The 60948-nt window shown below is 39.1% G+C and overlaps 4 protein-coding genes across 5 annotated transcripts; 2 read left to right on the top strand and 2 right to left on the bottom strand.

The window, feature by feature from the left end:
* Positions 1-3305: 3305 nt before the first annotated feature.
* LOC310940313 (somatomedin-B and thrombospondin type-1 domain-containing protein) lies at positions 3306-16453 on the top strand (the record flags this gene model as incomplete). The annotated part of the gene is made up of 5 exons (XM_083905251.1): positions 3306-3543; positions 11564-11749; positions 13108-13198; positions 15255-15413; positions 16348-16453. 5 exons carry the CDS (start codon positions 3306-3308, stop codon positions 16451-16453), a joined length of 780 nt encoding a protein of 259 aa, XP_083761377.1.
* A 4673-nt stretch (positions 16454-21126) lies between these two features.
* Positions 21127-24857, bottom strand: snap29 (synaptosome associated protein 29). The gene is made up of 6 exons (XM_083905243.1): positions 24808-24857; positions 23212-23445; positions 22907-23100; positions 22624-22709; positions 22408-22515; positions 21127-22237 (listed from the first exon to the last, which is right to left on the bottom strand). Exons 2-6 carry the CDS (start codon positions 23443-23445, stop codon positions 22077-22079), a joined length of 783 nt encoding a protein of 260 aa, XP_083761369.1. The 5' UTR covers positions 24808-24857; the 3' UTR covers positions 21127-22076.
* Positions 24858-26586: 1729 nt separating this feature from the next.
* Positions 26587-49946, top strand: pi4kab (phosphatidylinositol 4-kinase, catalytic, alpha b). Of its 2 annotated transcripts, XM_083905259.1 has the most exons (54): positions 26587-26703; positions 27186-27279; positions 27647-27735; positions 27822-27894; positions 27972-28234; positions 28353-28419; positions 28857-29005; positions 29107-29172; positions 29308-29404; positions 29516-29707; positions 29823-29923; positions 30111-30240; positions 30743-30872; positions 30970-31065; positions 31182-31365; positions 31881-31984; positions 32869-33037; positions 33129-33179; positions 37016-37124; positions 37527-37663; positions 37768-37901; positions 38392-38474; positions 38557-38627; positions 38723-38847; positions 38937-39018; positions 39262-39345; positions 39548-39637; positions 39976-40095; positions 40850-40864; positions 41023-41115; positions 41207-41363; positions 41449-41576; positions 41666-41824; positions 42061-42212; positions 42330-42437; positions 42518-42645; positions 42752-42910; positions 43088-43167; positions 43285-43484; positions 43758-43848; positions 44887-45054; positions 45166-45219; positions 45326-45446; positions 45530-45659; positions 46564-46707; positions 46796-46866; positions 46959-47065; positions 47158-47262; positions 47366-47491; positions 47580-47700; positions 48265-48424; positions 48964-49053; positions 49152-49241; positions 49330-49946. In XM_083905259.1, exons 1-54 carry the CDS (start codon positions 26605-26607, stop codon positions 49373-49375), a joined length of 6192 nt encoding a protein of 2063 aa, XP_083761385.1. In that variant the 5' UTR covers positions 26587-26604; the 3' UTR covers positions 49376-49946. The 2 variants fall into 2 exon arrangements, with proteins under 2 accessions (XP_083761385.1, XP_083761384.1); XM_083905258.1 differs by lacking the exon at positions 40850-40864.
* Positions 33857-36437, bottom strand: serpind1 (serpin peptidase inhibitor, clade D (heparin cofactor), member 1; the record flags this gene model as incomplete). Its single annotated transcript, XM_083904991.1, has 6 exons — positions 33857-34048; positions 34210-34354; positions 34510-34634; positions 34752-34900; positions 35023-35666; positions 36175-36437. 6 exons carry the CDS (start codon positions 36435-36437, stop codon positions 33857-33859), a joined length of 1518 nt encoding a protein of 505 aa, XP_083761117.1.
* Positions 49947-60948: the final 11002 nt, after the last annotated feature.

Here is a 60948-nt window from a genome sequence, read left to right as displayed (position 1 = left end):
ATATATACATATATGTTCCTACAACAGGATTATTGAATTGTGTTTACATTAGAAGCAGTTTTTTTTTCCTTCTTGGTCAAAAGATAAAACTGTGGGCTCATAAGAAAAGAAAGAAAACAGACCTTTTGGTTACAGGAGAGTCACACGTGTAAATGATGGTATTAATGAGGTGATTGTCAAAATGTCTGCTGTGAAGAAAGACCTTACTCCAAAAGAAAGAAGAAAACAAATATCCCTCTGCTCTGTTTCATTTATGTTCTCTCTTATTCAGGAATCCACTCTTTCCATCAGCTTCTGACAGAACACGATTTATGGCGACTTCGTTCATTTTAAGTGTTAAGAATGTTGGGTTTATAATCAATTTCTAATGTATTCAGGGTTTTTAACTTGTCACTTTGGTGCCTTTATTGCAATTGTGTTTGTCGATCAACCTGCTCCTTCATCGTATCATCACTAGCGATGTGAATCTAAATGTCTTACCATAACGATTGTATTAAAATACTGATGGATTATGCAGTATATCCCAACCTTTATAGTTTGGCCAAATGTTTTTGTTCCTAACAGTAAATATTATTGTTATTGGCCATAAATGTATTTCAAAGTTATGTGCATGTACTTGTACATGTATGTGTGTGTGTGTGGTTCTAAATAATTAACCATTTTTTTTGGACTGTGCCCAGTGTTATGTGGGGATTTCACAACTCATTAAAATGGTTTATGGGAACTTGAAAGCATCTGTGTGTGTGTTTTTGTTGTTGCTCCCTCTCTTGTTCGTGTGTTATTCTGTCCTTTGGGTAAAATGGATCATGCTGGGACAAACCATAGGGGGCAGGTGTCGAGTGGAGGGATCGGACAGGGAAGTCATTGTTCCAGTTTTGGCTGATGATTCGTGTAGGTATTCAACTATCCATCCCTCACTCTTTCTCTTTATTTCAGTCAGTCGCACATAATATGAGGATTTATCAAGTTTAAGAGAGGTGTTGATTCAAATATCTATCATTTAACGTACCTCCATTAAGATGTGAATAAAGTTTTAAACTTTTTTTTTATTTTAAACTTTATTGTGAAACTATAATGTATATGCTGTGTGGTAGCATTCATGTATTAGACTGCATTCAGTTTTGCTAGGTGTACCCACATTGTCAGGTGTATTTTATGTCTAAATATGCATCCTTACATGAAACTAAAACTTTAAAATGAACATACATTGGTAAAATCATGTAAGTTATTTAAGTATAAATGGCATATAATGACAATATGCAAGCAAAACTAAATGATGATAAATAATCTTTGACCATTTCACTCCACTTCGCATGTATAAAATGTTAGTATTTAGCCTCTAACATGTGCAACAAGATTGCCACTATAGCATAGTTTCTTTGCTCTCACATTAGCTTATATATACTTTTTAATTTTATTATATATTTCTTGATTTTCCTTGTTTTTGTATAATATTTAAAGCACCTTTCTTCTGTGTTCTTTTCTGCTAGACTCCAAGAGAACCCTGCATGAGATCCCCCCATGTGTCTGGACTGTTAGGTTTGTGCACAAATGGCAAAAACGAGAAAATGAAACTTGAGTCAAAGTGCTTTAAAATGAACATTTCATCCAAGTTCACACAAGATGCACAACAACAAAAGCTCATATTAAACACTAGGGGGAGCTGGAGCTGCCATAGCAGAACTCTACCCCCTGTGGCTCACACACACACACACAATCATCACTCTCTCTCTCCTCTCATTTATACTCTCTGGTTCTGGAGAGAGAATTAGTAAAAAAACAACAACAAGAAACACCATTTTTTTTAAAGTCTTACTGACTTTCGTAGATGGTAAATAAAAAGTCATTTTTTTACATGAATGTTAAAGGTACAATGTGTAACTTTCACACCTGTTTTTTTTTTTTTTTTTTAAACATAGTGGGCCCTTAGAGGAGATCTGCTTCAGATGTAAATGTAAAACGCTCATTTTATGTTAATTAAAACGTTTCATACATTCAAACAACAACAACAAAAATATTAGTCAAATAGAAAGTATTTCACCTAAATCTTACATAGTGGACCTTTAGCCTCAAATGATTTAACACAGGCCACATATACCTAAATACAGTAGAGGTTAAAGTACTTTAATTTCCAGCACAAGTTAAGGATGTCATCATCAAGTTAATGATGTCATCCCACTGCATTTAATTTATGGGAAAAAAAGTTAGTTAACTGTTTTACCTGAAGGAGATTTTTGGAGACCAGCAAAAAGCTCCATTATGTACAAGCCTTGTGGTCCTGCTCTACCCACGCACTTACCTTTAAAGTAAACTAAATTATCTGACTATTTTCTTTTTTCCCCCTTAGTCCTGGTGATGCTATACAGTAGCCACCCACCGCTCAGCGTTTTCCTCCAGCCTCCATTCACTCAGACCCAGTGAAGGGTAAGTAATATTATTGTTCTCCGGCCTTTCTCTCAATGGGGGTGACTTCTACCAGACCAGTGGAGCTCGTTGTTTTGAAGCTGCTGATGAAGGAGGAGCACTCGTTCACTTGTCTGCAGATGCCGCACACTCTGGATCCTCTTTTTATTTAAAATTCACGGTTTATCTATGAAGTGGCCGCGCGCCGCTGTCCGTGGTGCTGAACGCGATTTCCCGATCGCAAACCTAAAACGTGATCTGATTCGGAACGATTTTGGATACGGTGCACATGGTGTTTGCGGATATTGTAGTAAACACATTTGAAGTGCTTTCTCTTACACTTGTTCTTAAAGCGATTTTTGGATTTCCCATTTGAGCATCGGTCCAAGTCGATGTTAATGTGTTAATTCGTATTTTGTCTGTAGTTTTGTCTGCCTCTACCCAAAACGAGTTATTGGTTTTGTTGGTACTTTTATCCCAGCAGGAAAATAGTTTTCATAGAAGATTTAGCTATATGCCATAATACACGTTTGTTTTTCATTTTGCATATTGCGCAAGCCAGCCCGGGAAAGAGAGGGAGATAGAGAGAAAGAGAGGGAGGGAGAGAGGTAGGCTACTGTAAGTCGTTCCTAATAACCCGCTCAAAAGGGGCGGTATCCGTATGAGGGATAGAAGAAAGCCGCAGAGCCGGTGCGCGCATTTACGCATCAGTTAGTTGTCCGTGCATGTGTCAACACAGCAGCTGCCTCCTTTTTCGTAAATAGAACCATGTTGCAGTTGCATTTTATATAGAAAAATAATCTGCTTGTGTATAATCCATTGCGTAATCCAGTTCCAAGCACCCTCTAAGTGAAGCATACACCAGTGGAGTGTGTTGGAGCAAGTGCAGAGAAGTTTCCGTCATGGGAGCGCATGGATGGAGCGCGACGCGTCTCGGGTTCATCGTTTGTGGATATATGTTTTTCTGCGCGGAAATTGCCGAAGCGGGCTGCGGGCAGAGGGAGAGCCCGAACTGCTGCACCGGGCGGAATAACGAGTGTTTTGAGTACAGCGAGAGAAAGACAGTGTGCTACTGTGACACCTACTGTCACAAAACCAGAGACTGCTGCGAGGACTATCAGCCCGTGTGCCAAATATCTGGTGAGTTTCTTCTTCTGTTACTGAGATGCAACATAAACTTCACACACTTTGCTGACGCTTTTAAATCTTCATGGTTTGTCCAGCAGCGTTTGTGTCTCCTCGGTTGTCCAGTTGGAGACAGAGATGGCTGGCATTGAGGTGACACGGAGACAGTGAGACATACTACACATAGCTGTCTCCAGTGCACCCATAATGACTGTTTGTTTGAAGTGGTCAACAAGAGATGGCCACTGGAGGAACCTCCAGGGTTATCCCATCTCTCCTGTCCACAGCAGCAGGTGGTGTGAATGTGTTTTTGAGTTTGTTGGGTTGACCTTTGGCCTTCACATCAAAGCTTCACATTGCACATCCTGAAGTTGTAGGAAAGTGGGGGGTGATATAAGTTTTTCACTAAAATGTTAAATAGAGTAACCTCACGCCCATATATCCCCCCCGGCTGCTGCTGCTGCTTTATATGGATAAATGAGGGGATGGACACCATGAAAACCACACTGCCAAAGATGGTCAAGATTTCAGTAGAGCTAAGATGTGACACACAGGAATCACTCGGAGCTGTAACTAAAGCTCTTACTGTATGTTGAAACATCTCAAGTTCACAAGGGGGAGGAGGATGCCTTTGTAAAGTTGCACTCAGGGAGTTTTTCCCTCCTCTTAAGTGCACACTAACAAGCGCCAGCAGGGACAATTCAACAGGTCAAAGAGCGCTGAAAATGCTGCGACAGACCTAACATTTAAACCCATGTAATACATACATAGTAAAAGCTTTGTTTTAGAGGAGAATTGTTTCTGTGGGACAGCGTGGACGTGGGGGATGCCTTGTCCAGACTTGAATCAAACACTTTCAAGTGTGTACAAACGTAGTCTAATACGGAGGCTGTATTACAAATTTAAAGACCTCACTGTAAGCTGAACCACCTGTTCATCACTGTTTAACTGAGCCATGCACTATTCTGCACATTTTAATATGAATTTACTCCAATAATTATGTACAACCAATATAAAACATTACAACTGACCTCATGTAGCATGTAACTGCTTTTAATTATTATTGTACACAACGTGAAGATGCTTTAATTTTTAGTTTAAACCACATAAACCGATACAACAATATGCATTGTGCGTTTTATTTTGGCTGCAATGTAGATTAAATGTGACTTATCGGTAAATAAAGGGAGCAAAAAAAAAGAGGAAATTCTAATGTTTGCACGTCCAAATTTTTTTGCAAAAATGTTTTAGTACAAATAAAATGATCTTTTTTTTAAATCCACCAATCATTCAAAGATGCACGTTCAGACAGCATTAATCGTGCAGCAGCCTGCTGGAGTGGATTCCAGGAGTCACACTATCCATCCCATTTGTCTACCAAGCTGAAACTGAACAGAATATGCACAGGACAGACCTCAGTGTCAGTGTTGAGTCATCACAGTGCTGCTCAACAGCAGCTGGTCACTCACAGGTCAGTGAGAGACCAGCTGCCATCGGTGCATCGGTTCACTCATGTGCCAGACGAGGATTTTTAACACAGTGTGACAGATTTTTTTTTTCTTTATTTATCCTGGATATATAAATAAATAAATGTCTTGACCAAAATGAGCAACAGCACATTTTGCATTAATAAAAAAACAGGCAATTGAAACATGGAGCATGGAACAAGGATGATGCTGGTAAAATATTATTTCTGATAAATGTTAAAATCATTTTAGCATGAAGATGAATTTTAAAATGATAAAACATCAGAATATTAAAATAGTAAGTGGTTGAAAAGCCCTTTAAATATATATATATATATATATATATATTATTATTATTTATATAGCATTCTTTGATGAAGATGATACTTAAAATAAACATCATGACATTGAACCCCGTATGGACGAGTGAGCCCTGAGTGACACTGTGCAAAGCACCTTGACTTCCTGAGCATATTTACAGTATAAACACAACATTGTATCGCGAGGCTTGGCTCAAAGCACCTCTGTATTTATTCAAGACTTTACCTGATCCTGATCCCGATCCTGATCCTGCGGGTCTGTAAAGTTGTGAGGGGACTGTCTGTGTACCGTCTGCCACAGTCTGTAATTAACTTGCTGCAGCTGCAGACACAGCGCAGTGTTTGGAGTGGGTTTGACATCAGAGGTGAGACGGAAAGCACATCGGGCTGTTTGTACCACTTGGTCCCAAACACTTTAAACTCTTCAGGATGTGATAGCGTTCTGTTGCAGGGATGTTTTTAAGTGAAGGCTTTGGCCAGGAATGTTTGCTGTCTCTGTGTAAAGATTGTGGAGGATGTTCCAGCACGGACACGACACGAGACACATGTCAGATGTTGCTGCTCTTCACAGCTGGGAGGTGTCAACTTAAAACAAGTGGAGATTACAGTGGACTATTTCATAAGGTATTCCACATGTTTTTGCATCCATCCTGCACATCGATGAACAAACCGTTTCTGCACTCGTCTTGACCAATCACTGGGTTCATTTTGTGTCTAAACTATTCCAGGTGAACACACTTAGAGAGCACAAACCTCTGTTGAGGCTGCCCAGTTTCCCACGGTGTCCACATACAAAAATCATTTCAAAATTAAATTAAATCAGTACATATCCTTGTACTTACAGTAATGGAAAATGTGTTTATGTTTGGCTTGACAAAGGTCCACATTCAAACTTCCCTAAGGAAATTGACTGATGTTTTCCTATTCCTTATTTCTATGCGGCTCCCTGAAGGTTGTTAAAAGGCATTCTGGCAAATACAGGAAACGTAGAAGTGACGAAGGAGATAGAATCAGACAAATAATACTGGATGGTGTTAGTAATCCATGTTGGGAAGTTAAAAATACTTCACATCATGTTCATCTCTGCTTCACATTAAGTCATTAATTGCCTCTCCTCTCCTCTCCTCTCCTCTCCTCTCGTGCTGTGGAGTCTGGTAATTCTCATATGAGCACGATGACATATTGCAGCCTTTGCCTCAGTTACACCTGGGGTTTACTCATCATTCACTTCTGTCTCCTGCAGGCTCTTCTGCTTCTCCCCCCCGTTCCTCTGCTGCGCTGTATGTTGTCATGCCACGATGTTTACTTCTGTCCATCTTCCTTCACTCCCTGTTTTTCTTCCTCGCTTCCCACATGTCCTCTAACCTGAACCTCTATGAGGAGTGAATGTTTTTGCCAAGCTTGACTGAAAGGAGCCAGCTGCTGGAGAAGTCTAACATCAAGTTACTCCATGTACGGCTTTTGTTGAGTCCGTTTACTGGGTTTGTTTGTCATGTCTGTAGTTATGTGAAATCCTTAAGCTGTAGTAAAATGCAACAAAAAAAGTTCTTTAAAATCTGCCTCAGCTGTGTTTGTAATGACTCATTTTAATTAGTTGGTCTGTTTGGCTCCTCTTTTCAAGGTGTCTGCAGGAAACATTTATGTGCAAACCTGTTATTAGGGCTTCATCCTATGTCCTTCAACCCTGCTAACAGGCTCATGGTTGTCCCTTGTGTTGCCAAACATTATGAGGCTTGTCTGATGGGACCAGAGCCCGCGTCCCCTTGCGTCAGGGAGGGAGGATGTGGGGGTTTGTGAGGTGCACTGGTCCTGTAGAAACAGCTAGACATCTGGGTCCCATCAGAGAGGAGGGTGGAGGGTTAGACGGAGGGGGAGGGAAAGTGAAAAGCAGGTCCAAAAAAAGGAGACAGATGGAGGAGAAAGAACAAGGAAGAGTGTGGGACAAAGTGATAAAGGGAGAAGAAAGATAAAGCAAATTGGGTGGGCTGGACTGATACCTCTTTTGTTATGAAACCCTTAAATGGAAGCAGAATTCAAGGAGAGCGAGAAAAAAAAAGCATAGGAAAGTCATTCTGAAAAGCTAGATTGTGGTCTATTATCTGACTGCAACAAGTGTGACTGGAGACTGGCTGACACGTCGGCAGATAATAGCACTGATGTTGGATACACGTTATACAGTGCTGTGTTTCGGTTGGTGGTGTTTGTCTGTCTGACACACGCTGCCAGCTGCCACGGATAGTTGCCTTGTTTCCACAAACTTAGTTCAAGCTAAGTCTTGTTATTCTCAACTGTGTTTGTCGGATCCTTTCATTGATGGAAAAAAAAACTCCCAACTTATTAATAAAATGTTTTTTCAAGGACTTTAAAGCTGCAGTGCATAACTTTTGTTGATTTCTGTTGTTAACCGTTAATATTCTGACTTTGTTTAGTCTTCTTAAATAATTTTTTTTTAACATAAAACAGACTCTGTCAAGATATACTATCAGACCTTTGTGTGTGTACAGTGGCAGCCGATCAGGGGCAGGAAGAGACAAGAGGCATTTATCCCTTGAAAATGCGTTTTCACTTTTTGTGGGCGCTTCTCTGTGTTTTCGGTCATACGGCAACCTTTGCTAGAATGATGTTGCTGTGGCAATACAAGATGTAATACTGGTTTATCGGCATTGTGTGAACTCATTTGACAACGGTTTGAATGCAACATTTGTTTATATTCAAAAGTTACACACACTAAGTTTTTCAAAGATAACCGTCTTTTGAGTTAAAATACTCGAAAACGAGAAAAAGTTTGTCAGCTCATTGAGAAAACAAAAGATCAACTTGCTGACGATGAGTACCATTTGTTTCCTGTGTGAGGGTCAGGGGTCAGAGGCGGTGGTGCACTTTTCCGGCTGCTTGGGGACCTTCTCGTCACCGTGGCTGTAAGCTGTGTGGGTCAGGCTGTGTCAGACTGTCAGCAGGGTTATCATGTGGTTGGTGGGACTGTGGCACTGCTGGTACAAGAAACAGAGCCGTGGACCACCACAGTGTGGTAATTACCTTGTGACCTGGGGTGGTTTGTGGGGGGGGGAGAGGGGGCAACAGACTTCCAGACAGAGCCTGGGACCTGTTGGTGTGTTCGTCTGTGTCCATCATAGACTGGTTTCGTCAAATGGGCGGGACCTGTTGACTTTATTGGTTCCACTGTTGCACCCTCAACAAACACAATCATGTCTTCGATTCAAGTGTTTGTGATTTATGTGCTAATAGGTCTCCAACAGAAGACGATTAAGCAAATAAATACATAAATGGGTCCATCCATCCTCCACCGGAGGGTCCTGTGCCTATCTCAGCTGACATTGGCCGATTGGCAGGGTATGTACACCCTGGATAGTTCGCCAGTCCATCACAGGGACACATATAGAGACAAACAACCATTTAGAGCGACCAATTCACCTAATCCCCATATCGCATGTTTTTGGACTGTGGGAGGAAGTCGGAGGAAACCCACGCACACACGGGGAGCACATGCAAACTCTTTGCAGAAAGGCCCTTGTTTTGAAGTTGTTCCAAACGGGGCTTGAACCCAGGATTTCAGGTCTTCTTGCTGCAAAGGCAAGAGTGCTAACCACTACACCAACCGTGGGCCATAAATGGGTAAAATAAATAAAATGTTGGCAAAGCATTCAGGGTACTTGAGGGTGAAATGGGTAAAATAGGTAAAACAGCCCACCGTAGTTGTCAGAGTGGTTGCTTGTCTCAACACGTGTCCCTGCGATAGACTGGTGACCTGTCCAGGGTGTACACCACCTTTCACCCTATGTCAGCTGGGATTGGCACCAGCAGCCCCTGTGACCCTCATGTCGAGGACAAAGCAGTAAAAAAAACGAGTGAGTGAGTGAGTGAGGTACAGCAGCAAACTTGAATGTTTAAAACAAGTTCATGTACAAACTTCAGCAAATTCATTCATAAGCATTGACGCTATTTGGATAATTTTAGCATCAGCAACAGGTTGTGATTGAGAGTCGAAATGTGTTCGCTTGAAAGCAGCAGCTGAGAATTATCACACGATGAGAGGAATCGGCAAAGGCGTCAATGGCGGCCTACGAAAACATTGTATATGTTAAACAGCCACCAAAATTTTTTTTTTATGCAAGACTGAGGTAGAGAAAGGGCTCGATCACTTTGGCTGAAACTCCCTGTTTTGCTACTTGGTCCAGGAGAAACTTATTCACACTGTCATCAACTTCCTGTTCGCTTTCAGCTGTGTATATGTTAATGTGTCTCCATTGCATACCTTCTTTTTTTTTGTCTCCTCTGGTATCTGGCATCAAACCAATATACCTTTGAATTTAGCATGTTTCCTTAATCTCTGGTTTCCTACATACTGCACCTTTAACATTGTGTTTTCATCTTCCACACTCGGTTTTTCCCCCACTGCGAGCACTGAAAACAGCCACATGGAAGCTGCTCCCATGGACGTCAGAGGATGTGGGAGAGGGAAAGGAAAGGCGAGGTAGACGGGCAACAAGGATAAGCAGAGGAGAGAGGAGGAGAGAGGAGGAAGCACTGTAGATACGGTTGTGGTGTCTAATTCGATCACGCCCCTCGGTGTTCTTCCAAGAAACTTCATGTCACTCTACACAGAGGAATGTGTACGTCTGTGTATTTTAGGGTGATGACTGAAGATGGAACGAGCCCAAGTGGGTGGGTTTATCTGACAGAAGTTGTTTTTGATGTGTGTGAGAGTGTGTGTGTGTGTGAGAGTGTGTACTTGTGTTTTTCTGGCATAAACCCTGACCTAGTCAGGACCAGTCGTCCATGAGGGCTGAAATTTTAATGAATGGAAGTCGGTGCAGTGTCCTCAGAAGAATATCTGCATCAAACCTGTGTGTGTGCATGCATGCGTGAGTGTGTGTGTGTGTGCGCGTGTGTGGTGATCTGGGAAAGGCAAGTGTCAGGTGGGCAGCACTAATGTGCAGGAATGCAAAGATTCCACAGTGGCTTTGTGGATCGACTGTGTCACTGAGACGCTCAGATATCCCACCAGGACCATGGGAATAAACCCGAACAGGCGATACCTTGAATGCTCTCTCTTTTTCCCCTGTTCTCACACACACTGTACTTATTGACTTAGATTAGTTATGACCTACAGTATATATCGTCCACCTCATTTCAAACTACGTGCACCTGCTCCCATTGTCTCCAGTGAAGAAATATGAAGTTGCCCACCACTAATTTCATTTCCTGTAGTCTGATGTTTGACGTTGTGTGTGAGCCTCAGTGCATTTCCCCCTCCTTTCTTTTCTTTAATCTGGGTGCACTTCCTTCCTAAAAACCATGCTGTTAAATGTTCGCCACTATTAAATCTCTGTGTCGGACAAGACTTGATTACTGCTGGGGACTCCTGGCTTTGATCAGAGCAGCAATCTAACTAATACTGCTTCCTTTTAGCCTGATGTAATTGCCATGCAGTGCCCACTTAACGGGAAACTTGATTGCTGCCTCTGCCTCTGCCGCCGCCGCCGCTGTGTTTATGTGTTTGTGTTGTATTTAGAGGCAGAACAGGATACAGAATTAGACCTTTATTTAAACTGAGCCCCCGACTCATATGACCTGGGTCACAGACATCCTGAGTCTGGGGCTTGGTTGATCTGCCATTCATGGATGGTAATGAGCCAGTCCTTTGACACCCACTTACCTGAGTATAATGCACAGTGCAGTGTATTTGGGTGTGTGCTTTAAGTCACACTTTCAGTCATGCAGTAAGACGTAGCAGGACTGATTAGGGGGAAAAATGACCAAGATAACACGGCTGGGAAAAGCTTGTCAGGCTCATAAAAATGATCTTTTCGCACACACTCATGTCTTTAAAGCATTAACAAGCCACATATTTTTACCTGCCTGTAGACAGAGTGCATTCAAAACAGACATCTGCTGTCAGGCTCTTAACCAGAATTGGTTTTGGCCTCTGTATACTGTTTTCAAGTTTGTTTTTGAATTGAGGTATTTACAAGTTATTTTAATTACTTATAAGCACTAAATGGTCTTTGCGCCAAAGTATATTTGCAATCTTTTATGCCAGTGTAATCCTGTTTGACACAGGCAAAAAAGTGTGTGCGTGTTCTATTCTTATGTTGCATCCTCTGTGGGAAAACCTCCTTAAATCTTTTATATCATGTCATTTTTGTTTCTTATTTTTGCCTGTACATGTTTCTGCTGCAGTTTATATAAACCCTTTCATTTGATCTCTGTATTTTCCTGCTTCCCTAGCAGCCATTGACTGTGTGGTTGGCTCCTGGGGTCCTTGGTCCTCATGTTCAGCTCCATGTGGAGTTGGCAGCAAAGAAAGGAGTCGTCAAGTGTCTATTCCCCCAAGAAACGGAGGCACGCCGTGTCTAGACCTGAAACAGCGGCGAGGGTGCTTTGGAAACAATGTCATATGCAGCACGGCGAAAGGTCAGCATGACATTTTTCCACATGTCTCTTTTATACATGTATACATGAACAGAGTCTTGGGTAGGTCTGTGCCCTGAGTGTTTACAGTGTAAGCAACACAATTGCACACATCTGTTGTGTAGCCTTATCTCCACTGCAGTATATGTTGTGCTTCACACAAGAACACAAATTAAAATACTTCCAAGGAAGACATCTCATAATAGATATAGAAAACAGCAGCATACACATGACAAAAAAAGCAACATGGGTTTAAGTCTTCCATCATTAATGACACATTTCATAAAAGTGTGGTGACAGTCAAGTGCAGTAACTGGGCCAATGTAAACTGTTGGTGTCAAGTGCATGTTATAAAGTGCTTTGTGCCTTTGTTGCCTGTCTGTGTTTGCAATTTTGCTTTGTTTTAAGTCATTATTTTGAAGGAGGTGTAAGTTGGCCCTTTCCCAGATTGCAGACGGTAAACTGTTCCAGATTTTGGCACCTTTAATTGACAACACAAACGTCCAAAGGTGGCGTGCCCATATTTCTGTTTCTCTCTGAAGCCAACCTGGAAGTAACTATAAATGAGCCTGTACTTCACAGTTGATTTACAAAGTCGGTAAACTTTTTTTTCCTGAGGAAATAATGATCTCAGTTGCTAATTTCAGGTCTTCTTCAATAGAACATGATGTCCATTTTGTAAATTATGTTGCTATGTAGAGGAACATGGACAATAAAGTATGGCACGTGGTATCGTTCATTAGGTTCTTGGCTGCAGGTGAATTTGTTTGTAAAACATCAACATGCATCAGCCAATACCAAATCCTGAGGCTTCAAACTGAGAGTTAAAACTCTTACTGGTGACGTCACTGCATGTGGCCCTGGTTATTGTTCCATTGTAAGTTTTAGCTTACTATATTGTAGCTGTTTAATGGGCGCAGTGCAAGTCCATTAAGTATTTTATACTGTATATTAGATATTATTAATGTAGTCATTCCTGATTTTAGCCACTCCACTGGGTGTGAGTGCAGACCTGTTTTAATGGATATCTGGGCAAACAAATTCCCTTTGCTTATTTGTGATTTGTTTCAAGGGAAATAAACTGGTGATGCAATTATTTGTAAATAATATAATAATATAGCGGTACAAACCGTGCAATCTCCCCGTCACTGATACCTGATCAGCGAACCCAATGCAGCTGCCATTATAATAAAGACTCAGCCACTCCCTGTGCACGTCACCATAACCATAACAAACTCTAAAGACCTAGTAATCAAGATCAGATTGGCTCCTACAATTAATATTAGTATTATCTGATGTTTTCCTGTAAATTATATTACTTTTTTTTTTTAAACCCTTCTGTCTCTGCTCTTGACTTTCAGAGGTGGCAAAGATCCTGCCTGATTCTTTCAAGAGGAACTTCAAAGACCCCTGGAGACGACCACACATGCTGATGAAGGAGGAGAAGGCCAGGTAAGGCCTCTATTAACAGACTGCAAACAAACACACAGGACTTAGTGCTGCTGACCCGGCTCACTTTGATTTCCTCTCTACAACTGGCGTTCATGTGCAATCAGTGCTCAGAGGGATGTAATTACAGATGAACTGGGTGAAGTGTTAAAGGACGACGTGTCCGGTTCTGTGATAACAATAATGTTATCCATGAAAAATGTGGGAAATATACAAGCTCAAAACACATTTGAGGTGAGCCTTTAAAACACAGCTTGTACTCATGGTAACAAAATACCGAAAACAAAGAGATTATTTCAGATGTTAGAAAACAAATCTGGCCTTAAACCTGTGTAATTCCAACTGCAAAGCTTAATTCCACGTTAAGCCTCTCTGAATCAGCTGGATTTTTATTCTCGGTTCATGTCAGATTTTCCACTGTTTTTTATGTAGTTTCAAAGGTCAGTGCAAGATCAACTTTGTGCTCGAAAAGATTAGAGAATACCAAGGCCAAGGTTCCCGTTGCGCACAGAGAGACGTGCGGTTGCTTTGTCTGTGTAACGTGAACGCTGTCACTGAATATTTACATCATGAAATGACCTTTACTGATAAGACACCCATAATTCATGTCAAAGGTGAACCCTTGCTGCGGTAGATGTTGCCTTTGATCTGTGCTGCTGGAAGATGTTCTCAGAAGTGGAAACAATCAGAGAGCAGGGGAATAAAGTCAAGCTCGGATCCCTGACAGCACTTTCACGCTGATTAAAAGTGACATTCGAAACCTTTGTTTTGACTGAAACATAAAGCACGAGGGAGCGAGAGGCGCATTACTCATAAATGTGGGTAATCTGGACATCTGGTGCATTGATTGATAGGCCGATGTGTTCCCATGGAAATTGACCCAGGAAACGACATGAAATGATAATCAGAGCAGTTATTATCTCAGTGAAATTAGACCTGCAGGTTATCACACAGGATTAAGACAGACCTGTCAGGATTCGTGGAGAAGGCTTTACATTTTCCAGAGTTTTTATAGAATTATAAGATAACAGATTTTTGCAGCACGGACAGAATAAGTGAACCCACTTTCAACAATTATGCCACAATTATAGCACACAGCTGTGTCTTGATTTTACTCTTCCTTCTCCACCTCATGTCTTCACCACACACACAGAAGGTTAAAGAACACAGTGAAAACAACACTTTATCATTGTTTCCACTGTTCAGATACGCTGACACAGCAGGTGGCCGTGACATTGCCGGATCAGATTGAACAACAATTTGATTTGTCTTTCTGTCTGGTTATAATCTCGGCCATGTGCTCGGCCGGGTTAGATCACCCCTTGGCTTTCATCGATCAATCAAGTTGGACTGATTTAGTTGGACTGGTTTAAAAGACAGGGGGAACTTTGCAGGTGTATTTGAACCTGGCCTGTTATAGGCATATGTGAGTGAATGATTGAAGAGTGCAGATCTTCATCCAAAAGGTCTTGGTTCTTCTCTTTGTTTTGTGTTGTTACTTTTTGACGTGCAGATTTAAAATGGAAGTAAAACTGAGTAATATATTAAAGGTGAAGTAAGTAGTTTATAGTGCCATCTAGAGGAGAGGCTGAAATTTACAACAAAGAACTGCTCCTCTGCTCACCCCCTCCCTTCCCTGAGCGTTACGGTGTCCTCAGCCGGTCAAATGTCGTCCTCGTCGTCTTTCTCCGTGTCAGCAGATGAGGTTCGTGAGGCGAGGTAGAGGGCGAGCTACCACGGCCGTGGCAGACGAAGCGGAGAGAGAGAAGGCGGGACTTCCGCTACAAGTAAAGCGACGCTTGATTTGTTCTCTCGCGTTTGTCCTTACAGGCTCCGGTAGAAACATGGCGTCGTGGCAATGCAGTAGCGGCCCGCGACCATGTTATTTTACATGACTTTTTGAAACACTATAATGAAACAAAGAATATTATACAGCGACTAGACAATGCAGGAGCACATAATATGTATACAAAAGTGGATTTTGGGTCATATAAACCCATAAATACTACACAGTGTCCCTTTAAGTAACATTTTTTCTTTCTTCTCACTGTGCGTGCAGTTACTGTGTGTTCCTGCGGCTGAAACAGGCGAGTGCAGCATGTAAACTCAAGCTGTGGAGTGCTCAGCTGGTCAAAGAGAGGCTGATCTGTGCAGAATGTCAAGGTGACGCCATGTCAAAGACAGACCGCTGTGGAGGTGAAGGACTGGAAGGCACCAGGTAAAAAAAAAACCAACAAGCATCAAGCAAACAGTGTGATCATCGGAGTTTGGAGTAGTCGTAGTCGTAACCTTTGACAGAACATAGCTGCAGACTGGCTTGAAACAAAATAGAACAAGTTCAAGGCATGTTTTTGAAAGAGGGGAAACAAATTCATCTTATAAGGAGATTGGACCTTGGACAATCACAACTTTAGCTAAGCTAAAAGAAAGAAGAAAAAAACCATACCATTCATAAATTGTAGCAGAGCCATAAAAGGAATCATCATGTGGTCAACATGGATAATAGACCTCACCAAAGCAAGATTATTATAGTAAACGAAATAACAAAAACTAAACATTTTTTAAAAAACATTTTCATTTTCGTTAACTGAAATAAAAATAAAAACTAGAGAAAAAAACCCCCCAATAACTAACTGAAACTGAATTGTGTGTTTATAAAACTAAAACTAACTAAAATTGTAGCAAAGTGTGCTTAGTTTTCATCTTTGTAAATTGTAAATTAATTTAATACATAATTCTTTTGGATCCTTTTCATATGATGTGAATTTTATTTTTCTGCTGGCAATTTTGAAAGTTATATATTTATTATCACCTTTTTAAATCTTGCACATGGCAAATACTCGTTATTAGAAAGAACTAATAAAAACTTAACTAAAAACTAATTTAAACTAGCAAACCCACTCTAAAAATGAATTAAAACTAACTCATTTTAAAAACAAAAAGTCAATCTAAAACTAATGAAAAATCCAAAACTATTATAAACTTGCCCAAAAGATGAAGTGGCCTTTTAACATCACTCCACTTCAATATCTTCCAAAATAAAAACGTCTTTCATCAGACTAATGATAAACTTGTTGTTTTTATATGTACAATAAAGAGGTTTTCCTCTGTTGTAGTGGTGTGCAGCCTGATACACTTTCTTTTGTTTCCAGAACGTTCTGGACAGCAGCTTCAGTCTCAGGCTGTCATGGTTCCTGGGTACGAGAGTCGTCTTCAGAGAGCTGCCGCTGTCCTCCCTACTCTTTGCTCTTTGTGTGAGCTGACATGCAAACCGTAGACCTCCATATGCAGCGACAACAATGTCCCTCACTGCCTCCTGTTCATCGTGGAGAGACCTGCCAGCAAAGCCAGACCCATCCGATCCAGATTTCTCCATGATAACTTCAGGAGATCAGCAGCATCCTGCCACTTTTCTTTCACCTCATACTCTAATTACTGTATAAACAGTTTTTAAGCACACAGAACGTCTTGTATTTAACTTTTACAGATTTTACAACCACATTATGTACTTCTTCTCCTATTAAAGCACAGCAGCGTATCAATCTATATACCCCTTTACCTCTCAATCTTTGCTATCTACCTCTACCAATGCAAATGCATTTGTTAAGGCATAATGTATAAATATATTGTTTTGCTTTATACATTTTCTACTTTTAATTGTTCATGTGGAATGTACATGTGTCTATAAAGCGAATGAGCTTGTTGTATCCACCACCTAAACAGTTTTAAGCCTCAGTGCTGAATCACCTGCAGGCCAGTGATGCTGAAAACGTGATCATCTTAATTGCATCTCACTGCTGCTGATTATTGGGTCGATAAATCAGTGTCGTTTACTTTACTTTTTTGCAGTTTTCTTTCTTTTCAGCAAAACATTTTTTCCAGCAAGTCAAGGTGATTATCAGGTACTGATTCTCAGGTGCTTAGATTGAGGTTTATGTCAACCATGTCAGCTCATTCTTACTGGTAAGTCACTAATGTTTTGTTTTTTTTGCATAATTTAAAGTGACTTATAGCTGAAATCAGTCCCATCTGTTTAAAACTATTATTGTTGGGGGGGGAAAAAAACGAGCAATTGAAGAAGAACTTCTCTGTGGTTGCGTCTGCCCTCTGTGGCCATGGAGGAATCGCTTCATTAACTATGTTTTCTCTGACTCCCTGTGGCTCTTTTCGGAAATCGTATCAAATTCACGAGGGAGTTTATTTCGACAGAGCATCATCCAACTGAACAATCACATACAGCTGTCTTACTCCCGTTATTAATTAAAGTTCCCTCCCTGCACAAATCGCAGCTCCTTGACCTGCACTTCTTTTTCTCTCCAGCTCTTGTTGTCCCTACTGATTTGATGTATTTCCTTCACATTACCTGTAGATTTACACAGATTCCCACATACTGCTGGTTCAAGACGACGAGGACTCGTGTAGTGCCAGAAAAAAAAAAGGCTTTACTCAGTTGAAAGCAGTGACTTTCTCTCCCCATGTCTGTATTTGTGTGTTTATTTATTTTAAATCAGTGATGATTTCGTTAGTGCAGCACAACATAATCTGTACACTGTCCATTAGTGAAAATAAACAACTATACTGTAAATTCTCCTCATCTCTGGTCATATTTTCTCATGTGGGTGCATGCTGTTGGATTTCACAAATTTCAACATTTTTAGCTTCTCCTCATCTATAATTACGATCTGCGCTACAAAAAATAATTCCCTCAGGTTGACCAGTGTTTACATGCAACAGCCCAGAGTTAAAAGGCAAACGTGTGTAACTTTTGTCCGTCAACATACTTCTGTTGCATTCCCCACATTTTTGCCTGCGGTGTAAATTGCACGACAACCGACAAAATGACAGCTAATGTGTATAATCATGTTTTTGAGTTACATTCTCCTGCAATTTGGGGGGTTTGTGTTTGTGATGTAACTGCCAGATATGAAGTGTGGACAGGCTAAACAAGAGGTCTGAGGCACTGGACAGCTTGCATCATGTCTGAGTACATCTTTCACTGGTATTTGGGGGCAAGGGGGGGGGGTACCCAAAGCAGGTTAAGAGGGTTTAACATGACACATGCCGCTGAGAGAACATTAAAGCTTTGGTATGCAACTGTGGAAACACTAACTGACTACACATTTGCAGAATACAACCAAAACAACAAATAGCAATACTTTCTTCACAGCGCTACCCTGAAACACAAGTGTTGTCTATGGTGAAATTCAAGACTTTGACTGCACTTTCTCTGCCATTTTTCCACTTGCTAACTTGTCTATCTGTGCTTCAGGAGTGTTTGCCTTTGGTTTGTCACGAGCTGTGAAAGGATCCACTGGATGCACAAAGGCAGGTGAGACTGGCCTCAGCCCTTCATATCATTAGAGCCGAATTGTGATTTTTCACATTTATTACAGCGTTACAAGGGCTTATTTTCAGACAAATTTCACCAAATAAGTTTTTCAGAAACAAATTAGCTTTAATAGTATTTAAGTCGCTCAGTATCATCATACATGATGTGCATTCTTATTCTGAAAAAATTCCAAATTCCAAAGACTTGACCACTGTGTACAGTGCACTAGTGTCACTGTGAACAAGAACATAGTCCTAAGTAATGACCCTCCCTTCTTTCTCTGTCCTCCTACCTACTTCCTCCCTCCTCTGCAGCTCCCTAACAAACTCCCCTCCGTCAGCACAACTCTTTATTTTCTCTTACAACCACAGTGGCAATAACTGTCCATCCCCTCTGAAACAGGCTTTACCCCCCTGGCTGTGCTGCCTCTGCTGCTAACCCACTTTCCAAAGGGCAGGAAGGCCCATCTCTGGCCCAGTGCCTGATGGGCTCCGACAGCAGTGTGTTCTGGGATTACTTCCGCTGAAAAGGGGTGTATTCCAGCACCAACTCCCTTTGTCACGGCACAGCCACTGTTTACTTTTGACAAGACCGCCGTTCAAAGCCTTTGCAGCCTCGTGGATGGCATGAAGGTTAAGAACCCAGAGGTGACTTCCGTTTAATTGGTAGTGTCAATTGATATGTGGTGGCAACTCAAACCTGAGATCCCTTCCTCAGCATATTCACTTCAATTTAATTCCAATTTATTTGTATAGCGCCAAATCACAACATACATTATCTCAAGGCATTGTAAGGCAGAAACATTTACAATATGATAGAGAGCAGAGAAACCAAACAATGCATACAATGAGCAAGCACTATGCATCAGTGGAGAGAAAAAAACTCCCTTTACTTAAAGATGTGCGATGTGCCATCTGCCTCGACCGATTGGGGTGAAAGCAAAAATGGGTACAGAGGAAAGGACGGAGAGAGAAAAGAGGCAAAGAAAGGACATGAGGGAGGTGAGGTAGAGACAGGAGAGAGAGACCAGGGGCAGAAATAGAACAATTGTTTCAAGAACAGTTTTCATGACAATCGCATTGAGGTATGACTACACTGGTCATAACAACAAGTCATCAGTTTAAAATAAAGGAAGTCAAAGTTTGAGAAACAAGGGTTGTGACTCAACAGACTGTTAACAGTTTCGAAGAGTTCTCCTTTTCCTTGGAAAAATGAAACGTACACAAAACAGAATCCTCTCATTTTGTTTCAGTACCAGTGTTATGGAGATTTTGATTAATAGGTGAGATGACTGGATGATGGAACCTCTGGAGTCAGTGATGTGAAAGATTTTTATTGTAGACAGCTCAGATGAGGAGGAGAAATGAGACAATGCCTGACATCTGAACAGTGAGGCATCATCGCAGATTCTGGCGTACAGCGTGCCAGGTCTGATACATATAATAGTTAGCGAGCCTTGAGTTAATGTATCCGGTCCAGATGCCTGGCACCTTGGTATCTAGTGAGGGAACCTTGAAAGGCCCCTAGTTTGTGTCTAAGAATATGTGCGTAATTAAACTTTGGCTGAAGATTCGATATTTTCTCTCACAACCTGCAGCAAAAACCTTTTTGAAATATTCTATTGCATAAAAGCTGCTGCCCTTTCCAAGAATTCAGCTTTTTTTTACTTCTGAAAGACTCAGCTAAACCTTGTATTAAGTGAAAATGAGAAGCATAAAATAGAAACGGAAATGCGCTCGAGGTATTACAACAACACTTTTTAGTCCGGACATGCAGGGGCCTCCCTCTGCTCAGGGCCCTGCAGAGCTGCTATCGCTGTTTTCCTTCCTTCTCCTCCGTCTCCTCAGCGCTGTGTATGTGTATGCATGTGTTGTCAGAGGGTGTGTACTGTAATTAGCAAGTCATCCTAATGAAGGCTTGTTGACCATGTAGGAGCAGCTGGTCCAACGCGGAGGAATGATAATAAGTAGACACTTGGACATGACTTACACATAGCAACACAGCTGGTTGATGTAAAAGGGTATATGAAGCATATAGGAAACACTGCATCACAGCTCAAAGGATCATGCTCATATTAAAATAATCTCATAATATTGTAATTAAAGTAGCATTATATATAAAAAAGAGTGAAACAACGTTGCTTTAATCACTCGACACAAGGGAGGTTTTAATGCATATAAAGGAATGGTTCTGTGACTTATAAGCTTTCAAAAAAATCCATATCACTCAGTTGATTTACTTTATGTTGATGTTTTGATTTCAGAGCAAAATTACAACAATATGGACCAGTCCAATATGGGCCAGTCCTAACATCACTAATAAAAAACAGTGGTTACTATAGAGGGTTACCACAGAAGTGGAGGCAAACTCTGCTGTGGAGGAATTGTGGCGTCACCTTGTGGTGTCTTTGACTTTCTGCGCCGTTTTTTTGGAAATTTTAATTAGATCAATAATGTTGATTATTATACATTACAACATTGATAGAAAAAAAAATATAAATACACACATATTTTCATAACAAGCATGAGTTTTAATTTCTAAAAAATAATGCAATTATCATAAATAATTATCTTCAATCGTGGGGAAACATACTAGATTTTAATCGAGATTTATTTTCACAGCGGGCTTATTTATACCATAATCACATTCTGAAGCAGTCACATGATAACAGGACATAAACATATTCTTCAAAAAGTCTAAATCATACTGAATAATATTTTTTAAAAAGTGAATAAATGCTGTAACATGTACCAGTGGTGACAGAAGAATGGCACAGAACCAAAAGCTAGTTTTCTGGACATACACATTGATGTAAGGCAACGGTGACTTGAGCATCACTTTCGCAAAACATTATGTACAAATGTGGAGGAAGGTCCAGGATATAACTCATAGATACAAAACTAATACAATAATTACACAACCAATGGAAATTTGTCTGAGTCAACGAGACAGAAGAACTGAAACCTGAAGATAACAATCCAATTTGAACAGGACAGACAAACCTTATCGGTCACACACATAAAAGTGTCTTCCCTTCAAAGTTCAGGAGATTAGAAACATTTTAAATTGTGTGCACAGGACACAATTCAGCACGTCACTCAGGGCCACATAGAGACAACCATTCACTCTCACACTCGCAGTCAATTTAGTGTCCAATTCAATTCAGAAAGGCCCTTGTTTTGATCGGGTCATGCAAGAGCGTTAACTACAACAACCGTGTGGGCCTCAGTACAACATGTCAGTAAACAATCTGTGGTGGAAGGACAATTGCAAAGTAAAAACTTAGAAATCAATTGGGAATTCAGTCAAAAAAATTTTTTTTATGTGGATGACAGTGTGTTCGTTTGCTTTTTTACTCAAGTTATATTCCGAATAGAAAATTGAATCAAAGTCATTTTTTAACTATTTTAAGTTATGTTGCTCACAGACAGACATAATTCAGCTAAACACATAAACCTCCTTAGCAAAGGAGGACTTACAGACCAAAATGAAAAGCGGGTGAGAGGATGATGACTTGTTTGTGTCTCTGTGCAATGAGTCCAAGTGTTTGTTTTATTTCAGGTTCTTGATTTGTTGGTTTGTGTTGTGGATCTTGACGTCCATCTTGTCCACTTTATTTAGCAGAGAATCAATGGAGTCATCCTGGCTCTCAATCTCAGTCTGGAGACCGAGTCCAAGGTTCTTTAGTCTTCTCAAGCCATCAGACATCTCACCTAAGAAGGACATATGATGCTATTTACACTGAATGACATTAAATGTTTATTTATAATGATGATTTGATGTGTGGTAAAGTATAGTCGTCAAAACATTGTCATTTTTAAATGACCAAAAGCAGATACGTTACCCCCCTTGTGTCTGTCTTGTGTATTATTATATTTTTTACCTAGATTGTTGTCGAGGGTCTGGTGAGCTTCTCTCAGGTGTCTATTCTTGGAGTACTGATTCTGTCCAGATGAGCCGTCGTCCATTGAAGAAGCAGTCGCTCCAAATCCTGAAACAGAGTTCAAAAGGATTTGGCAGTCAGTTTGTAGTATGTGCGTTTGTGGGGTATACTGTATGTGTTACAGTACCATCTGTATATTCTTGTGCAAACTCTTACCTTCTGTATTAATCTTTCGTAGGTTGGGGTGACTGCTTTGGTACTTATCTTCTTGCTCTTTGCTGCTGGATAAGGCAGTCTGTAATCTGTACATAAGAAAGACAGATAAGCATTGTTTGACTATTAAGTCAAGGGCAGTCGACGACAGTAGTGGGAAATTGCAAATATTTTAAATATGATATAAATACATGGATGTAAAGTCGAAAAATAGATGTAAAGACGGTCTTTATAAGGAGAGAATGGCTGTGATAAGGCTGTGATTCATTACTATAAAGAATCTTACTTGTCATTGGCCTGGTAGGCCTTAGGATCTTCAGGTGGTGGTTTTGTCTCTGGTTTGCCTCTGAAGTAATTGACAAGGCCGCCCCACACACTCTTTATACTGGTAATGTGCTTCTGGCTGGTCTTCAGGTCCTGATCCATGTTGTCCAACATCTTGTCTGTCCTTTTCAGAGCTTCACCCTGTCGCATCAGCTCCTACAGAGATATTCAGGAGACAATAAGTGAGTGTGCGTTTACTATTGATTGTCACATGCAGACAATGAGCTCCTTTATTAGTAAGGGGAAAAGCTGTTTAGCTTGACATACCTCTGCAGTATCCACACCCATCTTCTCTGATTCGTAGATGAGGCCGAGGGAGCGGTGGCTGCTGTCAACAGCAGACTGCGCTGTGCGCATCACTTCGTGCTGGAGACTGCGCTGCCTCCTCTCTGCATCGCTCATCTCACTGTCACCGAAATCCTCAAAACCCCTATTTTTGGGCCTAAAGTCTTCCTCTTCGTCATCGTCTGCGAATGGGTTGTGGGAGTTAGGGTAAGCCATCTGTGGAGTAGACACATGGACTTATAGTTAGTGGTGGTGTTTAACAGTAGTTGGCATCGCTAATGTGGCTTTATATTATTATGCGAGTTCAGCTCTACTGTAACTTAACTTGCAAATACATTAACAGGATTAAAGAATTCTTAAAGGTCTTTAGTGCCATTCCAAGGCACATGCAAAATGCAACCACCTGCTGTAAAACACCAAGGCAGAAAGCATTTTTCGAAACCCAAAGCCAATACTGGTGTATACAGTATTTTGTGTCAAATCCAAGATTTTAAATTATTCTAGAGCTTAATCACTGTCAAATCATGTTATTCGTTTTGGCAAAGTATGATTTGACTAATTAGAACAGTGAAAGAACTCATGAAAAAACAAAGAAAAGACATGGTGGTGTCATTTTTTCACTAAACAGAGAGAGCTGGCTGCATCAATCACCTCCAAAATATATGTGAGGACTGTTGGGCAGATTCAGGACTATAAATACCTTGGCACAATATCTTTGACAAATTTAAAATATGAAAAAACATTCAAATCCACCTCCGACACTACTGAAATGTCAGAAGCGGCAATGTCTTCAAAGGAAGCTCAACTCCTTTTAAGTCAACAATGACATCCCGTCAGTGGCGTACACAGGGCAATCGTGCCCCCGGTGCCCGAATGGACAAAAATGACATGTGCGACAATTCCCTCTTGAGTCACAAGACACACGCTAAAGTACACTCTAGATTGTTAAAAACATGAGTTGGTGTCCAACTGCCTGCCACTCTATGTGGCTTCTAAAGCAAAATATAAATAATAATAATACAATGTTTCTAAAGGAGTTTTGCCTGCCCCACCAGTGCACAGTAGGTGCCCCTCTATTTTAATTTTTGCCCCTGCCCTTTCAAATGTCTGTGTACGCCACTGCATCCCATTATCTTTTTATTACTCCTTAATCACCATTAGTAAGCACGTAGTGCTTGTTTACTTTGTGTTCATGATTCTTTTAACTTGTTTTTACATGTTTTTAATGACTATATAAACCATTAAATTGCTCCCAAATAAAGTTTATGAATTTGAATTCCAAGAGCGTTTTAAATTTGACAGATTATTTTACTACCATCGTTGGCTTCACTTGGCTTGTTATTTGTTAAAATGTACATTATTTTGCTGTACAGCAGGAATAGTACAGTATTGTTTTAGCCGTTAAAGGTACTAGTGAAGAGGTGTTGGCTTGCTAGCCAACTGACAAGAGTAAAACGCTAGCCAAATAGCTACATCCCTAAACCACAAGAACACGGTGTTGTACAGCATCGATTCTTCTATCTGTTGGATATGAAATTAAACAGTGAAAAGAAGGAATGATCAACTTTAGAGACAAACCTTTGACCGTCAGAGCGTCAGACGTTGTTGCTCAGATGACTGGGCGGACGACTTCCGGTCACATTCGCTGACGTCAGCGCGAATGGTTGAGACGACTACTACTGCGCAGCAGAAACGCAAAACTCAAAATAAACACAAAACAATTACTATCACCTTTTTACGTTTTTGTCCTGTGTTATGTAAAACGACCTGCACGCAACCTTTTATTTTATTCGTGATAAACAGTATCTACATACTTACGTACTGTGACCACTGCTGCAGGCCTAAGTAATTTTTTTTCGATTAAAGCCAATAAATCCTGCATAATTTATTCATTTTTTAATTTTTTGAATATACATGTATAATGTCGACTCTTTATCTCGCCCCACCAGTAATATAGTTTGTATTTTGAATTTAAAAAAAGAATAATATTAAAATAGATCAAACATTATGTATCGAATACAACACTTTCGTGTTTTCCCTGTGTTTTGTTTATGTGACGTGTATTGGTCAAATATAATTTTCAAACTGCCATTGTCAGAATTGTCCCTGCTGTGTTGCCGTATTGCGGCTGATCCAGCTCTAGCGCCAGCTGCTCGACTGTTTCCTCTCCGCCGAGTTTCACTCGTCTGATGTTCGGGCAAACATGTCCGTAATGGGAGGTGGAACGAGGGGTTTTTACTTCAACACAGTCCTGTCGCTGGCCCGCTCTTTAGCCGCTCACCGTCCCGCACCAGCGGAGAAGGTGAGAGAAATGAGAAAACCGAGTGAGCTCTTTGGGGGCATATCTGTGTTAATTAGCTAACGCGAAGCAACAGTTCATTCAGGGTGTAGCTCCGCTTCCGCACCAGTCAGCCATGGTTTATTTTGATCTTTTAACACGTTGACAGTCGAGCTAACGTTTATCAATCGTCCGCAGCATTGAGTCGCTGCAGCCTCAGGTACTCTCGATAGTTCTTTCCCCCCAGCAAATAGGAAATGCAGGATAAAGTGGCGTAGCTTCGTGTTACTTCAGCTCACGGAGAAGAGTGGTCAGGCTCGATCAGCACTGCAGTCAAACAGGTTTACATTAAGTCGAGGGAGAGGGAGAAGATAGATTAACCAGCAGACAGCTCTGTCAACTAGGTGTGAATGAAACGAGGTGTTTTTGGCATTCATGGAAGATCGGTTAGTTTGTAAACGCAGCAATCACGTGAGGTTAAATCAAACACAATACGCAGTGATGTGATGTACAGTTTCACTGCGTTTCTACATGAATTCGCAGTTGTTGCGGTCATCAAATATCTTTAATACCTGTGTCATGTAAGGATGGTGCAGTATTTTACACCAATATTACTGATATAACTTACTATTTTACCATTGTATCAAGCATTAGCTGTTTTAATTTGCTTTAAAGGCGTATTCTGTTAAGTGTCCTTGGGTGTCAATATAATATAAACAGTCTGTCTTCTTGATCAAAATAATCGCAATTCACTGTATATTATTATAACTATAATTTTTATCTTGTAGTGGTCAACGGATAAGGGTTTGTTAGTTCAGTATCAGTACAGCCAGTGGCTGATGTATGATGCAGATTTTTTCCATTATCAGCACATTTTATGAGAAAAAAAGAGTAATTGTACATCAATAAATAATAATCCAAGTAATGAAATAGTCTGCTAACAGATTAAAATATGAAACAAAAATATGTATAATAGGAAAAAGCAGATATATGTTTTTTCACCACCTTCCTTTTTCTTTTGTTCTTTTTTTAAATATTACATGTTGTATTCTAGAAATTATCTCTTTGTGCGTTTTTAGGTCCAGAAGCTACAATGCATGTGTCCACTGGAAGTGCGTGGTGTTTTCACCCTGGATGTTCGTCGCAGAGATGCTGTTATTGCACTCGCTGTGTTTCTGGTGGAGTCCGGCCTTCAGGTGGGTGGTGATCAGGAATGGATCGAGCTAAAACATTTGAGCTATAGCCTGTCCTAGCAGTGGATTTAAACAATAACACATTTTACAGTGTTTATTACATGGGAATGCTGTGGGGATAACATATTTAGAAATTCTTAATATTAGTAGTCTGCATTCGTTACAGCCTCACAGGTCTCCATGTAATCAGATTCGGTATCACCCCGATAAGCTGATTAGTTAGGCATGCAGCCAGCGATCAAAGCCTTTAACCACATCACACTGAGACTGAAAGTGTGGAAAGCTTCTCTATCGTCTGATTATGTTGAGATGGCAGATTCAATTTTCAGTCTTAAAATAATGTTTAATTTATTTTCTTTTGCCCAAATCTGACTTTGTGAGAATAAAGCAAACACACATATTTTTGATCTATCACTACGCATTAGGCTAAGAATAGTGTGGTTCTTTGCCAGTAATTGCTTGTGGTATTTGCTTTATTTTGGCAGCACAAAGACATTCTTGTTTCCTACTTGCTGAGTCTAGTGAAAGGTTTGCCACGGGTCCAGTGGATTGAAGAGAACTTGGGAAAGAAAGGAAAGGGTAAGAACAATCCTCTTAGAGCTAAGCCTTTTGTTTTACAATGGCTTTTTTTTACTTGATGCCCTTATTCAATATTATCTAAAATGAGTTAGTGCTGATTGATCTAAAATGTACAATTTGATTATAGTACAAAGAATGCTCTCTACTTGTAAAGAGCAAAATTGGCAAACATTGGCCAGACATGACAGTGAAACATTATGAAATAGAGTTCATCCACTTAACTAGTACTAGATGATTCAATCAATCAATCAGCATTTATTGTTGGTTTGCCTTTCCCCCTTGTTGATGAATCTGTTAGTTATTCTTGTTCTTGTTGCACACTTACTGTATTTGGAATTTAACTGTTCTTGTCTATTTCTGTGTTCAGAATATCTCCCTGTTGCAGAAACCTTCAGCTTCTGTCTAGTGACTCTTTTGTCAGATGTGGCTCAGAGAGACCCAGATTCTCGATATGAGGTCGGCATAAAGTAGTGGCGTATTTCATTATGCAAGGTGTAAGTGCGTTACATGCTACATTACTGTTTCTATTTATTCCCCACCAGATTTTGAACACTGTAATGGAGGTCATGCAGGCATTGCAGGAGATGTGCCAAACGCCTGATAATCAAGACAAAGGTATGCACCCAAAGCAACAAAGTCCATCATATTTGTAATTTAAATGAAAAGCTTCACAGATACTCTTTCTTCTCTAGTATACCTGTGCAGATATATTATTCCCACCCTGCTTGGCATGACTCGAGCGTTTGGCCGCTACAGCAACACAGAGGAAGCACTGTTGTCCAAGTTGTTCCCCAAAGATTCACCGCAGACGCCCTGTGTCACAGAGGAAACGGAGGGAGTGCGGCGAAGATCCTTCAATGACTTTCGTTCCATCCTACCATCCCCACTGCTGACAGTTTATCAGAGTGACACTCTGCGCAGGCGCACAGGCACCAACCTGGATTCCTCTGCACAGGTGTGTGATCAGGAGGATAGTCCGATGCCACTGCAGAGTAATTGTACTCTCACATGCTTTGTCTGTTGATTATGTTTGGTAATTTGCTAAATGGACTATGTAATATGTTGTCTTATAGGCGTGTACAGACCCAGGAGGGCACTCACCCTGCTCTCCCACTACTCCCGGTCTACATTATTTTGAAGGTAACACTTGCTGTTTTGACTAAATTCAATGGTTGTAAACCTGGATTCTTGCACCTCAATCTAGCACGTGCTTGTCAGTAATCAGCATTATACAATGTAGCAACAAAGTGCTGGCATTAATTATGTCTTTTCAAGACAAATATTTTATAATTTGTCTCTTATATCCTTTGCATACTTGACTATAATCTTACCATGCTTGAGACAATTGCTGTTATGCTAATACTTCTTTAACTACATTTTAGTGATCTGTTTGACAACATAATTTACTATCAGCTGTCACAGAGGAAGACATCCATTAGTGACGGTTATTAATTTTACTGTAGTCCTTAACCTCGGTAAACTGAAGTATCTTCTGCTATTAAAATCACATATCCAGAAACCAGTCATAGATTGTCCAACCTCTAATTTACCTCTTAATCTCACCTTTTTCTTTTCAGGTGCTTACCTACCAGACAGCAGTGCAGTGGACCCTGACTACTATTTCTCCACAGTCAGCTCCAGTTTTTCAGTCTCTCCTCTCTTCTTGGGGGTAGGGGAAAATGATGTGGAGGTTCCGGTTGATTTGCTCCGACAGCTCCTTGGCATGGTATGGTGAAATTGTCCACTACTTATTTTGTCTCCCATCCTCTGCATGTAAGAATGTATGTTTTTTTCATTTTTATCGATGTTTCCGCGTGTTATTTACAGGTGAAGAAGGTTGTATCCGAATCATTTTTGAAAACTCTTGACACCATCATGTTGGAAGTTGGAGAGGTAATTGTAAACAATATAGATTATAGTTATGTAATCAGTGTGTGTATGTATAAGCATACTTAAAAGTCAAAGTTATACATGTGCCGTTATCAATGAAATAATCTTCTGTTATTTTCTCTTTTGTTTGTTATTAAGTCTAATCCTGGAATCAACCTCTATTACAAAACCATCAGTGACCCTCTTTATGTGTGTGTGTTCAAAATGCTGCGGGACACACTATATTACATGAAAGGTAAAGGATCATAAATGTTTTATATATAAGTTGATAAAGCCACACAGTTTTTTGATTTCCATTGCGGTATTTTGTGCTGTCAAATGTTTACACTCGAATTGTGTTTATCAGCCTTACAGCCAGCGTTCGTAAGGGAAGTGCATGATTTTGTACTGGAGCAATTTAGCAGCAGTCAGTCAGAGCTGCAGCGGGTACTACACGATGCAGCGGGGTTGCCAGGGGAACAGAGCCCTCTCAAGCTTCGTTGCCAAGCCAATGCTGCATGCGTGGACCTCATGGTGTGGGCTGTCAAAGATGAGCAAGGTGATCAATAGTAGCCTGGAGTGAGCAGAGCTGTATCAGATGTTGTAATCACAGCAATACAGAATGTGTTGATCAATGATGGTTATGTCACATTTTTTTTCCTGATGTTTTTCAGGAGCAGAGAATTTGTGCACCAAACTGTCAGAGAAGCTACAGTCAAAGACTTCCAGTAAAGTCATCATTGCACATATGCCCCTGCTCATCTGTTGCCTACAGGTAGAATACACATAATAGGGTAGAAAGAGCGCTGCAGTATTTGCTCAAAACAAGGCACTAGATAAAGTCACTACATCATTAGATGCAAGACCTATTCGGTGGGGTGTTAATAGCCCATTTTAAAAGCATTTTCCATTTTTATTGGTTACTTTATTTTTTATCTTCTCTGTTTTATCCTCTTTCATAGGGTCTGGGTCGTCTGTGTGAGAGGTTTCCAGTTGTAGCTCATTCTGCTACAACCTCTCTCAGGGATTTTCTGGTGGTTCCTTCTCCTGTTCTCATAAAACTCTACAAGTATCACAGCCAGTACAGCACAGGTACAGATTACTTTAAAGTCGTAATTGTGCTCAAGATCAGTTGTAAAAATATTTATAAAGACTTAGTTTAAAACATTTTTATTGTTTCAGAATACATCGGACAAGAGGTTTCTTATCTTAAGTACTGCACAAATTATTAGAGGCAAAAATAAAAGGGACAAAAGTGTTGTAACTGATAATACCTGAACAACTACACATCAGTGGTCACCTCCAGCTCTCATCCAGTATTGATCTGAGCAGAGTCAGTGTTTATTGATGATCACCTGATACAAATGATTTTTCCCCCAACCCTCCACATTGTACTGTTCTGTTATAGGTCAGCTGCTAAAGGGTTAAGGTATCACAGATGACATGCACTTTTGTTATTTGGCTCTACACTGAGCCCCTTTTTTTCTGTGCAGGATCATAATTTGTTCAGTAACATACAGTATTAAAAAATGCTTGTGATGAGATTGTTTGTGATTATGTTTCTCTCAATGTGCTTTCATCCCTCTTTTTTAAGGCACAGGAGAAATTAGGATTAACGTGACCAATGAGCATTCTCAGTCCACCTTCAATCTCCTGTCAAACAGGAAGGACCAGCCGTCCATGTATGAACAGCTCAGAGACATCTCCATCGACAACATCTGCAGGTCAGACACAAACAACTGGCACAGAAATAATTAAAACGCATGTTTTCTTATACATTTGAAGATTAAAATGACATTTTTTGTGTTTCCTATTTCTCAGGTGTCTGAAAGCTGGGCTGACCATGGACCATGTGATAGCAGAGGCCTTTCTAGCCAGTCTATCCAACCGTCTTTACATTTCACAAGAAAATGAGAAGTCAGTAACATTCATATTTAGAACAAGCAACTTTGAAGCTTCCCCAATGAATTATAGGTTTTTTGAAACGATGAGGAGCCATTGTAAAAATAAAATGTGTCTTTTTTTTTTGCCAGGGATGCTCACCTAATCCCAGAGCACACCATTCGAGCACTGGGCCACATTGCTGTGGCTCTGAGAGACACACCTAAAGTCATGGAGCACATCTTACAAATCCTTCAACAAAAGTTCTGTCAGCCTCCGTCACAGCTGGATGTGCTCATCATTGACCAGCTGGGCTGTATGGTCATCACAGGCAATGTAAGTACAACGTGGCTGGCTGTGATATATTGATGACTGAAAGGGGATCAGAGTAGTAAATAGTTAGCTTTGGATCTATGAAAAGAAAAAACTATGAGTATAGTTGAAGAAAAATACAGTTTTATTAGATGGTGCAGCCATGTTACTGTTGCATAAATAGAAGCAAAGTAAACCCTTTTTAATCCAGAGCTGCTGACAGGCTGTAATTAGTATAAGCCTGCTGGCTGCTGTTTACTTGCTCATTACACTTCCAGTATTCCAGCTGACACCAGGGACGTGCAATGTAGTGTTTTTAACAACCCGTGTTCCTAGAGTGTGATAGGCTACAATTAACAAAGAACTGGAACAAGATGTTTCAGTATGTAGCACGTACAAATACATTGCTCTGATATCTTGCTATATTAAAGTAAAGAGAAAATGGTTTGAGCAGAAGTAATGAGCAGAAAAGTGGCTTTTGTAAAATTCTGTTCTTGTTGTCTTAATCCCTGGCACTTCCTTTCTGTTTTGTCTCATAGCAATACATCTATCAGGAGGTATGGAACCTGTTCCAGCAGATCAGCGTAAAGGCCAGTTCAGTGGTTTATTCAGCTACCAAAGACTACAGAGATCAAGGCTACAGGTAAACATCTGCTGTTATAAGCTCTATGTGGATTATCTTGGTATCAAAATACAGATAGCACTTGTGAGATTCCACCAGAGGTGTAAGTTTCACTGTAGATGCCACTATGTCAGAGTAAATGCACATGGAACACAACATAAATGAAGGATTTTTTTCTATCGCCTAAAAAATATTGCATTTTAAAGCAATTATCACCTTTAAAATATGCAGTAGGAGTTTTAAACCTCTAAACCGGTAGAATCAGACCCTGATCTCCAAATGCATGTAAATCAAAAACGCGTATGACGCATTTGCGGACATTCGCCCTTCTCTAATCAGAGCGATCTAATGTCGCTCTGTAATTATCAATCAGATTTGTCCCCAAAGCATGCTGGGAAGTGTAGTTCTTCATTAGAAGTGGTTTTGTTCTGGTGAAAATAATTTGTTTTGATAAACAGCAAAGGTAAGACAACATTTCTGGTTGTATTTCTGGTGTGCATTCCCTGGTTGTAAGTTTGGCTTAGCGTACTGAATGGGAAAACTATGAAGAGCTTTTAAACAGCAGAGCCATCATTGCCAAGTATAACTGTATTTCCATTTGTTGCAATCAGTAGCAGAATCATAATGACAGTGCTCCAAAGTGAATTTGAAGTTGTTATTTGAGTTGGTTGTTCTCTTTCTCTCTGTTCCCTCTGCACTGAGTTGTAGCCAAATGATTGGCTGTTAGATATTTCTGTTAATGAGCATTTGAACCGTTCCTGATAAAGTGGCTCCTCAATGTACATTCTCCTAATTTGTGTTCTATGAGTTAAAAATTATTTTAAAAATACAACAGTATTACTATACTATATAACGACATTACTTGTTGGTCTTTACTGTCTCCTTTGTGTCTTTTTTTCTCCAAGGCACTGTTCTCTGGCAGTGATAAATGCTCTGGCCAATATTGCAGCCAACCTGCAGGGGGAGCAGCTGGTTGATGAACTCATGGTGAACCTTTTAGAACTGTTTGTCCAACTAGGCCTGGAAGGAAAGAGAGCCAGTGAGCGGGCCTCAGACAAGGGGCCAGCACTGAAGGTACATGCTTATATTCAAAAACAAATAAACACGGCAGAAAACTGATCACACCAAGGCTTATAAACTGGAAACAACTCTTTATCTCCCATAGGCATCAAGTAGTGCTGGGAATCTTGGAGTCCTTATCCCAGTGATTGCTGTGGTGAGTACTATCCTGTACATGAATTCTTCGTTTCCCCGTTTAGTGACAGTTGTCATTCTTTTGCTGCAAGAATTTGTAAAACAAAACAAAGCAAATAACAAAACAAAACACTCACATAGGCTGCTATTTCAGGTGTAACTGACAAACCCAGGCCATTAGTTAGCTTTTAACTCACTGAACAAATATTTACCTCGTCAGCTTCAGTACTTTTATTTTTAATCTATTTAGGCACTCTCTTTTATAAAAGAAATACAGTACAACCAATAAGATAGATTATTGCACCTTGTACAATAATGTTATTTATTATTTTATTATCTCCTTTGTCAATAATAACATTTTATCTAGGGTCTTTCTGTAGTTATTGCGGTACAGAACGTCATGAGGGCAATGACAGTGGAGTGATGATCCTCTACCCTCACTGCAAAAGATAAAACATTGACAGACAGATAACACGAATTCATTGAGTCACTCAAACAATCTCAGCACATATGAAGAAGTTTAAGTGTTCAGTAGGTGGCAAACTACACATCAAGACCTACTGTTTTTTTTACATGTTGTGCTAAAGGAAATAATTCACTATTTAAAAACATCTCAGCTATAAAAATTAGGAACATTTCTGGGGTCCCTTAAAACTTAGTTAGAAGCTTTAACCAAAAATGTAACTTGTAATGTATAATTTAGCTCTGAGAAGGATTGACCACCCGACCCATGAATACAAGGCAGTCAGTGCGGTGCTCATAGATCAGGAAGAGGAACGGATGATCCACAGTGAAGTGGATCTGAGAGGACAGGGGCATGAATCCCATTTGGGTCAGAGCAGCAGCCTCTGTCCCCTCTTCATTCACCGTGATAGTTCCTTGGTGCTTCAGCTGCAGAAGAGATCAGAAGACATTTTAAAATAGTGAGGATTATTGGTTGCAGTTCATAATGTGTCCTTGAATTGCGTAAATGCTTTAGTTTTTTGATGTTTTTGTGTACGACCAGTTAGTTTCTTTGTTAATACAATTACCACTGATTTAGTCTTACTCACCCAGTTCATGGCAACCTTTTCCGAAGTCATTCCAGTGAAATCTCCACTTTCCTGGAACAAGTCAGTGAGGCCCATCTCCTTCAAATTGACAATCAAGTCGTAGTTCTGCTCCAGTTTAAACCGAGGTAACACAACCTCACGAGTCCTGCAGGGAGGAATAGGAAGGTTTCAGTCTATGTTAGGTCCAAACATTTTCAGCATTTATCCCAAGCACAGCTGTTAAGGTACTGTGGTAGAAAAAGTTCATAAAATAGTGCTTCCTCAGCTATTTATGCAGTTATTTTAAAGACCACTGGATACCTGTTCGTCATGTTTTTGAGCCACTTGCTAACCACAGTGGGGGAGATCTCCTGCTCCAGGGTCCTCATACCAGTGATCTTCCTGGGTAAAGCAATGAGCATGCTGATGTTTCCTGTGTAGGGCAGCTGAAAGTAGGTCAGTTATTATTATGCAGCTTACTTGTTTATTGATCCGTGTTGAAGTTTACTGGGGAAAAAGTTGAAAAAGCTCTTCAGACACCAAATTAATCTAAAGACACCCACCTGTAGGATGTCGCAGTCGAGTTCGTGGTCAGCAGCAGCCAGATAGTTTCCTTTGTTGGTCATCATTGGCACGCGTACATTTGTCTTTTCGTTTACTCTGAAGCTGCGATAGTGTGTCATTTCTTTAGGGAATTTCTGTTCCCATGTACCTGTTCATGCAAACAAATTAGTATACAGACTCATATGATCATGCAAGTTCCATAGTTCTGCAACTGTGAAATTATGTGTAATCATTTGAAACAAGATGGAGTATTTAGATTTTTTTAACCACCTTTGAAGTACAGGTAGTTGAGCAGCATCAGCACCATATTTGGGTCTACGCTCTTTAGTGGTTCCATGATCAGCCCTTTGGTCAGCTTTTGGATGCGACGGTTGGCTTTGTCCAGAAAGGCAGGGTCCCTGAAGTCCACAGACTGGGGCTCTGCATAGTAATAAGCTTTTGTCTCTGCACGGAAAGTGTCTTTCACTGGGACATCTTTCTTGACGTAGACATCATTTACAGAGCGCAGTGTGTAACCAAAGTTCCTCCTGAAGAGCCTGTGCGTGAGCTTCCTGAAGAGCTTGTGCACTGTTGTGTTGTCATAGTGGTGGCTAGCATTGACAAACTCTGCAAATCCCAGAGCTTTGTAGATCTGATCGTGAGTTCCAGGTCCTGCCCCCAAAGACATCATCCCCATAGCAATGGAGATCCCCGCAGGCGCTAGCAAAATGTTGTCACTCTGGTTGACATCGTTGCGAAGACTTCGATAGAGATTAAAACCAAAATGGGCATTGACCATGTTAAGGCGCTGAAGGCGAGAGCGACCATGAAACAGCCGAAGGAGTCTGGCACGACGGATTTTTGGGTCGGAGGATTCAGCAAAGATGTCGATGTCTGGGGCTGGCGTGGCAATGTCATCTATCTCATCCCCTTCACTGAAAAACATACATGCATCCTGAAATGTTGGATCAATCAAAAGCGTTTTTGCTTGTTATGGAATTGATCAACCATATTACATCGTTAGAAACATTTATATTTATCTAATATATAGTAAATGCAAATGCTATATAGTAGATGATGCACTAATTAAATGTATTTATTTAAAAAATTCCCATCAACGATTGAGTCACCTACACATACAACACAAACATAAATTATGTTTAACTACCTCTAACATTCCAACTTTTAAAAGTTATTTTGTTTATATGTAAAGCACATTTAGTTGCCCCTGTGTATGAAATATTATACACAAATAAAGCTGCCTTGCCTTACCCTAACCCTGTTACTACATCTAAATTAAACTAACCCTAACAGAGAGCATTCACAATATTTATTACCTCAACTATAATCTAAAATATCAACCCCAACAATGTAATGGTGAACAAATGTATAGCATCACATTCACGATTGTAATCTACTACGAGTAAATACATTAAAACATACTTGTAGTCATCACTGCCTGCTGCCAGGATCTTATCAAAATCAATGTAATCGTCATCCTCAAAACCATCAAAAACTAGGTCATTGGTGACCGTGTTTTCTTTGTGGTACTCCAAGGGAACTGCGTCCGCATTCATTGCCCCATCTGGTTCAAAGCCTCTGGGCTCTAATTTGGGGTCAGCGAAATGAGATTCAAGGTCTTTGATATCACCCAGGCATGGACTGAACAACAGACAGGCCGCAGAGATGACGGTGATGACCCACATCCTGAGGGCTAAGGCAGAAGGAATGGATAGTTTAGAATTAGTTGATGGTCTGATCAGCATTTAGTAGTACGACACAGTACGTTAAGTATGTTGGAATGAACCTGTAGACATTAATGAAGTCTGGCTAAAAATGCAAAAGAAGTTGCCTTACTAGTAGTTTTGTTATGTCAAATGTCTTACCGTTTGTGTGTGCTGGTGCTAAGTGCTGTGTTGCTTCTGTCTGTAGGACACTGAGCAAAGAATTGAATACAAAACTGAACTTTGATGTGGGCTCCCCCTGAACAAATAGACCAGATCAAACAGACCAAAAAGTGCTTTGGCTGACTAAAATCTTTAACTCTTCACAATTCAGCTGTGAAGAATATAAGAACATGGCTATTGGCTAGTTGTAAGATCGTTGTGTTATAAGTGTGGGTTTTTAACATCCAAAAACATTTTATTTGTTCGTGTTTGAAGGCTTTTCAATTTGACATTTTCTTTAGAATCACTTCAGCTGAACACAATCATTTGCAACATAAATCGCTTTACATCTTTCACATTGTTCTTTGTTCATTTTGTCTATTTCTTCAAACCCACAGTTGACCAGGCGACTTCCGCCAATCAAAGAGGCCAAGCCCCGCCTCCAGAAGTTGTTCAGGGACTTCTGGTTGTACTCTGTGGTCATGGGTTTTGCTGAAGAAGGATCGGGTGAGCAATCGTTTATCTGTTTACAGTATACTGCATGTTAAGTACAAAGTAATCTGCACTTCTAGACTGTATCTCATAAAATTAGAAAGTAGTGATATTTAACGGCAAGTACCATGTTTTTCGTAAGTGGTCAGTAGCCTCTGCAGATACAAAATATATTGTTGTGTGATAATGTGGTGAATTTGCCTTATAATATTTACAGAGAACTATTTCACAACAGAGAGCAACTTAGTTAAACAAGATACAGGTTTTTTGGATTTTTCTTGCATCAGCTTCACCCCTGACAGCTGAGTCAAATTACAGGTATTAGCATAACATCATGGAAATAACCATGTCAGTTTAGGCTTCCTAACCCTGAGTTTATGAAAATACATATATAAACACATGTAAATTGTCTTCCAGGGCTTTGGCCAGAAGAGTGGTATGAGGGCGTGTGTGAGATTGCCACAAAGTCTCCTCTTCTCACCTTCCCCAGTGGAGAACCTCTTCGCTCTGAACTGCAATACAACTCTGCTCTGAAAAATGACACAGTAACACCGGTACAGTCTTCACAATATCATTTGTTTAGGTAGTGTAAAGACTTTTCAAAGCATCAATGCTGTGACTTATGTTTGAATTAACTATTCTGTTCATTTATGTCTAGGCTGAGTTGAGCGACCTGCGGGCAACCATCAGCAACCTCCTTGACCCACCTCCTGAAGGATCTGCCCTCATTAACAAGCTTGACTTTGCCATGTCTACGTATCTGCTCTCAGTCTACAGATTAGAATACATGAGGTCAGCTCCACTGAATTTTTTTTTAATTTTATTTTAGATCCAGTTTACATGTACTTGTCTTTTGACCCGGAATTATTTTTTTAAAATATTAGTTATAGTTTATAGTATTTCTCTAATCATTCCTTCTGCTCATAAATACTGTTAAAAAGAGCTTTTTGATTTGTAAGTAATCTTCAAAATCCACAGAAAACTATACTGTACCTTTATATATCAAAAACTTTGTTTATGTAGTGTGTCTGTGACAGTCTGAGACAGTTATGCAAAGAAGAATTTATGTTCTAAAAAAACTAGAACTAAACTAAATTAACAATTGCCAATCCTGCATATTAGGTTATAGTTGGTCTTAGTTCTGTTTATTTGTCAGCGGAATTAAGCAAAACTTAAACTAAAATATGTGGGTGCAGTTTTGAAGAGTAGTGTCAGGGCAGAACTAACACATTTTATGGCTTAAAATCTGACATTTTGATATGGTCCGTCTTTCCATATACAGAATGCTTCGATCCAATGATCCCGACAGGTTCCAGGTTATGTTTCGATACTTTGAAGACAAAGCCATCCAGAAGGATAAATCTGGTGAGGGCTCTGTGGCAGCCAATTTTTTTTCCTGTAAAATGTGTAATTAATTTTCTAAATGTACCCCTCTTCATTATTACAGGCATGATGCAGTGCATTATTTGTGTTGGTGACAAGGTATTTGATGTCTTCCTGCAAATGATGGCTGAAAAGGTAATGGATATAGTATTTACATGTCTGTATATTTTAAAGATGTTCTTCTTCCTTACCAGTGAATAAAGAGCAAAGTGTATTTCTCATGTTTGTAGCCAAAGACCAAAGAGCATGAGGAGGAACTGGAGCGTCATGCCCAATTCCTTTTGATCAACTTTAATCACATCCACAAGAGGATCCGCAGAGTAGCAGACAAATACCTCTCTGGTTTAGCTGAGACGTAAGTAATTATCGTAGTAATTATCTGCCTCCATTTTTTTTCCTCATAATTTTACACATATTTATATTATGTTCCTCTACCTCAACCAGATTCCCCCATCTGCTGTGGAGTGGTCGTGTGCTTAAGACCATGTTGGATATTTTGCAGACATTGTCTCTGTCACTGAGTGCTGTGAGTATCAGAAGAGTTCCATGGTATTATTCACAGGTTGTTTAATCGTTATAATGAACAAACTCTACTGCACATTAAAAAAAAATATAATATTCTAAGACAAACCCTGAGACACAAGTTGTATGGTGGAAGTCAAATTTTATTCAATGTTGTTTGAAATTATTGTTATTAAACCACAGGGGGTGTTTAAGTAGGTGCAAGTTGAAGCTTCAGCTGCAACACATTTCTTGTTTATTTATTTAGGACATTCACAAGGATCAGCCATACTATGACATTCCAGACACCCCCTACAGGATCACTGTTCCTGACACGTATGAAGCCAGAGAGGTGAGTTTTGGTTGTTATTACAAATGCGTCCACTAGAGGACAGCATCGTATTATTTAAAAATTCAGTATAGTCTTTTTGTGGTTGTGAAATAAAAGAAACTGTGTTTTGGCTACTTGTTTTGTGTATTATGTTGGTTGGAATGGAAATCATTAGTCAAGTGTTCAAAAATTAATCATGCCTTGTATCATTATTTCTTCTTAGAGTATAGTTAAGGACTTTGCTGCTCGGTGTGGTGAGATCCTTAAAGAGGCAATGAAATGGGCACCTTCAGTCACAAAGTCTCACCTACAGGTCAGTTTCTTTACCTTTAAGTTGAACACATTCTTGGCAGATTTTCAAACTTTTTATGAAAAAAAAAACTAATGCTGAATGTTGACATTTTTGAATTCCAAAAGAAATTGACTTATTTTTTAGCACACTACCTTAGCCATAACACCTTGATCCAGTTGTTACATATACTGTGTATAAGTGTCATTTGATGTAAATAAAGTCTTTGAATTTGAATTAAGAGGTTTTATTCTAAATAATGAATAACAAAAACCCTTGAGATATTTGCTATCCCTCTTGGTTTATATATGTTTTGTCTTTTAATTTTCTCTCTTTCTCGCTATTCTTCATGTATAACGCAGGAGTACCTGAACAAGCACCAGAACTGGATGTCTGGACTGTCGCAGCACACTGGCCTCGCCATGGCCACAGAGAGCATACTGCACTTTGCAGGCTACAATAGACAGAGTACTACTCTAGGCGTGAGTCACAGACACAAAAACCCTTTCAGAACACTTCAATTATTGTAATATAAGTCTCAGGTTTACCCCAGAGTATGGATATGAAAAAACTTTCATTCTCCAAATGAATGGTGAGGTTTGAAAAACATGTCTTAATCTATAGCTACTACACACATTAAAGCATATTTAAAGACAGAACTGCAAAATAGACATCTATCCATGACCTGGACAACTTGTCAAGAAGCACCCAGCAACGGAACATGGCACAAACTTTGAAACTAGATGGCTTTAATGGCTTTTGAGCATAATGAAAGGGCTGTTTAGCTGCTCTGTCAATACCTTTTTTGGCCTTGTTGGCACTGACCTGAAGTGTCTTGTATCATTTGTGCAGTTACATGTCTTTAATATGTTTTTCTTCTTTATGTTTTCTATAGTACTGTAAACACTGGGTGTATCTTACCTAGTTGTTTGCAGTACTATATGTATGTCCATGTATGCATGATTATTAGTCTGTGTGACATTATTTTGCTTGCTATGCATTATATATGTGTTCTTGGGCTTGCTATCTGCTACATCCGTCTTTTCATTTGCTTCATTTGTTGTATTTTGTCTTTATTAATACTGCATCGAACTGCCTACCTGGTTGCTTGGCTGATTTACGGATTTGCTGGTTACCTGGTTACTTACCTGCTATGGACTGGTGTTTTGGTTGGCTGGGTGTCCATTTGGCTTACTGGTATGCTGGTGCTGTCCTTCCCCATGTGGCCAACCATAGGCTGCTTTCCCTCAGGTTGGTCGGAACTCTGAATGTAGACAGAGGGCTCAAGCATGATGCTCCCAGTATATCCAGAAGTGTAACAGCACAGCAACATATCTCACTTTTCTATTCAGAACTTCGTGGACCTAATTGGCCCCTATTATCATTTTTTAATAATTTTTTGTTATTAGACCACCCAGCTCACGGAGAGACCAGCATGTGTGAAGAAGGACTACTCCAACTTCATGGCATCACTCAACCTGCGCAACCGCTACACAGGAGAGGTGATAATTATATTCATATGAAGAGCCGATGACTTTCTTTGACTTTGTTCACCCAGTGTGGTTCCTAATGGTCTTTTTAAATGTCATGAAGGTGGCTGGTATGATCCAGTTCTCAGAGGCGGTTCATAGCCAGTCAGACCTCAACAAGCTGATGATCCATCAGATGACTAATGCTTTGGAGCGAAAAGACCCAGAGGCCTTCACTCAGTCCATGTTCAAGATGGCTGCCCTGCTTATCATTACCAAAAGTGAGCAGCTCTGCCTCATTTGATTTTATAAGAATGTGTCCTTACAGCTAGTTGCAGCAATCTTTTGTTTCTTTTTGTCTTTCAGACTGTGATCCCCAGCTCTTGCACCATCTGTGTTGGTCTCCTCTGAAGATGTTTACAGAACACGGGATGGAAACTGCTATTGCTTGCTGGGAATGGCTCCTGGCTGCACACAATGGCGTGGAAGTGCCAGTATGTGAATGTGATATGGATCTTTGTTACACATATATACTTTATTGTGGAACAGACACATTTTAATATTCTCTTCTCTGTTTGCATAGTTCATGCGTGAGATGGCAGGTGCTTGGCAGATGACAGTTGAGCAGAAGATGGGTTTGTTTTCGGAGACGAAAGTAGAGGTTGGTCCACTGGCTGTCTCAGAGGAGAGTCAGCCTGCGCCCTGTGCACCTGACGTCATTCCTCACTTTCTCTGGATAGAGGTCAGAATCACTGAGACTCAAAATGCTGCTTTTCATTTGTGTTACTGTTACTAGTTACTTCACGTAACTAACTGAATGAAAGTAAAACACACACAAATGCTGTGAAACTATAAGATATGGACCTAGTGTAGACACAAATGCAAATGTTTCATAAAGTTAAACTGGGTTGCAAAATTTTTTTTTGGAGTTGGAAACTGCCACCTCTTCACCACTTCTTTGTTCTGTTCTCACTCCAGTTTCTAGTGCAGAGGTTTGAGATAGCCAAGTACAGCAGCGCTGACCAAGTGGAGATTTTCACCACTATTTTGCAGAGATCTTTGATTTTAAGTGTTGGTGGACCCAAAAGCAGTCTGAACCGACATGTTGCTGCTATTGGACCAAGATTCAGGTACTGTGCGTCGTTATTACACCAGCAAACCGATTGAATCATAAATGCGGTAATATTTAACTGTGAGGAAAAATGAATCCTTGGTTTGATGACTGTTGTGCTATCACTTTATTTCAGACTGCTTACTCTGGGCTTGACTCTTCTGCATGCTGATGTTGTGACAAATGCAACTATCAGAAATGTGCTTAGAGAAAAAATCTACTCCACAGCCTTTGACTACTTCAGGTAAAAAATTAAGCTTTTTTGTTGATTTTAATTTTCCACTGTTCCACTGATATCTTTGCCATCTCTCTGTTTTTGTCCAGTGTCGCTCCTAAATTCCCCACTCAGACAGACAAGAGGCTGAGAGAAGACATCAGTATAATGATCAAGTTTTATGCCAGTCTTCAGTCTGACAAGAAGTATCTGGCTGCCAGCCAGTTGGTTCCCCCAGGTACAGCTGTGAGAAAACAGTGGCCTCATCTTCTGGTCAACCTTGCATTAATCCCCTTGATGAGTAGATAAATTAAATAAATAAACTGATATTTTTCTTTGCACAGATCCCCAAGACATGTCAGTGAACAGCCTGTCTGTCATGACGGTGACAGATAGCCGGAGTAATCTAGATGCAGCAGTGGGCCAGAGGCAGCAGGTCGCTCAGGGATGGATCAACACCTACCCTCTGTCCTCTGGGATGTCCACCATATCCAAAAAGTCAGGTAAATTAACACACACAGCATGTCAATCTGGGACCCTTCTTCCATCTGCTTCTTATTATTAGTAGAAAGTAGAAGTAGAAATAACTAAAATGAAATAAATAAATCATCAGTAAACTATATTTCATGGCTCTGTTGTGATGTGTTTCTGATATGCATATTGTCCCTGTACTGTTTCAGGACTGTCCAAAAAAAGCAACAGGGGCTCTCAGCTGCATAAATACTACATGAAACGCAGGACCCTACTACTAGCTTTGCTGGTATTTCCTTCTTCTGATTTGTTTATCTTCACAAATAGTGTTAAATTGTTGGTGCGATTAGGCCTTAGTACTAAAAGGGAAATTTGTCTCGGTTAAACTTTTGCCTCGTCTCTCTAGGCCAGCGAGATTGAACGGCTGACAATATGGTACAACCCGTTATCCACTCAGGAGCTCGCTATTGCTACTGAACAGTCGGTGGAGACCAGCATTGCAAACTGGAGGTCCAAATACATCAGTCTAACGGAAAAACAGTGGAAAGATCACGTCAACCTGGCGTGGAGCATAGCACCTTACCTTGCCCTGCAGCTTCCTACCAGGTTCAAATTCATTTATTTAAACAAAGTTTTCCTAATAAGTTAGTAAAAGAAGTTTTTTAAGCCAAAATCTATAACTTTCCACACATTGTAGTAATGTTTGTCCAAATGATTTAAACAAGAAAGAGGGTGGAGACCTCAGGTTTGCGCTTATCTTAAGTTATTTACTTAATGTGCACACATTATATTCCTGAAATGAATACACAGTTCATGACATCACATGGTCGAATGATTGTAACCCATTAAGCAGTTTTCAGTTTTATATTTATTTTGCAGATTTAAAAACACAGAGGCTATCGTTGCTGAGGTGACGCGTTTGGTGCGAATGGATCCAGCTGCTGTGTGTGATGTTCCAGAGGCAGTCAAGGTGAGGTCTTCTGTCTGACAAACCAATAGCTGTTCTTTCTACCCTACCAATTTTGAGTTCACTTTACTCTCTCCATTTTTCTCATCCAACTTAAATTTTGTTTTTTTTAAATGTAATTCAAATATCCGTTGTGAAGAAAACCCTTTAATGATCTCATTCTCATTTAATAAATTAAACATTTACAACCACCCAAAGCCATAATTATAGACTCAGTCATTCATCTTTGTGAGTTAAGCTCATAAAAGTTTATCTTTAGACATAATATTTCCTTAACTATAAAAGCTCACACTACTGCAACTCTGTTAAAGGTCCAGTGTGTAATATTTTGAGAGATTTATTGGCAGAAATGATTTAATCTCTTTAATATAAAAATAGTTCGGTTTTTGTGGCCGTAGAACAACCCTTTTATATATAAACTTATGGCCAAGGTTTTGCTTTATAGAGGCTGTGATCTTGCGCCAGTGTTTCCATAGCAGCCTGAATAGATGTAGATGGAAGAATGGATCTGTCCACATAAATCCTGCGCAAAAAAACAACAGAAAAAGAGGTGGAAACGACAGAAATAGTTGTGAAACTGCTGGTTTGTGAAAGCCACAATCGTTGCCTAACAAGTTTGGGGAAGTAAAGAGTCGTCCATTTGTTGCACTCAGCACTCTCACCATTAGAGGTCACTCATTATTTCACACTGGACTTTGCAAGTTGACGCTAAAGTCACACAGTAAAAAGTTTGTAAATGTATTGCTTGCTTAGCAGCTGTGTTTTGTTTTTTTTCTGTTTCCCCTAGTTCTATTTATGTAGTTCCAGCTAACTAACCACTTAATGAGAAAAGAAAGGCATGGGAGGCACAGCACAGCCTCCCTATAGGTTTCCATAATTTAGCAGATAATCCTCTGTGACATTTCATTGTTGTTTATTCCAGTCACGGTAGTTACTAATAAGTCATATTTGATGTGGAATTAATGGCCCCTGTATTGCTTAGAACTTGTTCAAGCACTAATGTAGATATTGTTGTTATTTTTTTCACATTCTCTTCTCCAGTTCTTGGTGACATGGCACACCATTGATGCTGACTCTCCAGAGCTCAGTCATATTCTGTGCTGGGCCCCAGCAGATCCCCCAACTGGCCTCTCTTACTTCTCGTCCATGTATCCTCCTCACCCCCTCACAGCCCAATATGGGGTCAAAGTGCTCCGCTCCTTTCCTCCTGTATGTACACATACCCACTGTCAGTTATATTGTTTTATGGAGAAGAATTTACATTTTGACCAAAACCACTGAGAAAATGTCATGATTGTCCCCCCCCCCCTCTGTTTCTAGGATGCTATTTTATTTTACATTCCTCAAATTGTCCAAGCACTTCGTTATGACAAGGTAAATATTAGATTCCTTTGTCATTCAATGGATTTATAAGTGCATTTGAAGATTGTTGAAGTGCAGCATCCCTCATCATTTGTTCCTCCTGTACGTCCTGGTATAGATGGGTTATGTGAGAGAGTACATCCTGTGGGCTGCTCAGAAGTCTCAGCTGCTGGCTCATCAGTTCATCTGGAACATGAAAACCAACATATACCTGGACGAGGAAGCACACCAAAAAGACCGTAAGACATCTCGAATTCGGAATCCTTCAGGATGTTCATGTGTTAAAGAATATACAGAACTCTGATCGTCCCTCTCTCTGCAGCCGACATAGGCGAGCTGTTGGAACAGATGGTGGAGGAGATCACTGGCTCGCTCTCTGGCCCGGCCAAAGACTTCTACCAGCGAGAGTTTGACTTCTTCAATGAGATCACCAATGTGTCAGCAACTATCAAGTATGATGCTATTTTTGTGGCGGCTATAAGGCTTTTAACTATGATCAAATGCTACAGATACATAATTTCCAAAGATACCAAACATTTCCTACTGTACATGCGTTTGAAGACTGTTCAGATTTGACAGAAAGTCAATACTTTTTTTTTATATAAGAACCATCTTAATTTTGTTTCAATCCCTTTAACATTTGGCATCTTATTATTTTTGTCCTCTCTTTCTGTAGCTCTTAATATTTATTATTCTTTGTCTTTTCTTCATTTTCTTACATATTTTGTCCTCATTTTAAAGACAAAATATAGTGTTGTGCACTAAACTTCATTGAAAGGCCTCAGAGTTGCACCACAGTTTAATTTTTTTTATTTGGATGCTAATACTACTAAAACACCACTCTTGGATGTTGATGAAGTGAAAACAAGTTTGCCCCTGGGTCAACATGTTTTGTTCTTTACCTGCCTCGCACCTTGATCTGCTTTCCACAAACCCCCTGTTGTTCATTTATTTGGTCATCAGTTGCTCAACTGTCTCTTTGATTATGCACTGGACTGGAATACATAATAACCCATGTGCCTGTTGCCCCTGATGACCTGTTCTGCCTGTGTGTACAATATGCAGCTTATGAGTTGTTCTGTGACCAGTTCCATTATTGCTAACTCATACAGAGTGTATATTCCCCTCTGCCCTCATTACAGCCCTAATTGTAACTTGTCACGGGAGAAATGTCTGCCAGTCCCATTGCTTCCATTTGCAATTACTCTGTACCCCAGTGAGTTGCCTCTGTGAATAACAGCAGAGCCTGACTGTCACATGTAGTCTGGAGTCATTCAGTCAGATACCCATGCATGTTATTCTCAGTCCAGTCAGTCACGTCTGTGTGTTCAAGTTGTTTTTGTTTGTGTTCATCAGACCTTTTCCCAAAGGGGAGGAGAGGAAGAGGGCCTGCCTGGAGGCCATGTCACAGATCAAAGTGCAACCTGGCTGTTATCTACCCAGTAATCCTGAGGCCATCGTTTTGGATATAGACTACAAGTCCGGGACCCCCATGCAAAGGTGGGCCTCAAAACTAAACTACTGCAGTGCTCTTTCAGTTCACAGGTCACAATACCAATCACTTATTTCTACTTGTTTCACCGCTTAGTGCTGCCAAAGCGCCCTACCTGGCCAAATTCAGAGTTAAAAGGTGTGGAGTCAGTGAGCTGGAAAAAGAAGGTAAAGTTGTTGTAAAAAGGAACCTAAAAAAAGATTGAAAACTTTCCAAATCATGCCCAAAGAAACAGTTTATAATGACATCTTTCCCTCAGGTCTTCTGTGTCGCTCAGATTCTGTGGATGAAGTCAAGAACGAAGAAGAGGCCAAAAGAATCTGCTGGCAGGCAGCCATCTTTAAAGTGGGAGACGACTGCCGCCAGGTCTGAGTTTCACACATCACATTTTACTTTTGTCACTGTTATTATAATATCATTTTTTGTTGATATAATAATTATTTTTTTTTTTACAACAGGACATGCTGGCTCTTCAAATCATCAGCTTGTTTAAGAACATCTTCCAGCTGGTGGGCCTCGACCTCTATGTGTTTCCTTACAGGGTGGTGGCTACAGCCCCCGGTGTAAGTTCATGTAAAACCTCGGTCTTTATTTATCTCACTTCATGGCAGGAATTTTTGACTCTTAAATTCTCTATCGTTTCCTGTTTTCAATGCTCCACCACAGTGTGGCGTGATCGAGTGCATCCCAGATTGCAAGTCCCGTGATCAGCTGGGTCGACAGACGGACTTTGGCATGTACGACTATTTCAGGAACCAGTATGGAGATGAATCCACACTAGCTTTCCAGAAGGTAAATAACAAATTGTCATTAGCTGTTTATAAAAATATAACCTTGTTGTAATTTTATCTAATATTTCTCCCAACACTTGTGCTTGTAGGCACGGTACAACTTCATCCGCAGTATGGCTGCTTACAGCTTGCTGCTGTTCCTGCTGCAGATAAAAGATAGACACAACGGCAACATCATGTTGGACAGCCAGGGCCATCTCATCCACATTGGTGTGTATTATACATGTGTTTGTATCTAGTTTTGGTACATTTGGACAACAGCATCACCACATGATGAAATGATTTAAAGCCTCTTTAACCTGATTTCTATAGTTTGTAGACTTTTTCACTTGTGTGAACCGATGGCAGCATCAAAAGGCCAATGTGTTCACAAGACGTCTAGTCATTTCTGTCTCCCTTTTTAAAAGATTAGCGACAGAGCCTTTTAAAGGTGCATTATGTAATAAATCTAAAGCAACTGGCCATAAAATCCTCCTAATATGTCACAGAGACTCAGGAATAATGTTCATATAACAAACTGAACTCACCAACAACAACAGTACAGTCCAAATATTTGCATTAAAAAATATATTTTGCAGACTGCAAATCATGTTTATGTTTTGAAATCATGTTTTGGCATGTGGCACCTACCGCCGTCTACCAATCATTGCAGTCAGTAGAGTCTCAGCTGTCGAGCAACCACGGGTTGCCAGTTACATCAGAAAATGAAACCTAAAAGACCTTGGAATTTTGAATTTGATAAAATCCTAACCTGTTGTGTTTGTGTGACTCCAGATTTTGGCTTCATGTTTGAAAGTTCTCCCGGTGGGAACCTCGGCTGGGAGCCTGATATTAAGCTCACTGATGAGATGGTGATGATCATGGGTGGGAAGATGGAGGCCACGCCCTTCAAGTGGTTCATGGAGATGTGTGTGAGAGGATACCTGGCTGTCAGGTTAGTATGTTATTGTTTTTTTTTCAGCAATCTATGCTACTGACATTTAAGTCATATAAACACATCACCACTGATTCAGAACTGTCCTCACGAAACCTAAAACTTAATGCAACTGATTAGCTCCTGGTCTCTCTCTTTGCCTGCCTCAATCCTTTTCATCCCCCACCTTTTCTGCCCACCACCGCTCCTCTGTCACCTTTCACCCCAACCGGCCGAGGCAGATGTCTGCACATCTCTGAGTCTGGTTCTGTCAGAGATTTCCTCCTCTTAAAAAGGAGTTTTTTCTCTCCACTCATGCCCAGTCTGTGCTGTTGATGTTTTTTATTTTCTTTCTTATAAAATTTATAGAGGGTCACTTGATGGCAGAGTAGTGACTAGCACTATTGCCTTGCAGCAAAAAGACCCTGGTTCGTGAGGCTATCCGTACGCCTTGTATTAGCTGGGCTTGGCTCCAGTGACCCACGGCCTTAATGTGGAGGATAAAGCCGTAAACAATGAGTTAATTGATTAAATTAATACAAGTTCTTCTTCTTAATTAGGCCCTACATGGATGGAGTGGTCTCCTTAGTAAACCTCATGCTGGACACTGGTCTTCCCTGCTTCAGAGGACAAACCATCAAATTGCTCAAGTGAGTCAGACATGTGGATGTGTGTGCATGGGTGTGTGTGTCTGTGCTAATATTAACAACAACTTAATTTATCATTCACTCTCTTTCTCCTCTTTTAGGCAGCGATTCAACCCTGGTTTGAGTGAGAAAGATGCAGCTTCCTTCATCATCAAAGTCGTCCAGAATTGCTTCCTCAGCAACAGGTCTGTGTGCTTTACATATTCTTCTTAATGTTAGTTTCCCCCGAGAACATTTTTCTCATACGACCGTTTTTTTCTTTTTCTGTTACAGGAGTAGAACCTACGACATGATCCAGTACTACCAAAATCAGATCCCGTATTAAATATTTGTGCCTAAGCATGTGCACATGTATAGTGACTGGAACATAGCGTGTGTGTGTGTGCCTGAGTATGCATGTGTGCTTTTGTTAATGTTAAAATGTTCACCAGTGACGATTGTTGGATAAAGTCGTTTGTGTTTAAATATCACTTACTTAAGCTTCTTGTTTCCTCTCATACCAAACCCTCGAATATTAGTCGTCTATTCTGTTATTTATTATGTTGAATTAATATGAATTTATTATCACATGATTACACTCGCATCTTGATACGTTTTAAATGATTTGTAGTTTGTTGAGTGTGAATTCTTGAAGCTGTTGATTTTTCGATGGGGTTTCAAATGTAATTGGAGACTGATTTCTGTTCTGACCAATGTGGCCTATTCTGTCATCTCAAAACTTGACTGTACTACTGTGCATCTCTTTTTGATGGACCAGTCTTTAGATTCTTAGATCTGTGGCATGGAACTTGTCTTGTTTTTAAAACGTAAGTGGGACTGTATAGACTTAGGTTACATCTGTATTTTGCACACCAGGTAACACTGGGTCTGTGTTTTGTATATTTAGCATTGCCAAAGGGGAGGGAAAATAATGCACATAAATACAACATTTTTATTGTTTGGTGATGGAAGTAAGTGCTGCTTGAATGTTAAGTGTTAACTTCCATGTAGCCTCCAAGTGTAGTTTTGGGCAGAGTTGTTGTTTTTGTAATCCAAAGTGCTGTGCCCCATGTTCATATGCTTAGTAAAGAGTTTATGTAATGTTACTGATTGTAAAGATTTTGTCTCTTTGTATATTTATATCCATGAACCATTTTCTCTCTACTTTTCTGTCTCCATGCCTTTTGAATGAAAATGCACAAGATATGAAATAAAATAAAGATCTATTATCTTAATGCTGTGGCGTTATTAATCTGCCATAAAAGGCCACATTGGTTGCTGTTGTTCTGACGCATGTAAAGACAATTTCTCAAAATTTCCAAAATGTAAGTATTCCTTACAATTCCATTTAATCAACACCAAAACATCCTTCTTATTCAGTCCAAATATAACAACTCACGAACAACAAACATTATTTTAATGGTGCATCTGGAAACGAGCCCTGTCAAAAATTCTATCCATCAATGTAAATGACATTTGCTCTTATTTAAAAGTTATTCACTACAGTTTTAAACATGATGCTTAAGGTTCGTTCTACAAATACACTTCATTTCTTAAAACTGTGATGTTTTAATTTGACTTTATTAATCATCACTGGTGGTGGATCAGTTGGGATGAGTCTTCCCGCTCCTATTATATAGTCTGTTAATGTTTTATAATATTATTTGATCATATCATGATCATCAACTTCTTTAGGCTGTCTACACCCACCAGAGGGCAGTACAGAGTTATAATATATGTGTGTGTGTGTGTAACCACTATAATCAGCCTCATGCTCTGACGGTGGCTCGCGCTGTTGACACAACATAAAATACCAGTTAAACCACAAAACTTCTGAAACAAAGGTCAAACTTCACAGGCAGTGTGGAAGTGCAGCCACTGTTTCACTCTTTGCACCCCCCCCCCCCCCAAGTGTTGATTGGTCTCCTGCCACTGTTAAAGGCCACATTAGTCTTAGTTTTAGAATGCCAAGCTGGAGATTTCCTGCGAGTTGATTTGAGTTATGTGGTGTGATGTGATGGTATCTGTTTTGAGATGAAGAACCATGTGTCCTTGAGCCTCTGTATCATTCCATCGACCCACACAGTGGAGGCAGATGTTTGGTCTGATGTTAGATTTCTAAAATAATCCATCTATGTCTTGACATTTAAGAGTGGAAATGCTCCTGCACTTGCCTGGGCCTGTTTTGGCCTCTTGATGTCCATGTGGGCATGTATCAGAGAAAACCACTGACCAAACTGTAGCCGTTATCCTTCCATAACCCATGTCAGGGTTCTGATAACGAGTTCCACAGCACTAGAGAGGTCCAGTGGGTGTTTAGATCCCTCCACCAGGATCTGTATTGTGAGTGCCAAGCTGTGCTTAAGTCTAGTGTTGTGAGAAAAAAAGTATTGATCCTGGAAGGCAGTAAGGTTTTTACCAAATTTAATATTGGTAGCAGCACCTCATAGAATTAAAAGAGGCAAATGAACAACTGATCCAGAGGTGTTTTTTGACGACTGCCTTCAAGACATCCCATAAAACATGGCATGGGGCATAATGAAGGCGTAGGATCTCTGGGCTTCTCTTATATTATTCAGTGGTTTTAATGAAAATCTAACAGATGTAATTAAAGAAAACACTGCTGATGGTTATTTATAGGTGCACTCTTTATACTCGATTTGGTTAATATTTCATGGCAGATGTCTGGAGGGGAAACATCTTGATGTATTTTTGATGAGATCAGATCAATGACTGTCATGGCTGCTCCCCCGTGGTCCTGCAGGTGTACTGATCTAATCCCCACTGCCTCACACTGAGTTTCAAACTCAAGTTTCATGCGGGTGTGGGCATATTTGTGTGTGCAGCTAGTGCAACACACCCGTTCAAGGTCTGACACCAACGCCTTTGACGCTGTCTCTCAAATCATTTGCCTGGCAGTTTAGCTGAAATTTGTGCTTTGTTTGTATCATGTGAAATGATAGCGTCATTTGACTTTTGGTGTAATATGGGCACGGTTAGACTTGTTTCATGATGAAAAACAGTTTTCTAAATCACACTAGTAATTACACACTTGTTCTTCATATTCCTCAATTAAGTAACACCATGTTTTTGTTACAGGTTTATGTCATATTTCAAAGAGATTTTAGAGAAGGAAAAGGCAAGAAACAATTCTTGTTCTCCAAATGACATTGAATCAGTGGCAAATGGACTAGTTATCTTGAATTCTGGATTGCCTTTCAGTCTACTTGCCATTGAGTCAATGTCACGTGGAGAAGAAAAATGAGGATCTACACCAACAATAAACCTCAAGGTACCAAGATTAAAAAGGAGGATAAGGATCAAATCAAGGAGAAAATTTAAATATTCCAATTAAATTCTTGACTCTGAGGTAGTGAAGAGTGTTAAAGAACTGGGGAAGCAACGTGTGTGCTGATACATACAACACTCTTTGACTTTTTGATACTCAAATTGTGAACATGTGACAAATTGAGCTGTCTTATTGAAATTATTTCATATTTGAATCATGCAAAAATCTTATATCTGTCAGCAGACTTAGAGTTGGGGAGTGGGGTGGATGGGACTCTCTGTCTCTTTTTACAAACATTGACTGTAATTCCACATGTCCTTACTCATCACATGTGTTAAACTGGAGGACGTCTTGTGACACATTCATGCGGCGGCTCTGTATGCCAGCCATGTGCTGAGCAATAATTAACTCTTCACTGAGCTGTTCCAGTCATTAAAGCAGGAAGGAGTGACGCCGAGTAGAAAGGCTTTTTTGTCCAAAGAGCAGAGCGGACAGTCAGGCCTATTGATGAGATGCTTGCGCTAATCAGGAACAGTGGCCACCGTGCCCTGAATAGCATCGTTGATGGGGTTTTTTTTGTGGGAGAAGGGAAACCACTGGCATACAAAAGTCAGACTGTCCTGTCATCACTGCTGTCATCATCAGGCATCATTTATTTCCATATCAGTAAGGCCTCATGCAACTTGTTTTCAATGTCTACTATTTAGCTTTAATAGACACCTGCCAATGCGTCTGTTAAAATAGGATTGAAAAAATGTAATATTTTACTGTGTTAATTTACTCAAAATCAGGCAATGTTTTATTTATAATAATATAAATTATGTTGAAGAATCTGTAGACAAATCATTGACATTTATTGACATTTACAGGGATATCTTATCCAAATGTCAAACCCAGGGGTGTCAGACTCATTTTAGTTCAGGGGTCACATACAACGCAATTTGATCTCAAGTAGAATGGAGCAGTAAAATAATAGCATAATAACCTATAAACAGTAAATTGTTCCCTCTGTTTTATATGTGTGTCGGCACAACATCCAATCAATTTAGTTCCACACATACACACATAAACGGAGCTGTGGATGTTCAGTGCAGCGGACTGTGTTGACCAAAAAGTCATACTATAGCATGTCGTCCAAAATTTGACCAAAAAAGTCATAATATAGCACGTCGTCCAAAATTTGACCAAAAAGTTATCGGTTAGAATGTCGCACAAAATTTGACCAAAAAGTTGTACAATAGCTTGTTGTCCAAAATTGACCGAAAAGTCAAACGAATGTGGTGATGGGATCGGCAGTTCATTTGAGTATACTGAATCACTTGAATCAATTCATTAAAATGATTTGTTCAAAAGATTTGTTCACCGAATCGTTCAGTGCTAAGCAGGAGCCCAGTGCCCTGCTATGTGACTCACCTCCTCCCTGAGTGCAGTACGTTCGCGCCGCGGGTCATTGAGTGAGTGACAGCGCGGACGAAATTCATGTCCTCAGCCACAGTTCTCCAGCTCTCTTGTGTGTCAGTTCGTTCGCGAGATTCACGTCCACAGCCACAGTTCACCAGCTCTCAGTTCGTTCGCGAGATTCATGTCCTCAGCCACAGTTCACCAGCTCTCTGTGTGTCAGTTCGATTGCGAATCATGACTGAGTCAGTGTACTGACAGCGCGAACGAATCACAGCATCACGGCAGACAGTTCTTCTTACTAGTCACTCCCTCCCCGCTCGACGCACGTTGGCTGGCGTCGTTTTCCGAAGATTCACGAGTGAGTGATGGCGTCGGCGAACGACTTCACTAGTGAAATTGAACAAAAAGTCGTACAATAGTTGTCCAAAATGGTAAAAGTTGTCATACTAAAGTATGTCGTCCAAAATTGGTCAAAGACGTCATAGTATAGTATGTCGTCCAAAAATGGTCAAAACTGGACAAAAACATCATAGTATAGTATGTAGTCCAAAAATGGTGAAAAAAGTCATACTAAAGTATGTCGTCCTAAAATGGTCAAAACGTCATACTATAGTATGTCGTCCAAAAATGGTGAAAAACGTCATACTATAGTATGTTGTCCAAAAATGGTCAAAAACGTCATAGTATCGTATGTCGTCCAACAATGGTCAAAAACGTCATACTATAGTATGTTGTCCAAAAATTGTCAAAAACGTCATACTATAGTATGTCGTCCTAAAATGGTCAAAAACGTCATACAATAATAGTATGTCGTCCAAAAATGGTGAAAAACGTCATACTATAGTATGTTGTTCAAAAATTGTCAAAAACGTCATAGTATGGTATGTCGTCCAACAATGGTCAAAATTGGTCAAAAACGTCATAGTATAGTATGTCGTCCAAAAATGGTCAAAAACGTCATAGTATAGTATGTTGTCCAAAAATTGTCAAAATTTGACAAAAACATAATTGTAAAGTATGTCGTCCAAAAATGGTGAAAAACATCATAGTATCGTATGTCGTCCAACAATAGTCAAAAAAAGGTATGTCATCCTAAAATGGTCAGAAGTGTCATAGTATAGTATGTCGTCCAAAAATTGTCAAAAACGTCATACTAAAGTATGTTGTCCTAAAATGGTCAAAAACTTCATACTATAGTATGTCGTCCAAAAATGGTCAAAAAGGTCAGAGTATAGTATGTCGTTTTTGTCAAATTTTGGACCAATTTTCTTTTTTTCAAAAAATGGTCACATTATGGACGACATAGTATAGTATGACGTACTACATAGTATAGTATGACGTTTTTGTCAAGTTTTGGACCAAAAAAACGTTTTTCAAAAAAATGGTCAGATTTTGGATGACATATATAGTATGTCGTTTTTGTCAAATTTTGGACCAATTTTTTTTTTCAAAATATGGTCATATTATGGACGACATAGTATAGTAGGACGTACTATTTAATATGGTATGACGTTTTTGACAAGTTTTGGACCAAAAAAACGTTTTTCAAAATATGGTCATATTTTGGACGACACAGTATAGAATGTCGTTTTTGTCAAATTTTGGACGAATTTTTTTTTCAAAAAATCGTCACATTATGGACGACATAGTATAGTAGGACATACTACATAGTATAGTATGACGTTTTTGTCAAGTTTTAGACCAAAAAAACGTTTTTCAAAAAAATTGTCAGATTTTGTATGTCGTTTTTGTCAAATTTTGCAGGTATTGGTCGTGGGTTCAAATCCTTGCTTGGTCAAAGCTTTTCATGTTGTTTAAAAAACCATAGTATGACTTTTTTTTTTTTAACATCACACAAAGATTTAACAATGCTGGGAATTGAACCCACAAGCTTAGGATTTCAAGTCCAGCATTTTGCCAATTGAGCCACTGTGACTACTAACCTCAGAGGTGTTGTCTATCACTTACACTGTGGATGGCGTAGTATAGTATGTCGTTTTTGTCAAATTTTGGACCAATTTTTTTATTTCAAAAAATGGTCACATTATGGATGACATAGTATAGTAGGACATACTACATAGTATATGACGTTTTTGTCAAGTTTTGGACCAAAAAAAGGTTTTCAAAAAAATTGTCAGATTTTGGACGACATAGTATAGTATGTCGTTATTGTCAAATTTTGGACCAATTTTTTTCTTCAAAATATGATCACATTATGGACGACATAGTATAGTAGGACCTACTACATAGTATAGTATGACGTTTCTGTCAAGTTTTGGACCAAAAAAAGTTTTTCAAAAATATGGTCAGATTTTGGACGACATAGTATATAGTATGTCGTTTTTGTCAAATTTTGGACCAATTTTTTTTTTCAAAAAATGGTCACATAATGGACGACATAGTATAGTATGACGTACTACATAGTATAGTATGACGTTTTTGTCAAGTTTTGGACCAGAAAAACGTTTTTCAAAAATATGGTCAGATTTTGGACGACATAGTATTGTATGTCGTTTTTGTAAAATTTTGGACCAATTTTTTTTTTCAAAAAATGGTCTCATTATGGACCACATAGTATAGTAGGACATACTACATAGTATAGTATGACGTTTTTGTCAAGTTTTGGACCAAAAAAAAGTTTTTCAAAAATATGGTCAGATTTTGGACGACATAGTATAGTATGTCGTTTTTGTCAAATTTTGGACCAATTTTTTTTTTCAAAAAATGGTCTCATTATGGACCACATAGTATAGTAGGACATACTACATAGTATAGTATGACGTTTTTGTCAAGTTTTGGACCAAAAAAACGTTTTTCAAAAATATGGTCAGATTTTGGACGACATAGTATAGTATGTCGTTTTTGTCAAATTTTTGGACCAACTTTTTTTTTTTAAAAATGGTCTCATTATGGACCACATAGTATAGTATAGTAGGACATACTACATAGTATAGTATGTCGTTTTTGTCAAATTTTTGGACAAACTTTAAAAAAAAAAAAAATGGTCTCATTATGGACCACATAGTATAGTATAGTAGGACATACTACATAGTATAGTATGTCGTTTTTGTCAAATTTTTGGACAAACTTTAAAAAAAAAAAAAAATGGTCTCATTATGGACCACATAGTATAGTATAGTAGGACATACTACATAGTATAGTATGTCGTTTTTGTCAAATTTTGGACCAATTTTTTTTTTCAAAAAATGGTCTCATTATGGACCACATAGTATAGTAGGACATACTACATAGTATAGTATGACGTTTTTGTCAAGTTTTGGACCAAAAAAAAGTTTTTCAAAAATATGGTCAGATTTTGGACGACATAGTATAGTATGTCGTTTTTGTCAAATTTTGGACCAATTTTTTTTTTCAAAAAATGGTCTCATTATGGACCACATAGTATAGTATAGTAGGACATACTACATAGTATAGTATGACGTTTTTGTCAAGTTTTGGACCAAAAAAACGTTTTTCAAAAATGTGGTCAGATTTCGGACAACATAGTATAGTATGTCATTTTTTGTCAAATTTTGGACAAATTCTTTTTTTCAAATTATGGTCACATTATGGACCACATTGTATAGTAGGACATACTACATAGTATAGTATGACGTTTTTGTCAAGTTTTGGACCAAAAAAACGTTTTTCAAAAATATGGTCAGATTTTGGACGACATAGTATAGTATGTCGTTTTTGTCAAATTTTGGACCAATTTTTATTTCAAAAAATGGTCTCATTATAGACCACATAGTATAGTAGGACATACTACATAGTATAGTATGACGTTTTTGTCAAGTTTTGGATCAAAAAAACGTTTTTCAAAAATATGGTCAGATTTTGGATGACATAGTATAGTAGGACATACTACATAGTATAGTATGACGTTTTTGTCAAGTTTTGGACCAAAAAAAAGTTTTTCAAAAATATGGTCAGATTTTGGACGACATAGTATAGTATGTCGTTTTTGTCAAATTTTGGACCAATTTTTTTTTTCAAATTATGGTCACATTATGGACCACATAGTATAGTAGGACATACTACATAGTATAGTATGACGTTTTTGTCAAGTTTTGGACCAAAAAAACGATTTTCAAAAATATGGTCAGATTTCGGACGACATAGTATAGTATGTCATTTTTGTCAAATTTTGGACAAATTCTTTTTTTCAAATTATGGTCACATTATGGACCACATAGTATAGTAGGACATACTACATAGTATACTATGACGTTTTTGTCAAGTTTTGGACCAAAAAAACGTTTTTCAAAAATATGGTCAGATTTTGGACGACATAGTATAGTATGTCGTTTTTGTCAAATTTTGGACCAATTTTCTTTTTTCAAAAAATGGTCTCATTATGGACCACATACTATAGTAGGACATACTACATAGTATAGTATGACGTTTTTGTCAAGTTTTGGACCAAAAAAACTTTTTCAAAAATATGGTCAGATTTTGGACGACATAGTATAGTATGTCATTTTTGTCAAATTTCGACCAATTTTTTTTTTCAAATTATGGTCACATTATGGACCACATACTATAGTAGGACATACTACATAGTATAGTATGACGTTTTTGTCAAGTTTTGGACCAAAAAAACGTTTTTCAAAAATATGGTCAGATTTTGGACGACATAGTATAGTATGTCGTTTTTGTCAAATTTTGGACCAATTTTTTTTTTTTTTAAATGGTCTCATTATGGACCACATAGTATAGTAGGACATACTACATAGTATAGTATGACGTTTTTGTCAAGTTTTGGACCAAAAAAACGTTTTTCAAAAATATGGTCAGATTTTGGACGACATAGTATATAGTATGTCGTTTTTGTCAAATTTTGGACCAATTTTTTTATTTCAAAAAATGGTCTCATTATGGACCACATAGTATAGTAGGACATACTACATAGTATAGTATGACGTTTTTGTCAAGTTTTGGACCAATTTTCTTTTTTCAAAAAATGGTCTCATTATGGACCACATAGTATAGTAGGACATACTACATAGTATAGTATGACGTTTTTGTCAAGTTTTGGACCAAAAAAACATTTTCAAAAATATGGTCAGATTTTGGACGACATAGTATAGTATGTCGTTTTTGTCAAATTTCGACCAATTTTTTTTTTCAAATTATGGTCACATTATGGACCACATAGTATAGTAGGACATACTACATAGTATAGTATGTCGTTTTTGTCAAATTTTGGACCAATTCTTTTTTTTCAAAAAATGGTCTCATTATGGACCACATAGTATAGTAGGACATACTACATAGTATAGTATGACGTTTTTGTCAAGTTTTGGACAAATTCTTTTTTTCAAATTATGGTCACATTATGGACCACATAGTATAGTAGGACATACTACATAGTTTACTATGACGTTTTTGTCAAGTTTTGGACCAAAAAAACGTTTTTCAAAAATATGGTCAGATTTTGGACGACATAGTATAGTATGTCGTTTTTGTCAAATTTTGGACCAATTCTTTTTTTCAAATTATGGTCACATTATGGACCACATAGTATAGTAGGACATACTACATAGTATACTATGACGTTTTTGTCAAGTTTTGGACCAAAAAAAACGTTTTTCAAAAATATGGTCAGATTTTGGACGACATAGTATATAGTATGTCGTTTTTGTCAAATTTTGGACCAATTTTCTTTTTTCAAAAAATGGTCTCATTATGGACCACATACTATAGTAGGACATACTACATAGTATAGTATGACGTTTTTGTCAAGTTTTGGACCAAAAAAACTTTTTCAAAAATATGGTCAGATTTTGGACGACATAGTATAGTATGTCGTTTTTGTCAAATTTCGACCAATTTTTTTTTTCAAATTATGGTCACATTATGGACCACATAGTATAGTAGGACATACTACATAGTATAGTATGGCGTTTTTGTCAAGTTTTGGACCAAAAAAACGTTTTTCAAAAATATGGTCAGATTTTGGACGACATAGTATAGTATGTCGTTTTTGTCAAATTTTGGACCAATTTTTTTTTTTTTTAAATGGTCTCATTATGGACCACATAGTATAGTAGGACATACTACATAGTATAGTATGACGTTTTTGTCAAGTTTTGGACCAAAAAAACGTTTTTCAAAAATATGGTCAGATTTTGGACGACATAGTATATAGTATGTCGTTTTTGTCAAATTTTGGACCAATTTTTTTATTTCAAAAAATGGTCTCATTATGGACCACATAGTATAGTAGGACATACTACATCGTATAGTATGACGTTTTTGTCAAGTTTTGGACCAATTTTCTTTTTTCAAAAAATGGTCTCATTATGGACCACATAGTATAGTAGGACATACTACATAGTATAGTATGACGTTTTTGTCAAGTTTTGGACCAAAAAAACATTTTCAAAAATATGGTCAGATTTTGGACGACATAGTATAGTATGTTGTTTTTGTCAAATTTCGACCAATTTTTTTTTTCAAATTATGGTCACATTATGGACCACATAGTATAGTAGGACATACTACATAGTATAGTATGTCGTTTTTGTCAAATTTTGGACCAATTCTTTTTTTTCAAAAAATGGTCTCATTATGGACCACATAGTATAGTAGGACATACTACATAGTATAGTATGACGTTTTTGTCAAGTTTTGGACCAAAAAAACGTTTTTCAAAAATATGGTCAGATTTTGGACGACATAGTATAGTATGTCGTTTTTGTCAAATTTTGGACCAATTTTTTTATTTCAAAAAATGGTCTCATTATGGACCACATAGTATAGTAGGACATACTACATAGTATAGTATGACGTTTTTGTCAAGTTTTGGACCAAAAAAAGTTTTTCAAAAATATGGTCAGATTTCGGAAGACATAGTATAGTATGTCATTTTTGTCAAATTTTGGACAAATTCTTTTTTTCAAATTATGGTCACATTATGGACCACATAGTATAGTAGGACATACTACATAGTATAGTATGACGTTTTTGTCAAGTTTTGGACCAAAAAAACGTTTTTCAAAAATATGGTCAGATTTTGGACGACATAGTATAGTATGTCGTTTTTGTCAAATTTTGGACCAATTCTTTTTTTTCAAAAAATGGTCTCATTATGGACCACATAGTATAGTAGGACATACTACATAGTATAGTATGACGTTTTTGTCAAGTTTTGGACCAAAAAAAAGTTTTTCAAAAATATGGTCAGATTTTGGACGACATAGTATAGTATGTCGTTTTTGTCA

Source organism: Microchirus variegatus (assembly GCF_963457635.1).
Source record: "Microchirus variegatus genome assembly, chromosome: 18".
Taxonomy (NCBI): Eukaryota; Metazoa; Chordata; class Actinopteri; order Pleuronectiformes; family Soleidae; genus Microchirus; species Microchirus variegatus.
This window is presented reverse-complemented; position numbering and strand designations above follow the sequence as displayed.

Coding starts and splice junctions, on each gene's coding strand:
- pi4kab (XM_083905259.1), top strand. CDS start 26,605: ATGTGTCCACTGGAAGTGCGTGGTGTTTTCACCCTGGATGTTCGTCGC. Junction 41,577..41,665: donor ACAATGGCGTGGAAGTGCCA/GTATGTGAATGT, acceptor CTGTTTGCATAG/TTCATGCGTGAGATGGCAGG. Junction 48,425..48,963: donor AGAGGATACCTGGCTGTCAG/GTTAGTATGTTA, acceptor CTTCTTAATTAG/GCCCTACATGGATGGAGTGG.
- snap29 (XM_083905243.1), bottom strand. CDS start 23,445: ATGGCTTACCCTAACTCCCACAACCCATTCGCAGACGATGACGAAGAG. Junction 23,101..23,211: donor TGGGTGTGGATACTGCAGAG/GTATGTCAAGCT, acceptor ATATCTCTGTAG/GAGCTGATGCGACAGGGTGA. Junction 22,516..22,623: donor ACGAAAGATTAATACAGAAG/GTAAGAGTTTGC, acceptor ACTCTGTTTCAG/GATTTGGAGCGACTGCTTCT.